Raw genomic sequence first — 72,089 nt, 5'->3', positions numbered from 1 at the left:
TTAATGTTCGCTCTTTCACGAGCCTCGATATTGTATACAAAAAAAAATAAAAAAAAATAAAATAAAAAAATAAAAAAATAAAAAAAAAAATAAAAATAAAAAAAAATTATGATTTGACGACTTTGTGTTGGATTCTGATTTGGATGTAATTGCTTTTCCATTATATTTGACCTCATTTCAAATATGTTAATGTCTCTTTTTTGCTTGAGCAACGCCGGGTACTCCAGCTATAAACACATATACTTTACTCAGGGTACAAATACAACTTTGGCTGGGGGGTAACGTAGGCTACGTGGCCGCGGCCTCATTCGGAGGTGTGGGGGACCTGGAGAGGAGCGTAAATTCTCCACGTGAATGTGTATGGTGTAGCGCCACCTGGTGATGGTGGCATAGGGTATTACAATTTCCTTTTTTTACCTGGGCAACACTGAGGTTAAAGCACTCTTTGCATGGGTAAAATTTTCCTCCTTCCCTTACCTCCTCCCCCAAAACGGAGGAGCCTGTCAAAGACCCCCCCCCCCCCCCCAAAAAGATGTATATGTAGTATATATTTTCCCTCACACTCCCTTCCCCACCCCACCCCCTTCCACAACACTCCCTCTCCAGCCTCCTCCCCTCACCCAGCAACACCGGGTACTCCTGCTAGTAATATATAAACCCGAATCAAAATGACAAGTTTTCATTTCATTGGAAGACAAAGGTCTCCCTCAACTTGTGCTGGAGGGGCTCACATAATAGGTTATACCTAGAGCTAGAGCTAGAGATACAAACTTCCCCTCTAAGCTGTCGAGCCTGGGTTTGAATCCCGATCCAGCCATAAACTGACATCCTGGTGTTCCACAGGCAGGTGATTTATTAATGTGTGCCGTCCCTCAGACAGACGTTAAACAGGTGTTCTGTCTGCCGGCATTCATTGGTAGACGTTAACAATCCCACGGTGTCCTTCACCAAGAGTAGGCAGGCACCCTGAACAAATGCCAAATTCCTGCCCGAACCAGCAGAGGGCACTGCAGCACCGGAACTACTGCGTCCTCAGCCAATGATGCTACCCCGCAACTTTGTGCTGCATACATGAATGAACGAAGAACTTGTGTTGGGGGGTATAGCCTATAGCTATAGGTACCGGTATTGTGACTTATGGAACCGGCTCCCAAGGAACGAACATCCATGACACACAGAGCTCTCGAGTCGGTTATACTTAAAGCGTCAATATGTGTGCACAGATAGGCCCCACCCATTGTCAAAAGGAAAATGTGGCAAGTGTGTTGTGTTGGTATTAGATAGGTCTTCTTCCTCCTTAAATAATTAATCATCCTGTTCTTACTTTAACGCTTTAAATTCTTTGTATTCTTTGCCATGGCTCATTTACAGTGCCTGCCATTCCACTCCAAGCACAGTACAATTTGGTTCCTTCTCTTCTCCAAATTACCATCTGATCATTCAGAGGCCATATCGGGTACAAATCCATTATTCTTTCCAATTTACTTTCTTTATCAACTCTGTCACATAGCACCACGCAACCACATTATAGGCGACAGACTCCCCATCCCCACCATACTGTTCAAAAGCGCTAGGCAGGTGCCTGCAATATAAAGTCACTCATTCAACCAGTTTGAATAGAGAAAACAAGTCATTCTGCTGTTCTGTGTTAGTGTGTATCACAATGAACATGGAGAAAAGAAAGAAAACCAGAGAATTGTCTGAGGTCAGACACAAGATTGTGGCCCAGCTTGGACAATCTCTAGGCAACAAAGTCCATCTCCAGAAACCTTGATGTTCCCGTGTCCACTGTATACAATGTTATCAGGAAGTTTAAGGCCCATGGCACGGTAGCCAACCTCCCTGGATGTGGCCGCAAGAGAAAACTTGATCGAAGATGCAGCGAAGGATTGTTCAAATGGTGGAGAAAACACCTCGATAAACTGTCAAACAGATTCAACCTGACCTTCAGACGCAATGTTTGACAGTTCCAACTTGCAACATCTGTCGCCAACTCAAGGAAAGGGGGTTCTATGGTAGGAGACCCAGGAGGACCCCACAGCTGTGAGAAAGACGTCAGAAAGCCCAACTGGAGTTTGCCAAAACACACCTGAACAAGTCAAAATCCTTATTGAAGAATGTCCTGTGGACAGATGAGACCAAATTAGAGCTTTTTGGTAAAGCACATAATCTCTGTTTACAGAAAACAAAATGAGGCCTTCAAAGAAAAGAACGAACACCTTTCCTGCAGTCAAACATGGAGGTGCAGTGATGTTTTGTGGTTGCTCTGGCACTAGGTGCCTTGAATGTGTGCATGGCATCATGAAATCAGGAGATTACCTTGGCATTTTGGAGCTCAATGTTCAACCCAGTGTCAAAAAGCTGGGTGTCCGTCGAAGGTCATGGGTCTTGCAGCAGGACAATGACCCCAAACACACTTCAAAAAGCACCCAGAAATGGTTCAAGACAAAACGCTGCACTATTCTGAATTGGCCAGCAATGAGTCCAGATCTACTGTAAATCCCATTGAACACCTGTGGGGAGATCTAAAAACAGCAGTTGGGAGAAGGCACCCTTCAAATCTGGGAGAACTGGAGCAGTTTGCACAAGAAGAGTGGGCCAAACTGCCAGAAGAGAGGTGGAGGAAACTCTTTCATGGTTATAGGAAGTGCTGACTGCAGTTATTTTGTCCAAAGTCTGTGCTACCAAATATTAAGTCTCGGGTGTCAATCATTTTGTCAATGCCATTTCTTTTTATTTTCTGATTTAAAAGGATATATTAAGTTCTGAATCAAAAACAAAGGTTCTGTAATATTACCAGTGAAATAAAGAATTGTGGAGACCAAATAATTTTGTCAATTTCAACTTATTTTTAGAGAAAATTGTGAGTTATTTGAAAAAAGTGGAAGGGTGCCAATGTTTTTGCCCCTAACTATCTACACAGAAAAGGCGATACCATTCATCACACACACACACAGTACACTGAATCATGTCCACTTTCTTCACGAAGAGTCCAGAATCAGCAGGGACAGGGATCAGCAGTACACAGATCGTCAGTCTCTGCAGCAAGCTGTGGTACTGATTCTGGATCAGGCAGGCGTACACTCCCTTGTGTTGACGTCAATACAGTCTTGGGTACTGACTGTGCTTCAGATGTTGCCACAACAGCCACTGGGATGGAGTGTGATTCAGGCAATGACTTCAGAAACATTAGAAAAGGCCATGGATGTAAATGGGGCAGTCACACCAGCTGTCCCTGCAGAGACTTGGGCCGATCCCATGGTATGCCGTTGAGTGCCGTCAACAATTAGGCCCGTGAGGTTTATGATGTCACAGGCCACAGAGAGGTTGATGATGTCACTGCCCTGGTTGATGGCATACTGTTGACTCCACGGCACTCCACTGCACATCACCATGACTTTCCTTGAACTTGACATGGCATCAGGAACCTCATGAGTCTTTCTAGGCCTATACTTGACAGTGATGTCAAAATCTTGAATACGCAAGACCCATCAAGACCCATCACCCATCATAAATCTGTACCAGTGCACTCAGGTTTGGCATAGTCTTCAAAAAATAAAGCCAACTTTCATTTGAAAAACTACATTCATCGACAACAATCTAAAATGTTCCAGCCACAAAATAAATAAATAAATGAACGGCACTCGGTAGAGCGCATACCTCCGCCAGGCTGAAAAGTTTACGTTTTGTATTCCACTGATGGGCCGGATTTGAACCAAAATCAAATTGGCTTGCTCTTGTCACCGAACCAACTCATCCACCTAGTTTTGTCATAATGCGTCCATAATAGACCTGGGGCTGATATTTGAGAAGGCAATATTTCACAACTTTGCTGCACCCCCCAGGCATCTTACGTTTCATGATTTTTTTATGTTCCTTGATATATAAGATGATAATTTCAAAACATTACACCTCTGGGAAAGTGTCCAAACGACCTTAATCGGATAACTTTAGACACCAGGGGTCCGATCGCTTCGCGCGCCATTTTTGGTCCACCAGATTAAGGGTGTGTGGTCATATTATGGTCTATAACTTTATTGATATACACATAACATCACATTTGAATATATCAATAGAATGGTGATGTATTGATCTCTCCATTGGTGTATTATTGTAACTATAATTGACAATAACTAAAGTCACCAGATATATTTGAGTACATGTGCAACATATTGTAAGTTACCGAAAAGGGGGCATTTTCTCACGATACATTGAAAAGGGTTTGTTTTTTTTTGGAAAAAATGTCACAATAATTAATTTTACATAAATGTATTATTACAAACTAACATATAAACATACTTAAGGTATTGCATGTATATACCACCGAAATATTCCGAGTACAAAACGATACCATACTGTTACGGATTCAGCCCTCGTTATGGTTGTTGTTATCATTGTTGGTTCTAGATATTATGCTTATTGTGACTTAAGGGAAAGGGGTGTTGTGGTTAAAAGATTTAAAAGCGCTCCTGGTAAAATGGAGGAGGGGGAGGGGGGAGGGGAGAAGGAGGGGAGGGGGAGAGGGGGAGGAGGAGAGGGGGAGGGAGAGGGGGAGGGGGAGGGAGAGGGGGAGGGGGAGGGAGAGGGGGAGGGAGAGGGGGAGGGGGAGGGAGAGGGGGAGGGGAGAGGAGTGAAGAGGGGGGAGGGGAGAAGAGGGGGGAGGGGAGAAGAGGGGGGAGGGGAAGGGGGAGGGGGGAGTGGGAGGGGGAGGGGGAGTGGGAGGGGGAGGGGGAGGGGGAGGGGGGAGGGGGAGGGGAGGGGGAGGGGGAGGGGGGAGGGGGGAGGGGGAGGGGGGGGAGGTGAGGGGGGGAACGGTTAGCTTGGCAAGCGATAGCAGGCTTTTTACTTTTATTTTTACCTCAATGAGGGCTATATATAAAGTCCGTGCTTGGAGCCTTCAAGTTCACGTGCTTGGAGCCTTCAAGTTCAACATAAAGTTTTTTCAATGAAAAATAATGCAGATGTATAACAACCCACCAATGCAAGTTCAGAAATGAATGCAGATCCTTTACTTTGCGATACAAATGCAATTCCCACCATTTCCACTCACGATCGAGCCTCGACAGTGACCGGGCTGACCGCGCCTCTTCTTCCTCCTACAACTTCGTCACTTCTTTCACTCAAAATGCACGAAATTCTGCCGCATTCAATTATGTAGCGGCCTCGTCGGGGGGATATAAGGTCGATAAGGAAGGCGTTGTAACAGAAGAATCAAAATAAAAGTGGAAGAACATAAGGAAATGGGAGCTATTCTGGACCCACAGCCAAACCGACAAACCATTGCAATACACCCACGAACGTCTAGCGCCGCCACAAACAACACCATGGAATTGCAGCTGGCGCGGTTTTTTTAAACCATTGATATTAAAATAAAACGTAGCCTAAAACCACCGAGATTTTATGCTGATTCCGAATCTGTGTCTAAAACTTTCCTCCGATGTGTAGTTCTTGAGTTATAAGCGGACATCCAGACAGACACACACACAGACACTCCTTTATATATAGAGATTATTGTTTGTTTATAACCTGGTGTGGTTGCATTATTGATTTGACTGTTTCATTTGCTGGTTCCATTGAGGGTTTCATTATTTGCTGGATTTCAACCAAGGATAACACATCTTTCTGCCGGAGACCCTCTCGGGGTTTAGAGGTCCACCGAGACCAGAGGTAAGGGGGGGACCCCGTAACAGAAATATCTCGGGGTTCGGAGGTCCACCGAGACCAGAGGTAAGGGGGGGACCCCGTAACAGAAATTGGGGGCTCGTCCAATTGATATTCGTGGGCTCGCAATTGGGTCTGCGTCCGGGATCTAAAAATTCCTAAATTTAGTCCGGGAAAGAATTCCCTAACAATCCCAGAATTCCAAAATTTGGAACTTTTTCCAACATTCCCAAATTTTTTCCAAAAACAAACAAAGAAAAAAAAAAAATTTTGTTTGTTAAAAATTTATTGTGTGAAGGTTAACAGGTGTTACCAGTAGTCACTATGGAGTTTGACGCAGAGAAGTTTACAGTGACCCCGAGTGAAGCACAGTTCAGAGCGTTAGTAAAATCGGACCTCTGGAAATTGGCCAAACATTTTAGCTTGGAGGTCCGAACTAATATGAAGAAGGCAGAGTTGCAGACAGTGGTGATACAATCTATGGTGGGATTAGAAGCATGGGAAGAGGTAGCCTGGGATTGGTTACCACAAGAGCAAGAAAATGTGGAGCTCTGGAAACTGGAGATGCAATTACAGAGCCAGGAAAGGGAAAAAGCACAGGAACGAGAACTCCAGGAAAGGTTAGAAGAGAAAAAAGCAGAGGAAAGGAGAGCTGCAAGAGAACTCGAAGCAGAGGAGAGAAGAGCCGAAAGGGAGTTAAAGGACCATGAATTGGCGCGTCAGCAGGAAATTAAAGTCAAGGAGCTGGAGTTAAGGAGAGAACGGGGAGAGGTACCATCCCTGCTGACTGGTTCGACACATAGTCAGAACACCTGGGATGTTGGCAGACATGTGAGGCTGGTCCCACCCTTCAATGAAAAGGAGGTAGCGAAGTTTTTTTCCACACTTTGAGAAAACGACTCGACAGTTAAACTGGCCTGAGGAGTACTGGTCCATACTAGTGCAAAGTGTTCTGGTGGGTAAAGCTCAAGAGATTTATTCGGCTTTACCGATTGACCAATGTGCAGATTACGAGGTATTGAAGAAACACATTCTCAAAGCTTATGAATTGGTCCCGGAAGCTCACCGGCAAAAATTCCGGAATGCCAGGAGGGAGAGTGAGACCCATGTGGAATTTGCCAGAGTGAAGGAAACCATGTTTGATAGGTGGTGTGATTCAAAAGGAGTTGGGAAAGACTTCGAACTATTGCGACAATTGATCTTGGTGGAGGAATTCCAACAGTGTGTCCACGAGGACATTAAAGTTCATCTGGAGGAAAGGAAAGTACCAAAGCTGTATGAGGCAGCCACCATGGCAGATGACTATGGCTTAACACACAGGATGGGGTTCCACAAACCGAACTTCACGCCCAGACCTAGCCAGGGGAGCTATGGTACATCAGGGGCAACAACAACAACAACATGCATTTTAAGGCCATGTTCCCTGCTAGAGCGGGGGTTAGCCTTGCGGTCCCCATGACAATCTTCTCCATTTTGCCCTATTTTCTGCATCTCTCCTTGTTAACCCCCTTGCCCGCATTTCTTCTTCCACCATCTTTAGCCAAGTCTTTCTCGGTCTTCCCCGTCCTCTACTTCCTTCTACATTAACTTCCATCACTCTTCTCAACCAGTCACTTTCATCCTTCCTCAATACATGACCAAACCATCTCAACCTGTTCCTCTTCACAGCATCAATCACAGGCAATATTCCCATCATCTTTTGCAATTCATCATTTGTCTTCCTCTCTCTCAACGATACTCCGCACATCCATCGAACCATTCGCATTTCCACCCTTTCCAGCCTTCGTTGCTGCTCTACGTTCATTACCCATGTCTCGCTCCCATAAATCATAACACTTCTCACACATGCAGCATACACCTTTCCCTTCAGCTTCAGCGACACTCTCCTCCTCATCAGCACGCCACTCAGTTCCCGAAACTTCTTCCATGCACATCTCACTTGAGCAACCGTTACCGAGTCTGATCCACCTTCTCCATTCAGCATGTCTCCGAGGTAGCAAAATGTTTTCACACCTTCCAGCTTCACGCCGTCTCCAAGATCCAACTCAACATTTCCTCCATCTGCAGCTCCCTCTGTGCACACCTTACATTTGAATGTAGCTGCCATTTGTTTGAATGTAGCTGCATCAGGGGCGGAGGATGAAAATCCATGGGGGCGGCCTCGGGATGAAAATGAGGTCCACTTTGACACCACGACTTCTAGAAATCAGAAGACTGCGGTTCCAAGACAGACCTATCGTCCGGGGGACTCGAGGCAGACCGCCACCCCCATGCCTTGGCAGACCACGAGGTTCTCCTCCGGGCCTACTTGCACTTTTTGCCATAAACCTGGACACTGGATGTCCAACTGTTATGCTCTGGGAAAGGAAAATCAGGAGCGGAGTTCGACTAGTACAACTCCAAATGCGATGGCCATTGTGAGAAATTGCCCTCAAAAGGGTTACCAACCATTTATTTCCGAGGGGTTTGTGTCACTGGATGGAGCCTCGACTAACCGGAGACCGGTTAGGATATTGAGGGACACAGGAGCACATCAATCTTTAATGCTTGAAGGCATCTTGCCATGGTCCGAGGAGACGCCAACTGGGGATAGTGTTCGTTTACAGGGGATTGGTGGCTGTGTTAGTGCTCCACTTCATGTCATCCATTTGGAGTCCGATTTGGTGTCAGGACCGGTCACCGTCGGTTTACAAGCCACGCTTCCTGTAGAGGGAGCATCGGTTGTTATCGGGAATGATTTGGCCGGTGGTTAAGTTTATGGTAACCCGATGGTTGTTCAAAAGCCCAGTAGGGAAAATAACCACACCAGTTAGGGATGGCGACAAGTTTAGCAAGTTATTTGTAGGTGGACTGAACTTCAAAACAAAGGAAGATGTTTTGGAGTCTGCCTTCAGCAACTATGGACCGCTTTTGGAAGTGCTGCTGATAAAAGACAGGGAGACACAAAAGTCAAGAGGGTTTGGCTTTGTCACGTTTGAAAACTCAAAGGATGCCAGAGAGGCAGAAAAGGATCTGAATAGCAAGGAGTTGGAGGGTCGGACCATCACAGTAGGGAAGGCATTTCCTAGGGGTCGAGGGGGCTACAGAGGAGGACCACGGAGTAGTAGTGGTGGTGGCCGCAAGCGATATTATTATGGAGGCTTCCAGAGTTATGACCGCTCCCGAAGGAAGGATTATCAGAGCAGTGGCCGAGAAGGAGACCGCTAGTCAGGTGACTACTGTGACAAGTGGTCCCACCGTAATTATTAGGAGTCCGGAAAAGTTGAAGCACTGAATGCTGCGGAGCCGCCGAGCCAAGATTCCTACACGGACTAACCGTGAACGCCACGTTCCTAAAGGCGTCCATGTAGTGAATACTTCCAGGCCTCACCACCCAACCACCATGGAACCTGGCTTTCAGCTCGGCCTCCCGGGGAAAGTGCTATAGATTTGCTGGCCTTTGGGTTTTTGATCACAACCCCTTAACCTTCATTCAAGAGAAACGAGAAGTAAAAAATCAGAAGGGCAGGGACAATGTCGTTGTTGACGCTTGGTCCAGAGGGAATGAACTTTGGAAAGCTCTGGGGGTTGTGTAAAATTTTGTTGTTTTATTTTTGGGGAAACATTGATTACTTACTTGTGTTGGTTTCAAGAATTTGCCAACAAAGAAAGTTTTCGCGGTATTCAAACTTTCTTTCTTGAGGGCGGGAAGTGTTACGGATTCGGCCCTCGTTATGGTTGTTGTTATCATTGTTGGTTCTAGATATTATGCTTATTGTGACTTAAGGGAAAGGGGTGTTGTGGTTAAAAGATTTAAAAGCGCTCCTGGTAAAATGTGGCCGGAAATCCGGATCGTGACCGGAAGAGGTGGAGCGAGGAAGAAAGAGGCGGGAGGAGATCGAAAAGAGATGTGGTTGTTGAAGCTCCGGCCCGAACGTTCGACGTACAGTGCGAGTGAACTTTGCGTCCTTGAAGGGAAGTTCGGGCGATAAGAAATATCGCCGGAGTGCGTGGAGCCTGCGTCGTCGGGTATTCTCATTGAGGTTCCGGAGGATCCGGGCCTCAAAGCCCGGGTTGGAGTGAAAGCCGTCCGCCATCTTCGCCACGCGAGCAACCTGCAGTGAACAGGTTTTTGTCGTGTCGGCTGGGCATTATTCCCCAGTGGTTTGCCGGGGACGGCTGTGCCAGAAAGGGGCACGTGAGAATTATACGGAGGCTCGCGGATTTAACCGCAACGTGTACGTCGGAGCGCGTCTTTGTGAGGTTCCTTTCCACCGCTGTGTTGCTGGGTGCTGAACAACGTGACCTCGGGGTCGTCTCGCTCGTCTACGCCTCAATTGACCATCAGGCCTTGACTCCCCGATCGCGGGAGCGCACAGAGACATTGGGACTTCGCCTTGGAGGGGTGCAGAGACATTGGGAGGTGCCGTGAGTGTGGGGTTAAAGGGCTTTACAAGGATATCATCGTAAGAATTGAAAGTAGGGGTGATTGCCCCCATTGTTGTATGGCTCTTTGTGTGTGATTTATAATATATTATTGTTCGTTTATAACCTGGTGTGGTTGCATTATTGATTTGACTGTTTCATTTGCTGGTTCCATTGAGGGTTTCATTATTTGCTGGATTTCAACCAAGGATAACACATCTTTCTGCCGGGGACCCTCTCGGGGTTCGGAGGTCCACCGAGCCTAGAGGTAAGGGGGGGGGGGGGGGACCCCGTAACAATACGCATGACTCCAACAGGCAAGACGAGAATGAGAAGTCAGCGAAGATGAACGTGCATGATATCAGACTTAAACGTACATAGCACGGACATATTCCAATACTATTATCTAATATTAGCAATGTTATTCTCATTATCCAAACACAACATTTCTCATCTGGCCCACTCAGAGTTTAGATCCGATCTAAGGACTTCACATATTCGACATCATCATCAGGGGAACATCGCCTAATTGCAGGATTGACTCGGTTGTGGATACATATCCTGATGTGTCCATCGAAGATGTAGAGCATGATCGAAGAAATACCTCAGGCACATTAGAAAAAAAGATTCGTTCTGGTTTGCAAAAAGTTGATAAGCAGTTCAACATATCTTTGCAAAGTGTTTCATTCAAGAGAGAATTAACCCAATTTCTACTGCAGGAGTGGTCCAACCCACAATATGTGAACCTCATGAAACAACGCACAGTTCTCGTCACAGCAGAAGACAAATGCTTCCAACTTAAAGTCAGTGAAGATAACAGCAACGTAGTGAAATCAGAAGTCAGCACCTTGGAGTCTTCCCATGAAGAAGCGGATACTAGGATGTTCCTACATGCTGCTCACGCATCGAAACAGAGGGCACAGTCAATCATAATCAACTCCCCAGACACCGATGTAGTCGTGATTGCGCTTTATGCAAGTTTCACAATCCAAGCACAGCTGATATTTCGCACCAGTACACAACAGCGCATGCCATACATCGACCTGACTGCTATCGGCAAGAAGCTAGAACCAGATACGTATATGCAAAGCTCTTCCAGGGTACCATGCATTCAGCAGATGCGACTCGACAAGTGCTTTCGTTGGAAGAGGAAAGGCTGTTGGGTTCAAACTCCTCAAGGACGACGCCACCTTCAGAAGCACTATGATGGATTTAGGCAGTACTTTTGATATGACCGCACAACAGCTCACGGCAGGTGAAGGCGCCATCTTTAGACTGTACGGCGATAAGCGACAGGCCCGTATCAATGATGTCTGACATGCCATGTTTGTATGTCAGATAACTGACCCCAGGAGACTTTCGCCATGTCAAAATGTAGCTGAGAAACATCTCAGACGTGCTAACTTCCAAGCTGCCATTTGGAGCAAGTGCTTGCAGCGTTGCCCAGTGATTCCTTCTCCCCAAGGGCATGGATGGGATGTTATTGGTCATGAGATCAGCATACTGTGGATGGATGTAAGCCCTGCACCTATGTCAATCCTGGAATGTATCAGCTGCAAATGCCAGAAATGCAGTGACATGAGGTGCTCCTGCCGACGCAACGGTCTCAGTTGCACTGGGGCATGCACATGCAAGGACGGCATGTGTGAGAACAAGAAAGACACAGCTGGGGACGGAGAAAATCTATTTGAATCTGACGATGATTCGGACAACGAATAGACAATAGTTTGACAACATCAGAACTATGAACATTGGGTATGTTATTGATATGTAATCAAATTAGTTAAACACATTTGAATGTTTATATGTTAGTTTGTAATAATACGTTTATGCAAATTAATTATTGTGATGTAATTTTTTTTCAAACAACGTTTCAATGTATCACGAGAAAATGCCTTCTTTTCGGTAACTTACAATATGTTGCACATGTACTCAAATATATCTGGTGACTTTAGTTATTGTCAATTATAGTTATATAATACACTAATGGAGAGATCAATACATCACCATTCTATTGATATATGCAAATGTGATGATATGTGTATATCAATAAAGTCAGACCATAATATGACCATACCCCCATAATCTGGTGGCCCAAAAATGGCGCATAAAGCGACCAGACCCCTAGTGTCTAAAGTTATCCGATTAAGGTCGTTTGGACACGTTCCCAGAGGGGTAATGTTTTGAAATTATCATCTTATATATCAAGGAACATTTAAAAAATCATGAAACGGAAGATGCCAGGGGGGTGCAGCAAATTTAAAAATTCGAAAATCAGCCCCAGGTCCATAACCTTCTGAAATATCTTGCTATACATCATTTTTGGCCCTATCTCTCAATGTGAAGAATCACTTAAGGCTTTTTAAAAAGTCCCTCGTATCCAGATCTTCACCAAAATCTAATCATTTCGTCTTTGTCACACATCCAAACACTCCAACAATTTTTGGCTGTATCCAACCACAACTTTGAGATATCCTGTTCACAGACAGACAGGCAGACAGACGTGAAAACATAACTTCCGTCCACCTTCGGTGGTGGAGGTAATAACAAAGGCACTATTACATTTGCAGTTGTTTGCGCTATGTACATGAACAACCATCTCACGAAGGTACAAGAGAAACTTTACTTAGTACGTTTTGAGTTTACCACGGTTGCCATTTTAGAGCGTGCAATTTTAATGGCAACATTAATTCTAATTAAAAAAATAATCATTCCAATCACCAAAAGTAGAAACCAGGCGGACTTTGTAGGCTATGCAGCTTACATGTAAACATGAAACTCGGCTTCGTCAAGTCACGCCAAAATATAAATCCGTTTACCACGCATTTATAAATGCAAACAGGTATGCTTGCTTTATAAGCACACGCAAACATGCCGAGATCTCCTGGAATGCAATACAGTATTCACATTTTACAATGCAGACGATTTAAGGACACAAGATGTTCAAGTAATTGAGAGGAGTTTAAAAAAGAACAAATCGTTAAAAAACAAGCAAAAAATGCTTTATACATACAATGCGGTCACAATACCATTAAAAGGGTGAAATAAATAAAAAGTCGACTAAATCACCACACCAACCATTGTGAACTAAAATAAACAATGAAAGGCAGGAAGTGAAAAATGAGAAGTCACAGTTTACTGACCATCACAGCTGTTTAGCTTGCTCCATGGGTATTACTATTGGAGGGCCTAATTTAAAAACAATCCGTTTAAGGGTTTCCCCTCAATGTGATGCATCAATTGAGCAGCAGAGTCCGATTTCCATGGCGTTAGGGTGTTTGGGTAGCGTTTAGACGGTTGGTGCTTCTGTGGCTGATTTGTGCAATCTTCAAGGGTCGATATAGGTGTCTTGCTTGCATTACATTGCTCCATAATATCCTTAGGTGCAGCCTCAGGGGTGCATAGCTGGGCAACTGTCTGCGGAACTCTCGTCACAATTCCAGCACGACCAGAAAAGGATTTCTCATCTTTATAATGAGATTTAATCATCCCAAGAAAAGCCGGGTTAGACACACCTGCTGCACCCTTCCCTTTTATTCGACCGCTCCTTCTAACAGGCGTTTTATCAGGAGCTTGAGAATCCTGCAGCTGGCCGGACTCCCAGAGTGAAATTATCCGGCGTACTCTCTCCTGTATGGGAAGTTCGATGCAAGGGGACACATCTCCACTCTGCACACTCAATTTTTGCTGCTCCTGAAGCTTATCAAATATTTGAATGTTGGCAGCCACCTTGCTGCAAACTCTTGGATTTTCACAAGACAACCGCCGGGCAACCCGTGACTTCACTTGCATTGCAGTCGCACTACCCACGACTGTGTTGCTGCCATCATTGCGAAAAAGCAACAAACGTTTTTTAAATGTTGATTTGTGGATGATGTCATTCTGCTTGACAGCGACTTGGGATTCATCCTTCATGAGGTCGCTAATGCTGGACACAAGATCATTCATGAGGCTGCAGTCAGCTTTTTTCTGGAAGTTCAAATCATTTTCAATATTACCTGGGGTATTGTTGCGTTTTGAAAATTCAGGCCCTGGCTTTGATGAAACATCATGTTCTTGTTGTTCCTCCTCCTGCTTCTCCACAACATGCTGTGCTTCATCAATAATACGAACTGCATCGAACCGTTTTTCCTTAGAATCCATTTTGGACTCTACATCTTGCAGAAAGCAACGGGAATCATCAATCTTATACGAAGAATCACCAACCCCTCCTCCGACTTCCAATCTCTCAATCACTTCTCCACTTTCAACATTGCCTTCTTTAAGGTTCTCGTAACAAACATGGATATCCTTCAACATTTCTGAATCGGTGTCTTTTCTTTTCTCAAAATGGATTTCACAACTGCATAAAGAAGCCACAGAGTCCTCATTGTTACATTGGTCAGCTAGGAGGCAGATGGAATCGACACAGTCGCACTTCAAGAAAGCACGCTGCATGCACCTCTTGGAAGGAGTGGTTGAGGAAACAGAAACATGCTGGACATAAGGAGAGGACTCTGGGTCAGTCCTCAGCACAGAAGCAGATGCAGATTTGGAGAAGGTCTCTGATGTGTCCGTGCCGCAAGTGACATCCACAAAAGAAGCAGTGACACCGACAGGATGTAAAGAAGCAGCAGACATCATTTGGGTCTGGTGACCTGAAACACAGAACATAAAGCACTATAGTCAATGTCATCACCATTGGTGCAGCAAATCGGAGAATCCCCAAAAGTTGGATTAATACAGCAAGCCTAATAGTTTCAATGGTGTGAACAACCCAGATATGGAATGCATGTTGAAGCAATTTGCAATGAGGATGGATGGAGGAAAAATGGAATGGATTGGCATGGGACAGCTGCCCAAGCTATAGGAACTTAGGTGTTCTTAGCTTACGGTTCATCTCCTACTCCTGGCCCAAGTCATTCTTGAAGAGTTCAGCAATGTGAAGAGCCTCTAAAAAGCCATGCGACATGGTGTTGCAACTGTATACGATTAAATTCTTAACAAATGTTTAATTGATCACTTCAATCATTCCTTCAACCCCATTGAACTATTGTTGTCCGAATCTATACCATATTTTGCCTGAGAAATAATACAGCAAAAAGCCTCCAATTAAAATGACGATATGTGTTCCATAGGCCTACCTTGTCGCTTGCAAAAGGAGGTGCCGCATTGATGAGCCTTAGGGTTGAGAAAGCGGATAGGTGTGTCCAAACCATCATGCAGTGCACAGTTTGCCAAACGACGTCCCACATTTTCCTCAACAGCATATGTGGTGTTGCTCATTGAACCTTGCAAGGGCAGCTCACATTTTGCCTTGTGAACAGGCTGCAATGCCAGAGAGGGAGTGAGGGAGACAGATATAGATATAGATATACAAATACAGTTGGATCTCGCTATTCGTGGTTCCACTATTCTCGGGTTCATGTATTCGCAGTTTATAAAATGCGAACTGCTTATCTATTCGCGGCCATGTGCCCCGCAAATTCACGGCCAGGTGTCCCACAAATTCACGGTTTTTTTTTCTCGATTTGCAGCATGTGTCCCGTGAATTCGTGTTTTTTGGGGGGTGAATTTTTTTTTTTTCACAAGATGCTTGCTTCACAGTTATAAAACCCACCTTTCACCAGCCATGCTTAAAGCAGCTGGACACACAAAAAAAAAAAAATCTGCAAAAATCCGCAAAATTTAGCCGCACTACAAGCAAGCTTCGTGGGATGTCCCACCAGATGCGTAACACGTCATCCCCCGAGAGTTGCTGCACAGAATAAAAACTTCGTCGTATCTACCACATGACCAGCTTCTACATTCACGGCCGTGTGCTTCGCGTTTTCATGGCTTTCGCGGGCGCGAATTTTAGCCGCACTATAAGCGAGAGCTTCACGGGATGTCCCACCAGCTGCGTAAACAAGTCAACCCCGCGAGTTATAGAATGAAAACACTTCATTAAATCTATTATTGAAATTAGCAGCTACTAAAAACAGCATCATCCTATAACATCCCCCACAAACAATGTGCAGACTGCTCACACCTCCTGCAACTACCCACAATGCCTGCATTCGTACATATACCGACTGTGTCCTGGGTCTCAATCATTCTTCTCATCCCGTTGTTTTGACTTTCACTCTGCTCATCGACCAATCATGGCTCCCAAGCGCAATCATGGCTCCCAATGTGTCGACTACCAAGAGGCAGAAGAAAGTGATGACCCTAAACCAGAAAAAGGAGTTGCTTGACCGGCTTTCGAGAGGAGAGTGTGTGGCCTCTGTGGGCAGGCATTATGGTGTCGACGAATCCACCATTCGCTACATACAGAAGAAGGAAAAGGCGATTCGTGAGAGTGTTGCAGCGAGCGCTGCATTGAGTACGAAGTTGGTCACCCATGTCCGGGATGCCCACATAGAAAGGATGGAGAAGACTCTCAGCATATGAATCGAGGACAACATGCAGACGAGTATGGCTTTGAGTGGACCTCTCATTTGCGCAAACACAAAAGGGGACTTCATGCTGAAACTCATGATGCTGAACCATTCCCTAAACCCGCTCACCGAGGATGAGTTGGAGGCCATTACAAAGGTTTCCGAGGAGGAGGAGGAGGTGGGCAGTGATGAGGAAGAGGTGGAGGTCCAACCTCATAGTCTAGTTCCTGGGAAAGGTGCTGCAAGACATGCGGGCGATTGCCAACAGGTTGCAAGACGCTGACCCAGTCGTGGCGCAATACCAAAAGTTCAAGAGGAGCTTGGATGATGTGCTGCTCCCCTACAAAGAGCTGCATTAAAACCTGCAGAAATCTACCAAGCAGCACCCCATTACTCATTTCTTCCATCCTGCTCCCACCACCTCAAGACCATCAGCACCTTCTCCTACCTCTCCCTTAGTGCACGATTTTGCAGCACCATCATTTGGGTCGCCCTCAGAGTTCGAGGAATTAATGGAATTTTAATTCATCATCATCATCACTTGAAAAGTTGTGTGTGTTTGTAAAATAAAAAAAATTACCCGATGTCGTATTACCCGTAAAAATTACCCTTTCACCCTTATGTCGGAGACAACCAAGTGGTGCTGTGAAACAGCCTCCTCCCCCGGGATCACCTTTGTGTCCCGGAGGTGCCCCCTATCTCGGCTACGCACCATCAGGTAGTCAACAACGGTTGTCGTCGACCCACCTGATGTGTATGTAACAAGCTTATTACCCTCTTTCTGGAACTGAGCATGACAAATCAATAAATCAGCTCCATCAACAACAACAACATGCATTTTAAGGCCATTTTCCCTGCTAGAGTGGGGGTTAGCCTTGCGGTCCCCATGACAATCTTCTCCATTTTGCCCTATTTTCTGCATCTCTCCGTGTTAACCCCCTTGCCCGCATTTCTTCTTCCACCATCTTTAGCCAAGTCTTTCTCGGTCTTCCCCGTCCTCTACTTCCTTCTACATCAATTTCCATCACTCTTCTCAACCAGTCACTTTCATCCTTCCTCAACACATGACCAAACCATCTCAGCCTGTTCCTCTTCACAGCATCAATCACAGGCAATATTCCCATCATCTTTCGCAATTCATCATTTGTCTTCCTCTCTCTCAACGATACTCCGCACATCCATCGAACCATTCGCATTTCCACCCTTTCCAGCCTTCGTTGCTGCTCTACGTTCATTACCCATGTCTCGCTCCCATAAATCATAACACTTCTCACACATGCAGCATACACCTTTCCCTTCAGCTTCAGCGACACTCTCCTCCTCATCAGCACACCACTCAGTTCCCGAAACTTCTTCCATGCACATCTCACTCGAGCAACCGTTGCCGAGTCTGATCCACCTTCTCCATTCAGCATGTCTCCGAGGTAGCAAAATGTTTTCACACCTTCCAGCTTCACGCCATCTCCAAGATCCAACTCAACATTTCCTCCATCTGCAGCTCCCTCTGTGCACACCTTACATTTGAATGTAGCTGCCACACTGGTAAATGACCCTCTCAGACCACTACATTTTTGATGAACCCACTCAGCGCACATTGTACATTGAATGGAGTTCACTTCGACACCCTTCCTGCACACAGCACACAGCCACTTCCCAGTTCTTTCCACCTCACCACATGCTTTACCACTTGCCATCACCTTCGTCTTTCCGATATTCACCAACAGACCTTTTGTCTCCATACATTCCTTCCACTTGTTCATCTTTTCCTTCAGTCCATCCATAATTTCCGCAATCAACACCAGATCATCTGCATACAACAACTCCCACGGTAAACCCTCCTTTACGTTCTGAGCCAGCACCTCCATCACAGCTACAAATAGTAGTGGACTTAGTACCGACCCCTGATGCACTCCCACCTTCACCTCAAACTCACCACTGTTCCCGTCCTTCGTCCTTACAGCTGTGCGCGCTCTTTTGTACATTGCCATCACTACTCTGATCAACCATTCCTCCACTCCTAACTTCCTCAATGCCCATGTCAATACTTTGCGTGGAACCCTATCGAATGCTTTCTCCAGATCAACAAACCCAAAAAACAACTTCTTCCTCTTCTCCATGTACTTCTCCTGCAACTGCCTCACAATGAAAAGCGCATCTGTCGTTCCTCTTCCTGGCATAAATCCAAACTGCATTTCGTCGATCTTCACTTTCTTCCTTATCCTCCTCTCCAACACCCTTTCCAATACCTTCATTCCATGCTCCAATAACTTTATCGCTCGGTACGAGCCACACTCCAGAGGGTCACCTTTCCCCTTGTATAGAGGGACGAGGGTACTCAGTTACCAATCCACTGGAATGCGGCCTTCTTTCACCACCAGATTACAGATCTCTGTCATTCTCTTCACACCCCAACTTCCTGCTGCCTTCAACATATCTCCCACAACTCCCGTCGGCCCTCCCACTTTTCCACTCTTCATTGCTTTTATCGCTTCCTCAACTTCCTTCTCAGTTATCTGCTCTGCCGGTCCTAAAACTGGGTTACTCTCTATGTTGCCATCCCATTCATTCTCTGTATTCAACAGCATTTCCATATATCTTTTCCATCTTTCTTTAATTCCATCTGGGTCGACAACGATTTGTCCCACTTCATCCTTCAAGCAACTCACCCCCATCACATCACACCTCTCTTTCGCTATGTGCTTTGCAATCCTGAATACTGCTTTCTGACCCTCTTCCGAATCCAAGCGTTCTCCGAACATTTTCCTACATGCCTCCTGCGCCTTTGCTACCTCTTTCTTTGCAGCCTTCCTGGCTGCCTTATAACTTTCATGCTCTGCTGTTTCTGCTCCCGTACCCTTCGCCTTCTGCCACTCCTTGAACTTCTTCCTCTTCTCGTCAATCTTCTTTCCAACTTCATCATCCCACCACCATGTTTCCGAGTGCCTCGGTGGTCCATTTGTAAATTCCACATACCTCACCAACGGCTCCCAACAGACTAGCTTTCATTGACATCCAACCACTTTCAAGCTCAACCACATCATCCTCTACCCTACTCAGCCTCTCTTTTAATGCCTCCCTTACTGTCACCTCTTTCAACCTCCACACCTTAATTCTTGGTTGGTACTTCACCCGCCGAGCTCTCCTCGCACCTTTCACCCTTATGTCGCAGACAACCAAGTGGTGCTGTCAAACAGCCTCCTCCCCCGGGATCACCTTTGTGTCCCGGAGGTGCCCCCTATCTCACCTACACACCATCAGGTAGTCAACGGTTGTCGTCGACCCACCTGACATGTATGTAACAAGCTTATTATCCTCTTTCTGGAACTGAGTATTACAAATCAACAAATCAGCTCCATCAGCAAACTCCAAAATCCTTTCACCTTCTCCATTTCTCACACCATATCCGTAACCCCCATGAACTCCCTCAAAACCATCCATACTCCTTCCCACATGTCCATTCAGGTCTCCTCCCACCACAACAACTTCCTCATCTTTCACGTTTTCCATCAGATTCTCTATCGCACACCAGAACTTGTCCTTCTCTTCATTGCTTCGACCAACCTGCGGAGCATATCCCGAGATGACGTTCACCAAGAGCTTTCCAATCATCATTTTCACCATCATCAACTTATCACTCACTCTAGTCACACTCACCACACTGTCTACAAACTCCTCAGAAAACAGGACACCAACACCATTCAGGCCCTCTGGGCACCCTTGCCACACAAACTTGTATTTCTGTCCCTGCCTACCCTTCACCATTCTCACACCACTTCCCTTCCATCTCTTGCACACAACATATGTCCACTCTTCTTCTGACCAATACTTCCACCACTTCTCCTGATCTCCCTGTCATTGTCCCTACATTCCATGTCCCAAACCTCAGAAACCGATCTCCACTTCGGGCTGCACCCTGCCAATATGTAGTTGTAATTGTCATGGTTCTCTTTTTGAGGCAATGTTTTTATGGCCGGATGCCCTTCCTGACGCCAACCCTCTTAGTCGTCTCTTACGACACGCAGGGATACGGTGTACCTATTCTGACCAGGGTACACACTGGGAAACGTTTAAAACATGGAAATTCTGGGGGGGGGGGGGGGGGGGGGAGCTGCGTCAGCATCACGGCTGCGGTTTAAACATATTCCAGCAATATCCAAACAGAACCATGAAAACCATGAAAAACAATCTGGAAAAAGTCTCCAAGCGAGAACGTGGATTTGGGAAGGAAGGAGCAGAGGCGGAAGAGAAACGAGATACAGGGGGCCGGGCACAAGCTGAGACGAGGAGGAGAGCGAACAAGCACGTGTCCGGGAGGAGAGAAAGAATCAATATAGAATTCTTTGTCTAGGGAGGTGAGGTGAGGGGGAGAAAATAAAATAAAAGAAACAAGCAATACAGCGAAGGAAAGAACCCAAATCGACAAAACACCGACGGGGGGGAGGGAAGCCCCAAGTTACCAGGCCGCGCACGAGGTACGACCCAGAAAACGATTAATTACACACAAGTTAGTACGAATTACAAACCAATACCAACCAGAAACACACAATAACATGTACACAGCAAAATAACCAGTGGAAATTTGACAAAGACAAGAATGGGAAAACACTTAAACTTCGATGCCGTGGAGAGCTCGAAGCACGCCTCACTCGCCCGAGGAACCGGAAACCGGTTCATCAGCAAACTCCAAAATCCTTTCACCTTCTCCATTCCTCACACCATATCCGTAACCCCCATGGACTCCCTCACAACCGTCTATACTCCTTCCCACATGTCAATTTAGGTCTCCTCCAACACAACAACGTCCTCATCTTTCACGTTTTCCATCAGCTTCTCTATTGCACACCAGAACCTGTCCTCTTCATCGCTCCAACCAACCTGCGGAGCATATGCCAAGATGACGTTCACCAAGAGCTTTCCAATCATCATTTTCACCATCATCAACCTATCACTCGCTCTAGTCACACTCACCACACTGTCTACAAACTCCTCAGAAAGCAGGACGCAAACACCATTCACGCCCTCCGGGCACCCTTGCCACACAAACTTGTATTTCTGTCCTGGCCTACCCTTCACCATTCTCACACCATTTCCCTTCCATCTCGTCTCCTGCACACAACATATGTCCGCTCTTCTTCTGACCAATACTTCCACCACTTCTACTGATCTCCCTGTCATTGTCCCTACATTCCATGTCCCAAACCTCAGAAACCGATCTCCACGTCGGGCATCAGGCGTTTCGTCGTCATAAATGGAGTGATTTCCACCTTTGCTTCGATCGGGTTCCCCACCTTGATTTTTGACGAGAGGGGGTGAGGACCACCCCCCCCGCCCCCCCCCCCCGGGGTATTTCGGGCTGTACCCTGCCCATATGTAATGGTAATAGTCATGGTTCCCTTTTTGAGGCAATGCTGCAAATGCCATGTGCTATTCAGCTGCCATGATACACTCATTGCATGAAACATAGCTCCGCCTTTGAGAAATGCCTTCGACTACACATTTCAGAACCATTCATGAGAAAGGCTTTGGCGAGGCCCCCATGGTAGAAAGACAGATTTGGAATTGGCTTAAACAAAACATTGGTGGAATTGATCAGCATAAACAGCATTCATTGCCAACATAAGCAGTAAAACCGAATTACAGCATAACAAGAGTCGAGACCTTTTCCATGTCACACCGGCATGCACACACTTCACCTGATCCATGCTGTTCTTCAACCGGTTGAGCCGAATGCGGAGAGACTTGCGAGGTTTGTCGTTAGTTCTGGCATCTTGGGTGGAGCACTCTACCTTTTCCACAGCCACGCTGCATCACAGGTGAATTTTAAATGATAAATAAATAAAAACACACAACACCAAGCGTTTGCCAAATACATTAAAGCATCAAGACTTTCCTGAAGCTGATCACTCCCCTCCCCGCTATCTACCTTACCGCCGAGCTTAGTGTCATCTGTAAATATAGAAAGCAAACTCTTAACCCCACTATCCAAATAATGACACATCTGCAGTATTACTCACCTTGATGAAGCGATTGCCCAAAATAAACTGACAGGTCATACTTCCGCATGAGAGACACGAATCACCAATGCATAGAGCTAACATACTGAAAAAAACATCAGCTGGTTTGACATTTGTGTTCACCAGAAGCTTCATTACACCATAATGCCCCATGGGACAAGATAGTGTTTGCCGCCATCTTGGAAACGTCGAAAATTTATTGGCACATTTGCAACACAACTTCACATACAAGTTTTAATTACCACTTGTTAATCTTTCAGCAGTCTCGGTTTGATTCCTGATCAGACTACAAACTGCCATCCTGGGACTTTGCAGGCAAAGCGTCAAATCAATGAGTACACCATCCTTTGGATGGAGATTAAAGCTGGGTGTCCTGTTTGCTAGAAATTGTTAGTGGACGTAAAAATATTCCACAGTGCCATCCAAAAGGAGCCAGCGCCCAAGCCTATTGTGGGCCAGCGCCCAAGCCAAATCCTTTACGTGCAGGTGCACTGGACCAGTTGCACAACCGCAGCTCAGTCACGAGCAAACTAGTGGGCCAAATGTGTAACCAAATACAACAACAACAACAACAACAACAACAACAACAACAACATGCATTTAAAGGCCATTTTCCCTGCTAGAACGGGGGTTAGCCTTGCGGTCCCCATGACAATCTTCTAATTTTGCCCTATTTTCTGCATCTCTCCTTGTTAACCCCATTGCCCGCATTTCTTCTTCCACCATCGTTAGCCAAGTCTTTCTCGGTCTTCCCCATCCTCGACTTTCTTCTACATTAATTTCCATCACTCTTCTCAACCAGTCACTTTCATCCGCCCTCAACACATGACCAAACCATCTCAACCTGTTCCTCTTCACAGCATCAATCACAGGCTCTATTCCCATCATCTTTCGCAATTCATCATTTGTCTTCCTCTCTCTCAACGATGTCTGTCTCAACGATTCTCAGAATAGGTACACCGTATCCCTGCGTGTCGTAAGAGACGACTAAGAGGTCTAAGAGGTTCATGTGCGTCAGGAAGGGCATCCGGCCATAAAAACATTGCCTCAAAAAGAGAACCATGACAATCACAAGTACATATGGGCAGGGTACAGCCCGAAGTGGAGATCGGTTTCTGAGGTTTGGGACATGGAATGTAGGGACAATGACAGGGAGATCAGGAGAAGTGGTGGAAGTATTGGTCAGAAGAAGAGTGGACATATGTTGTGTGCAAGAGACGAGATGGAAGGGAAGTGGTGTGAGAATGGTGAAGGGTAGGCAGGGACAGAAATACAAGTTTGTGTGGCAAGGGTGCCCGGAGGGCGTGAATGGTGTTGGTGTCCTGTTTTCTGAGGAGTTTGTAGACAGTGTGGTGAGTGTGACTAGAGTGAGTGATAGGTTGATGATGGTGAAAATGATGATTGGAAAGCTCTTGGTGAACGTCATCTCGGGATATGCTCCGCAGGTTGGTCGAAGCGATGAAGAGAAGGACAAGTTCTGGTGTGCGATAGAGAAGCTGATGGAAAACGTGAAAGATGAGGAAGTTGTTGTGGTGGGAGGAGACCTAAATGGACATGTGGGAAGGAGTATGGACGGTTTTGAGGGAGTTCATGGGGGTTACGGATGTGGTGTGAGAAATGGAGAAGGTGAAAGGATTTTGGAGTTTGCTGATGGAGCTGATTTGTTGATTTGTAATACTCAGTTCCAGAAAGAGGACAATAAGCTTGTTACATACACGTCAGGTGGGTCGACGACAACCGTTGACTACCTGATGGTGCGTAGGCGAGATAGGGGGCACCTCCGGGACACAAAGGTGATCCCGGGGGAGGAGGCTGTTTCACAGCACCACTTGGTTGTCTGCGACATAAGGGTGAAAGGTGCGAGGAGAGCTCGGCGGGTGAAGTACCAACCGAGAATGAAGGTGTGGAGGTTGAAAGAGGTGACAGTAAGGGAGGCATTAAAAGAGAGGCTGAGTAGGGTAGAGGATGATGTGGTTGAGCTTGAAAGTGGTTGGATGTCAATGAAAGCTAGTCTGTTGGGAGCCGTTGGTGAGGTATGTGGATGGACAAAAGGACCACCGAGGCATTCTGAAACATGGTGGTGGGATGTTGAAGTTGGAAAGAGGATTGACGAGAAGAGGAAGAAGTTCAAAGAGTGGCAGAAGGCGAAGGGTACGGGAGCAGAAACAGCAGAGCATGAAAGTTATAAGGCAGCCAGGAAGGCTGCAAAGAAAGAGGTAGCAAAGGCGCAGGAGGCATGTAGGAAAATGTTCGGAGAACGCTTGGATTCGGAAGAGGGTCAGAAAGCAGTATTCAGGATTGCAAAGCACATAGCGAAAGAGAGGTGTGATGTGATGGGGGTGAGTTGCTTGAAGGATGAAGTGGGACAAATCGTTGTCGACCCAGATGGAATTAAAGGAAGATGGAAAAGATATATGGAAATGCTGTTGAATACAGAGAATGAATGGGATGACAACATAGAGAGCAACCCAGTTTTAGGACCGGCAGAGAAGATAACTGAGAAGGAAGTTGAGGAAGCGATAAAAGCAATGAAGAGTGGAAAAGCGGGAGGGCCGACGGGAGTTGTGGGAGATATGTTGAAGGCAGCAGGAAGTTGGGGTGTGAAGAGAATGACAGAGATCTGTAATCTGGTGGTGAAAGAAGGCCGCATTCCAGTGGTTTGGGAACTGAGTACCCTCGTCCCTCTATACAAGGGGAAAGGTGACCCTCTGGAGTGTGGCTCGTACCGAGCGATAAAGTTATTGGAGCATGGAATGAAGGTATTGGAAAGGAGGATAAGGAAGAAAGTGAAGATCGACGAAATGCAGTTTGGATTTATGCCAGGAAGAGGAACGACAGATGCGCTTTTCATTGTGAGGCAGTTGCAGGAGAAGTACATGGATAAGAGGAAGAAGTTGTTTTTTGGGTTTGTTGATCTGGAGAAAGCATTCGATAGGGTTCCACGCAAAGTATTGACATGGGCATTGAGGAAGTTAGGAGTGGAGGAATGGTTGATCAGAGTAGTGATGGCAATGTACAAAAGAGCACGCACAGCTGTAAGGACGAAGGACGGGAACAGTGGTGAGTTTGTGGTGAAGGTGGGAGTGCATCAGGGGTCGGTACTAAGTCCACTACTATTTGTAGCTGTGATGGAGGTGCTGGCTCAGAACGTAAAGGAGGGTTTACCGTGGGAGTTGTTGTATGCAGATGATCTGGTGTTGATTGCGGAAAGTATGGATGGACTGAAGGAAAAGATGAACAAGTGGAAGGAATGTATGGAGACAAAAGGTCTGAAGGTGAATATCGGAAAGACAAAGGTGATGGCAAGTGGTAAAGCATGTGGTGAGGTGGAAAGAACTGGGAAGTGGCCGTGTGATGTGTGCAGGAAGGGTGTCGGAGTGAACTCCATTCAGTGTACAATGTGCGCTGAGTGGGTTCATCAAAAATGTAGTGGTCTGAGAGGGTCATTAACCAGTGTGGCAGCTACATTCAAATGTAAGGTGTGCGCAGAGGGAGCTGCAGATGGAGGAAATGTTGAGTTGGATCTTGGAGATGGCGTGAAGCTGGAAGGTGTGAAAACATTTTGCTACCTCGGAGACATGCTGAATGGAGAAGGTGGATCAGACTCGGCAACGGTTGCTCGAGTGAGATGTGCATGGAAGAAGTTTCGGGAACTGAGTGGCGTGCTGATGAGGAGGAGAGTGTCGCTGAAGCTGAAGGGAAAGGTGTATGCTGCATGTGTGAGAAGTGTTATGATTTATGGGAGCGAGACATGGGTAATGAACGTAGAGCAGCAACGAAGGCTGGAAAGGGTGGAAATGCGAATGGTTCGATGGATGTGCGGAGTATCGTTGAGAGAGAGGAGGACAAATGATGAATTGCGAAAGATGATGAGAATATTGCCTGTGATTGATGCTGTGAAGAGGAACAGGTTGAGATGGTTTGGTCATGTATTGAGGAAGGATGAAAGTGACTGGTTGAGAAGAGTGATGGAAGTTAATGTAGAAGGAAGTAGAGGACGGGGAAGACCGAGAAAGACTTGGCTAAAGATGGTGGAAGAAGAAATGCGGGCAAGGGGGTTAACAAGGAGAGATGCAGAAAATAGGGCAAAATGGAGAAGATTGTCATGGGGACCGCAAGGCTAACCCCCGCTCTAGCAGGGAAAATTGCCTTAAAATGCATGTTGTTGTTGTTGTTGTCTCTCAACGATACTCCGCACATCCACCGAACAATTCGCATTTCCACCCTTTCCAGCCTTCGTTGCTGCTCTACATTCATTACCCATGTCTCGCTCCCATAAATCATAACACTTCTCACATGCAGCATACACCTTTCCCTTCAACTTCAACGACACTCAGTTCCCGAAACTTCTTCCATGCACATCTCACTCGAGCAACCGTTGCCGAGTCTGATCCACCTTCTCCATTCAGCATGTCTCCGAGGTAGCAAAATGTTTTCACACCTTCCAGCTTCACGCCATCTCCAAGATCCAACTCAACATTTCCTCCATCTGCAGCTCCCTCTGTGCACACGTTACATTTGAATGTAGCTGCCACACTGGTTAATGACCCTCTCAGACCACTACATTTTTGATGAACCCACTCAGTGTACATTGAATGGAGTTCACTCCGACACCCTTCCTGCACACAGCACATGGCCACTTCCCAGTTCTTTCCACCTCACCACATGCTTTACCACTTGCCATCACCTTCGTCTTTCCGATATTCACCTTCAGACCTTTTGTCTCCATACATTCCTTCCACTTGTTCATCTTTTCCTTCAGTCCATCCATACTTTCCGCAATCAACACCAGATCATCTGCATACAACAACTCCCATGGTAAACCCTCCTTTACGTTTTGAGCCAGCACCTCCATCAAAGCTACAAATAGTCGTGGACTTAGTACTGACCCCTGATGCACTCCCACCTTCACCTCAAACTCACCACTGTTCCCGTCCTTCGTCCTTACAGCTGTGCGCGCTCTTTTGTACATTGCCATCACTACTCTGATCAACCATTCCTCCACTCCTAACTTCCTCAATGCCCATGTCAATACTTCGCGTGGAACCCTATCGAATGCTTTCTCCAGATCAACAAACCCAAGAAACAACTTCTTCCTCTTCTCCATGTACTTCTCCTGCAACTGCCTCACAATAAAGATCGCGTCTGTCGTTCCTCTTCCTGGCATAAATCCAAACTGCATTTTGTCGATCTTCTCCTTCTTCCTTATCCTCCTCTCCAACACCCTTTCCAATACCTTCATTCCATGCTCCAATATCTTTATCGCTAGGTACGAGCCACAGTCCAGAGGGTCACCTTTCCCCTTGTATAGAGGGACGAGGGTACTCAGTTCCCAATCCACTGGAATGCGGCCTTCTTTCACCACCAGATTACAGATCTCTGTCATTCTCTTCACACCCCAACTTCCTGCTGCCTTCAACATATCTCCCACAACTCCCGTCGGCCCTCCCGCTTTTCTACTCTTCATTGCTTTTCATTCATTCATTGCTTTTATCGCTTCCTCAACTTCCTTCTCAGTTATCTTCTCTGCCGGTCCTAAAACTGGGTTACTCTCTATGTTGCCATCCCATTCATTCTCTGCATTCAACAGCATTTACATATATCTCTTCCATCTTCCTTTAAATTCCATCTGGGTCCACTACGATTTGTCCAACTTCATCCTTCAAGCAACTCACCCCCATCACACCTCATCACATCACGCTATCTTTCGTTACAAATTTGTAACCAAATCACGATCGAATATACTTTCACAAGAAGAAATCATGATAAATGTGGGACGAACATTAAACAAATCTCTGCAACAACAACATGCATTTAATGCCATTTTCCCTGCTAGAGCGGGGGTTAGCCTTGCAGTCCCCATGACAGTCTTCTCCATTTTGCCCTATTTTCTGCATCTCTCCTTGTTAATCCCCTTGCCCGCATTTCTTCTTCCACCATCTTTAGCCAAGTCTTTCTCGGTCTTCCCCGTCTTCTACTTCCTTCTACATTCATTTCCATCACTCTTCTCAACCAGTCACTTTCATCCCTCCTCAACACATGACCAAACCATCTCAACCTGTTCCTCTTCACGGCATCAATCACAGGCTCTATTCCCATCATCTTTCGCAATTCATCATTTGTCATTCATCATCATGTTTATTCATCATAAACAAATCTCTGCAATTGCATAATAATCAGTGTCATAGCCAAAAAGTGACATACATGTGAGGAGTCTTCTTGCGGTGACCATTTTGAGCCTTCTTGTGCCGTCTGGCTAAGAAAGCGAGCCTTAGCCGTGTGCGCTTACTGAGAGATGGGGTGGACAAAACATCCATGCAGTTTTCTTGGCTCCTCAGAACTCGGACTTCACTTGAGCAAAGCACATCAACGCTGCATGGCCCTGGAAACGTGGAGTGATATCCCATTAAAGATGGTATGGCTATAATCAGCTTTCTAAACGTTTGGGGAAAATAATGAGTAAAACTTCAGTGCAATGTACAAGCAGCCAATCAGGTAAAATGTGCATCAGAATACAGTTAAGGATATCCAATTCACCATTTTCACGAGGTATCCCAAGCCATGCGTCTGGTGTGACTGGGATATTCGGAGATAGTGCATAATCCAAAAAGCCAGGCACTAAATTCTTCCTGTGGCAAGCATGACAACATTGCAAACATTTCATAAAGAATCAACATGAAGGAAGCAGATTGTGAGAATGGTCATGTTGTACATCATGGAAACAAGGTGGGGTGAATGTACTGCCATACATGCATATGTATTAAATAGATGGCACTCAACTCCAGTGAATAATATATGGCATGTCTGCAACTCCTCCACAAACCAAGCTCTGTCAATCAACTTAATTGTGCTCACCTGTTACCATTTGTAAATAAGGTGTGTGCACCTGCCTCAAGTCAAGAAATAAAACATGTTAGCCCATTTCTGTACCTTGAAATCCCATACCTCCAATTTTGTCACCTAATCAGGTGATTAGAGTGGGACACATGGTCTGCCTGTACTGTCTATACATTATTTTGCTGTATTGACACCCCTTGATTTTAATTTTGATTTAAAAGAAAATCTTCCACCTCCAATGCTGATTGTAGTATTTCGAAATAGAAGCCGCCTTGTCGTAAATGCAGACGCAGAGGTTCGTTTACCTTTTCCTATCAAGCCCCCCCTTACATCTACCCACACGATAGATCTCATGCCTCCAACCACACCTCTTCCGAAGCTTTGAAGGGCCATACACATTACATCCGATCTGCGAACAACAGAAGCCAACACTCCGATCTTAATGATGTCTCCCTCCAAGTCACTGCCTCATGACCAGATGTCATTTGTCGAACAGAAATTCTGAGACTTATCTGCTGTCCTGTTACATACTCCACTTTGACCCAGTGCTTGTACTGGTGGTGGTGATGTGGTCTATTTCAGGTGCTCCCTTCTCCTTCCCCACTGAATATATCTGGATTTGTGTCCCTCTCCACAATGTCATTTATTTGTGAGTGTGGAATAACATCTTCCAAACTGCAACAAACAGGTATTTTAATGCAAGAGAACAATATTATTGAGTACCCCGTAAGGACTGGCTGGCAAATTCCTCCCTGGTTTTATGTGGTTAGTCTTAGGGAGAGACGGTCTTCAGAGCTCATGAGGCTTACAAAGAGTTAGGTTTTCTTGGGAAGATCATATCTCCATCCAAGTTGGCCTCTAAATTCGCCATAACCTCGACAAGTCTATTCTCTGTCAATAATAGTGATGCGCATGACCATATTCTCAAGTGTCATGGGAATACAACCTATCCCCCCCCCACACCCACCCCCGCCCCCACCCCCCCCCCCCCACCCCCACCCCCCCCCCGCCCCCAAGACTAGCTCTATTCTAGTCTTGCTCCTGCGCTTCCACCTCTCTGCCCAAACCCATTCCTCTATCCAGGTCTCATATTCTACCATACACCTTTATAATGTTACCCTTACAAAGTCAAATCTTAATATTATTTTTCATTCATTCATCCCCCACTCATTCCATTCTTCTCTTGCCTGTGGTACAATCTTCCAGAGTCTGTTGTCTCAGGCTGCTCAACCCAGGCTTTATAGTCTGGTGCACACCACCACCTTCTGGTTTCTCCATTTTACTACCACTGAGAGAGTGTTCATCTTGCCTGTGCAACTCCTCTCTTCACATATCTTGTCCACCGGTTTCCTCTTCACCCAACTTTGTGCCTGTTCACCCTTTGCCCCATATTTTCTTCTCTCGCAAATGCCTTGATACCTGTTGTTTTGTTTTTGATTTACATATAAACATCGGCATAGGATGTACCGTGGGTGGAAGCTGTGCAAATGACACCTTGTAGGAAGCAGAACAATGCCGATAGTAAAAATGACTGCAGTTCTTCAAATCATCTGATATCCATTACATGTTCATTCATGTTCATTGATGAATACATAAATGGTGAACACGAGACTTGCTCGGAATCCTTTCTGGACACTTCTGAGCTCGTCACCACATACAAAGCTTTCATCCGCAGCTCAATGGAATACTGTTCCCCCCTCTGGGCCGGTGCTCCTGCCTCACACCAAGCTCGGCTTCAGGATGTTGAAACCAAAGCATTCAGAATCATTGGAATCTCCCGTGATGAAGCCGATTCGGTGGGCCTCTCTCTCACTGCAGGCAGGTTGGTGGGCTGTCTTCTACCGACTCCTCTCCGGCCTAGCTCCCCCTGCTTTGTCTGTGCTCTGTCCCCCAAATATTCCTTCAGGACACACAAGATCTGCCAGCAACCCTCTTCTGGTGAAACTGGCAAAATCAAGACTCTCTGCTCACCTTCACTCTTTCATTCCTATTTTCTCCAACCTCTGGAACAAACTACCACACTCTCTTCAATCCCACTCCTCCCTCGAGGTCTTCAAAACAGCTGTTCACCACCATCTATTATCTTCCTCCATACAAAACCTTGATCTTTTCTACCCCCGTTAATACACCCCAAATCCACCTCTTTCAATCTCCAACTTCTTTCCTGAAATTCCTCGTAGTGTTCATTTGCTTTGTGCCGTGTACCCCTTCCCTTCCACTCCGCCCCTCCCCCCCACCCCCCCACCAGCCCTCTCTTCCACAAATCTACCGACGTCACTGTTCTCTACTGTTGGTGTGCTTTTATGTTTTCCTCGCTCTCCCCCTCTTGGCAAAAGGTCTGAAGGTGAATATCGGAAAGACGAAGGTGATGGCAAGTGGTAAAGTATGTGGTGAGGTGGAAAGGACTGGGAAATGGCCGTGTGCTGTGTGCAGGAAGGGTGTCGGTGTGAACTCCATTCAATGTACAATGTGCGCTGAGTGGGTTCATCAAAAATGTAGTGGTCTGAGAGGGTCATTAACCAGTGTGGCAGTGACATTCAAGTGTAAGGTGTGCACAGAGGGAGCTGCAGATGGAGGAAATGTTGAGTTAGATCTTAGAGATGGCGTGAAGCTGGAAGGTGTGAAAACATTTTGCTACCTCGGAGACATGCTGAATGGAGAAGGTGGATCAGACTCGGCAACGGTTGCTGTTGTGAGATGTGCATGGAAGAAGTTTCGGGAACTGAGTGGTGTGCTGATGAGGAGGGGAGTGTCGTTAAAGCTGAAGGGAAAGGTGTATGCTGCATGTGTGAAGTGTTATGATTTATGGGAGGGAGACATGGGTAATGAACGTAGAGCAGCAACGAAGGATGGAAAGGGTGGAAATGCGAATGGTTCGGTGGATGTGTGGAGTATCGTTGAGAGAGAGGAAGACAAATGATGAATTGCGAAAGATGATGGGAATAGAGCCTGTGATGGATGCTGTGAAGAGAAACAGGTTGAGATGGTTTGGTCATATGTTGAGGAAGGATGAAAGTGACTGGTTGAGAAGAGTAATGGAAATGAATGTAGAAGGAAGTAGAGGACGGGGAAGACCGAGAAAGACTTGGCTTAATGTGGTGGAAGAAGAAATGTGGGCAAGGGGGTTAACAAGGGGAGATGTAGAAAAAAGGGCAAAATGGAGAAGATTGTCATGGGGCCCGCAAGGCTAACCCCCACTCTCGCAGGGAAAATGGCCTTAAAATGCCTGTTGTTGTTGTTGTATACGTTATCGGTTATATACGTGTACATATTATACACATTGTATGCGTGCTCAATGCAAGCGCACGTGCACACGCACACACCTTGGGGGAATTGCGTTTTAAGTTTCTGGGATACCAGCGCAGTCGTTAAAATGGTGCAGTTTTTCTCACTGTACTCATTGGGGCATTTCCTTCGGAGGAATTTCACCTACCCGTTGACACTTCTGCTTTCGATGTTAAAATTTGGACAATGGAAGATTTACATCTCTCACAAGTATGAAGTTTTTTTTAATGGCTTTTCAAACTTTTACGCAGATAAACCTACATTTTAAAAATAAGGAAGTAATGTTTTTGGGAGGAACGTAGTTTTCAAAAGAGCGATTTTCTGCGTTTGTAAGAACTTTTCACATCCTTCCAGAAAAATAATCAAAACCTTTAGCAATTCCGACGAGTTTAAACTTGCATCCAAATTGAACAAAGACAATATATTATTGTGGTGCAAGCTGAAAAATTAAAATGCTCTTCAAAAAAAAACAAATTTTTTTTTTTTGTCCCTCCCGCCTCTGACAAGGTCGGAGACGGGGACATTAAACTGAGCTCCGTCTGACCAACTGATCATTTGTCCCTGCACTTTTGTGTTTCAAAACCCGTTGAACATTTAGTTTTCATGTTGCAGATCTCTATTCTTCATGACAAAATCTGTTTGGATCATGGCTATGATTGTCCTTGCTCTCAAATGTATGTTGCCATGGCAACCATCTTGGTAACTTGGCTTGTACACGGGATATCCAAAAAGCATTAAAGATTTGCCTGATATATTGCACAGATCTATTTACTCCTCATACCACCCAAAAGGCAGGGGATCAAGAGGATCGGCTCCTTGTTAGTATTATAGTATAATTTTGCTGGCATTATAGTTGGTTACAGGAAATCAAGATACATAACAGCATAAGCACATTCTACCACAAGACTAGACGATAACATTTTAAAGGTAAAAACCTGAACCTCTTTTTCCCAGAAGAGCTTCGATTCAACAGGCCTTCCTCTGATTCTTTTCTCTTCCGTTTCGAAAGTCTTGGGGTGCCATTTCGAACTAAGTGAAGCGAGGGGAAAAAAAGAAAAGCACCGCTTTGCAATGACATTTCGACAAAATTAAGTTACCGGTAATTAGGCCTTCTGCCATTAGACATAATTAGCCACCTGAACCCTCATAACAGAATTTGTGTCAGGTTAAGAAAAAGAAAAAAAAAGGCAATAACTTTTCATCAAGCTGTTAACCTTTCCCACGAAGCAAAACCATACACGTCAACACAGGATTTATGAAAACCTATAATTAAAAAAACAATGTGTTGTGCATGGTTTGTTCATTAAAAAGCAACCACATAAGGCTGATCTTCAATAAATTTGCATCAAAGACTGTTCCATTTACCTTCAGTTGGCATAATGTTCACCAGGCTGGGTTTTAGTCTCCCAATTGCTCCACTCACAACATCTGTAAAGAAGTATAGAACGAAGTTTAAAAACAAAACAACACATCTTAAACAGATACTCCAAAAATAATTTTACCCAAGTTGTGGTGTCCAATATCACGTATGTCTCATCATGCTCAATCAAGCTGTGAACAACTCAAAATGCCAATCAAAGAATGCACACATCCGTTTCCAGAAAACACATGGTGACTCCTACTGAAGCTCCCTAACAAAAAAAACTATATTTGCAAGTTCACTTTTCACGAGCTCCAGGTATTTGTGAATTTGTAAATGTATACAGATTCCTAATTCGTGACCCATCGACCACCAGTATTCACGAGTTTGTGAGCCCCACCGCCTCCGATCAGAGGTGCACAGATGTTGATACTGTACAGAGTTCAGTACTGTATTCAGTTTGCCTTCTGACTTCAGTGTTCAGCTTCAGCCTTCACACCACCCTGGGTGCTGTTCCCGAACAGCAAAACAAACTGCTGCGTCTCCAGACTCGTTTTTAACTCCACGACAGAAGGTGGACAGAGGTTATGTTTCCACCCCTGTTTGGCTGCGAGGAGGTTATCTCAAAAAGTTGTGGATGGGTTCGGACCAAACTTGGTGGACTGTTTTTTTTTTGTTTTTTTTTTCATACAAATCAAGACTCGTATAAGAACTAACACATATAACATATAACAAAGAGTGAGAGACAAGAGGGGGAGAGTGAGGGAAGTATAACAACAGTAGGGAACAGGGACATCAGGAGATATATGGAAGAGAGAGGGCTGGGCTTGGTAAACAGGACAAACAAGATGGACATGACAAGGACTTTCAAGAAAGAAAACGGAATTTGAAGGAGGTGGATTTAGGGTGGATTAAAGGGGGAAGAAACGATCAAGGCTCAAGGCAGGTCGCACACGATCTGCCAGCAACCCTCTTCTGGTGAAACTGCCAAAATCAAGACTCTCTGCTCACCTTCACACCTTGTTTCTCCCGCCTCTGGAACAAACTCCCTCACTCTCTTCAATCCCACTCCTCCTTCCATGTCTTTAAAACAGCTGTTCACCACCATCTCTTATCTTCCCCCATCCAAAACCTTGATCTTTTCTACCCCCGTTAATTCACCCCAGATCCACTTTTCTGAAATACCGACTTCTTTCCTGGAAGTCCTAGCTGTGTCCATGTTTTTTTTTTTTACCTCTCCCACCCCCCACCCCTTCCCATGCATCTTCTCCCCCCAAGCCCTCTCCTTCCCACAGATCTCCCAATGTCCTTGCTCTCAAATGTTGTACTTGTGTGCTTCCCCCTCTCTCCCCATATTATCTCCCGTTCCCTTTATTACTCCCGCCAGGGAGTAATGCATTCGATCGTGTCCGTCCGTGTGTGTGTGTGTGTGTGTGTGTGTGTGTGTGTGTGTGTGTGTGTGTGTGTGTGTGTGTGTGTGTGTGTGTGTGTGTGTGTGTGTGTGTGTGTGTTCGTTCGTATGTTCGTGTGTTTGTGAACAAGATATCTGAATGGACTTGGATGAATGTTGGTGGTATGATTGCCCTTGTGATAAGGAAGCATCGATTAGTTTTTGGTGAAGCTCAGGATATTATTCTGGATCCAGGAATTTTTTGAAGGATTTTTTACCATTGGAAGATAGGGCTCAGCAGCGGCCACCCACGGCGGGAGTATGCGCTCTACTGAGTGGCGTCCTAGTTATGTCTTGCGTCCGTTTTTTTTTTTGTCATTAATGTTAGCTCTTACACGAGCCTCAATCTTGTATAAAAAAACCCCAAAAAAAAACAAACAAAAAAAACGGTGGATACAGAGAATGTGACTTTGGGACACAAGATTTTGAAGTAAACACAGTTGAAGCATTCAGCTTTTTCACAGACAGTGTCAGCTGTGTAGCCATTTGAGGTAAGGGAGGGGATGGAGGGAGAACAAACCAGAAACAGATTTGACCAGACACCACCAGTATTTGGAGGAGGAAGACAGGTTTGAGAGTTCATTCTTGAGTGTGGAGAGATAGTGTTTCCTAGCTCTCCTGAGGGTAGAGAAACACTTGTTCCGGGCTTTGTGAAAGAAACTGAGATTACCTTCAGTTGGATTTGCCTTCCATGGGGTAAAGGCGAGTTGTTTCAGGGAAACTTGCCTCACCACAAGGTTCAGTGTACCATGGGTGAGAGGAAGGGTATGACAACTAAAGACAAGAACAAAGACTAATTCATTAGATTTTGGTGAAGATTCAGATACTAGAATTTTAAAGCGATTCTTCACTCAGGCCAAAAACGATATATAGCAGGAGATCTCAAAAAGTTGTGGACAAGTTATTACTAAACTTGGTCGGCGAGTTGGTTAAGTGACAAGAATAAGCCGATTCGATTTTGGATCAGGTATGGATGCAGATCCGGCCTATCAGTGGGATACAAAACGTAAACGTTTCAGCTTGGTGAAGGTATGTGCTGAACCGAGTGTTGTTTTGGTCGTGAAATTGTGCTTTTTTTTTTTCTCTCTCTTATTAATTGCCCTTCGTCGTGGCCTCCAAGCATAATATTAGTGGGGAAGGTGAATCTACTGGAAAGAGACAGAATAAAGTGATGAAGGGATAAAGCGAATGTGTTCAGCAGGCCTTGGACGATCCTCCTGTGGAAACACCTTTCTGACTTCCCCTCAAACACCACCATCGTTATAATCATCACATCACATCACCATCAAATGTAAATTAAAAATAACAACACTGTTCTGGAAACTGTTAGTATCCCCAAGCTTTTTGGAAAAAAAAAAAAAAAAATGGGAAAAGGGTGGGAAAGGGGGGGGGGGGGGAGTAGAGGGAGTGGAGGGGTGGGTGGGCATAAAGGGGATAGTTAGGGGAGGAGAGAATTAGTAATTGTCTCGGTCTGTGCCCATCAGTCTGTGTTCGTCCGTCTGTGTCCTGCAACTTTGGCGTACTGCATACATAAGCTACTCGCACTTTTACAAACTGCCCATTTACTGAAGGACAATGGACACAATTGAAGACCATAGAATTATAACCAGGCTAAGTCACATTTTAGTCATTTCGAGAAAAATATTTTGAAAAACGTGAAAAACGTGAAAAACGGGGGAAAAAAAAAATGTGACTCAGCAGCGGCCTGGTTATAATTCTATGGTCTTCAATTTCAATGATACCGATATTTCTGACACTTACCATTTAAGCTGCGTCTCCGGCAGCTCCTGCGGACAGATCGCAGCCCATCTGTTCCTAGCGGCCTAGGTGTGCCTGCCACCAATGCGCTGGATGAACTTGGTATGCTTCCATGTCCCAGCTGTGGAACCTCTCCTACGGTCAAGGAAGCACAAGAAAATAACGATTTCACAGGGCACCAACGAGTGAGTGATCAAACCTTACTCTGGGTTATAGACTTGGAAAAAATAATAATAATAATAATAAAGCTCAGACTTTTTGCATGTATGTGTATTCAGACTTTAAAGTACGTCGACTTGATGAAAAAACACACAAACAGAATCATTTTATATGTTGCTTGCATACTTTAATGTTGAAGTGCAACACTTTGTTGCCTTGTTGCTCCTTGCTCCCCTTGCTTGCCAGCCAGCTTGCTTGCCAGTGCTTGTTGAAGTGCAACAGTGAATGTTGAAGTGCAACAACAATAGGAACACTCCTATTGTTGAGAAAGCAGAAGCAGCATGTCCAGAGTAGAGTGACCAGGTCTGAAACCAAATTGATGATCAGAGTATGTGACAGACGCTAACGTATGTGACAGACGCTAACACTTTGCACGCCCTTTGAGATAAAAACGACCTTTCGGATGCCTGCTTCAAAATAGATGTAGATAGTAATCTATCTATTTTGAAGCAGGCATCCGAAAGGTCGTTTTTATCTCAAAGGGCGTGCAAAGTGTTAGCGTCTGTCACATACGTTAGCGTCTGTCACATACTCTGATCATCAATTTGGTTTCAGACCTGGTCACTCTACTCTGGACATGCTGCTTCTGCTTTCTCAACAATGGATGGAGGTCCTCAACGCCAAACAGGAAATTAGAGCTGTCTCCCTTGACATATAATGTGCCTTCGATACGGTCTGGCACCCTGCTCTGCTCACCAAACTCTCCTCCTTTGGTATCCATGGAAATCTCCACGCATGGCTGGCGGACTTCCTCTCTGGTCGTAGTCAACGTGTGGCCCTGAATGGGTTTCTCTCATCTCCTCTTCCTGTTCAGGCTGGAGTTCCCCAAGGTAGTGTTCTGGGCCATGTGCTTTTTCTGGTCTTCATCAATGATCTCTCTGACTCTCTTGAAAATCCTCTCTATCTCTTTGCGGACGACTCTACTCTCTGTCGCTCCATTCCTCATCCCTCAGATCGGCAGTCTGCAGCCTCCTCACTCTCTGCAGACCTGGACAAAATCACAGACTGGGCAAACAAATGGAACATGTCTTTCAATCCTGATAAATCTCACACTCTTACGATGTCTCTCCGAAAAGACCGACTGGAAAACCCTCCCATCCACTTTCTGAATAATCCTCTCCAAGAAGTTCTGTCACTCAAGCTTTTGGGTCTCACTATTTGCCATGATCTTTCCTGGGAAAACCACATTTCAAATCTGGCCTCCAAAGCCAGTCGCCGACTGGGCATCCTCCGTCGTGCGAAGTCCTTCCTTGGCACACCTGAGCTCCTCACCACATACAAGGCTTTCATCCACAGCTCTATGGAATACTGCTCTCCCCTCTGGTCTGGTGCTCCTGCCTCACACCTAGCCCGTCTTCACGCTGTTGAAACCAAAGCGTTCAGAATCATTGCAATCTCCCGCGACGAAGCTAACTCCAAGGGCCTTTCACTCACTCACCGCAGGCAGGTTGGTGGTCTTTCCGTCTTCTACCGACTCCTCTCTGGCCTTGCCCCCCCCCAGCCCTCTCTGGGCTCTGTCCCCCAAATATTCCTACAGGTCACACAAGATCTGCCTGCAACCCTCTTATGGTTAAACTGCCAAAATCAAGACTTTCTGCTCACCTTCACTCCTTCATTCCTCTTTTCTCCCGCCTCTGGAACAAACTCCCTCACTCTCTTCAATCCCACTCCACCCTCCAGGTCTTTAAAACAGCTGTTCACCACCATCTCTTATCCTCCCCCATCCAAAACCTTGATCTTTTCTACCCCCGCTAATTTCGGTCCCCTTGTGTTTTATACCTCTCCCCCCCCCCCCCCTCCCCTTCCCACACCTCCTGCCCCCAAGCCCTCTCCCTCCCACACTTCTCCCTGCTCTCAAATGTTGTGGTTGTGTGCTTCCCCTTCTCTCCCCATCTTGTCTTCCACTCCCTCTTTTTGTATATTTTGTTTGTCTGGTTGATTTGTTTGTGAAATAAATGTTAGCTCTTTCACGAGCCTCGATTCAGTATACAAAAAAAAACAAAAAAAAAAAAACGTACCAATGCTGTCGGCATGCTCGATAAGCGTGCGCACCACCTTCGCCTGGAGCCGCAGCATCTGCTCATCTACCGACACCAGCGGGCGCTCTTCCTGCCTGCCCAAATGCATTAGATTTGGAGCAAACACCGTGGCCAGGTTTGCCTCATCCATTCGATTCTCATGTGACCTGACAAGTAGATACAGTGCTTGGCATTTGCTCATACCACAATAATGATGCAAGTGCACAGATCGATGAAATCATTCCTTCGAGATCGGTGTGGTAAATATTTTTTCGGAATGGGTGCCCACCCCATTCAAAATATTTCAGTATCAACCCTGAAATTTATGACGATTTCCCACATAAAGACCATTATATCAACCACGTAGGGCTTCGCTAGGGTATTTATCTGTGTAACCAGTTTTACACACCGGTGGTGCTGAATTAAAGATATATGTACGCACACTACAGAGCTTCTCCCATCTCTTCTGGAACAGATGATGCTCAGTACTTCTGTTACACCTCAATATCATTTAGCTTTCTCTCGCTTACAAAATGCTAACCTGGCTGCGACAGCTTTCAAAAAGACCATGAGGTAGCGAAGAAGAAGAAGGTTGGCAGGTCGGAGCAGGCGAACGAGAAGTAGTGTCGCGTAGATCCGGTCGGCCAGGATTTCCAAACGCTGTGCCTGGCACAGTGCCGAGTGTAGCTCTTGGGGCAGCAGTGGCTCTGGAAGGTCACGGAAGAACCGCTTGAGCAGGCAGGCGACGTCGCTTGCCACGGCCCCCTCCACAGTCGCCTCCCCTCTAGATATCCGCTCCTGTTTATAACCATTCAGCATTATGCATTACAGCCGATGATGACTTGTTTCAACAACTGCACTTCCTACAAAGTCTTTGCTTTATCGTTCCTCATTTATAACATGTGCAGTATTATAATTTATAACATGTGCAGTATTATAACACATGTGCAATCAAAAGCGTGTGCTTTTTTGCAGATGTGTTCGCATTACATTTTTCACATTTGGCCTTTCATATTTCATCTACGCCAAAGGCTCGAAGGAGAATACACAACACAAGTTGGGTCACCCGATCAAGATCGGGTTATTTAGCTCTCAGTTACATCTCCACCCCTCTCTCAGTCAGAGCTCCTGCCCCCTTCTAGGCCGTGGGTAGTGAAGCGCCACCGCCAGAGCCAATGCAAGACGAGAGGAGAGGCAGGCATACGTTATGTGGCATGTGACACTAAGGCCCCATTATTTCATGTTTTTGTATCAATTTGATTAAGAATTTAAATTATTTACTGTAACTGACAATACACATGTGAAAATAATGCAGTACAGCAAATTTCAGTGAAATTGGCAGAGGGGTTTGGAGGCGTACAAGGATAAAAAAACAACAAAAAAACAAATATATCATTAGGAAAACGACTTAAGGGTTAATTATGAATCATTCATCTCTCGTAATGAATGCAAGCGTGGATCAGATGTATAGGAAGCCCTCCTCACGCCCCCTCCTTCCCTTCCCCTCAGTGTGAACAGGGTGTACACGCACGTGTACGACCATCTATTCCGCATCAAGGTGGCCGTTCCACATGTGTGAACCCCACACGGGTACGAGATGACATGGCGGCAACACGTGAGCAACTTCATCAACATGGGAGTCAGGAGAATCAGTCAGCACCACAACCACACTCAGGAGTGAAGAGAGCGAGTCAGCACCAGGAGCTCCCAAAGGGGGAGAGACGGTGACGGGAGCGTCCCACATGAGTGCAGAGTCAGACCTGCGCTCATGTTGGGCCTCCCGACGTCTCACAAAAAGAAAAACCACTAAAACCTCGATCTCATCCATCCTGATTAAATCTGGGGTCAGTCTCCAAACATACATGCAAACGATTGAATTGGTTCTTCCTTGTCACACACCCAACCGGTCCACCAAGTTTCGTCCAAATCCGTCCACTTCTTTGAGATATCCTGCTTTGTATTGTTTTTGGCCCGATCTCCCAACGGTGAAGAATCACTTGAAAAAATTCCAGTAGCCGGATCCGAATCCGGATCTTCATCAAAATCTAATCATTTCGTCGTTGTCACATACTCTTCATCTCTGCCAAATGTCTTCCGAATCTGTCCACAACTTTTTGAGATATATTGTTTACAAACGGACAGACAAACGGACAAACAGGGGTGAAAACATAACCTCCATTCATCTTTGGTGATGGAGGTAATAAAAATAAACCTGGAATTACACTTGACTCTAGCATAGTGTTCCGAGTTGGCATGCCTTTTGTTCAGTGCTCATGTTGCTGCCAACCAGGTTCAAATCCTCTGTACTGTGTTGTTGTCCCTGGTCTAAATACCATCCTTGTAATTCATGTAAAAGTACAATGGCATTGCCCAATATCCTCGTCCTACACACGATTGTACGTGTACGCACACGCTCCTCCATGGGCCTCAGATCATTGGTTATACAAATAAAATAGAAGCCAGACAAGAAAACTGCTGTCTATGCTAAATTGCTTGTCCATTTCATTCCACCGTTAAGGGTTAGTGAATCGCACAAACCTTCAAAACTTTCATCCGGGTGAAGGAGCCGGGTTTCCGGAAAAGGCCTTCCATGCTGATGTGTTGCATCAAGTACTGGCAGGATTTGGTCACAAAGCTGAGAACAAAGCATGACCTTGGTAAGATTCGAACACTGGTCTTTTTTTCTTTTTTTTTGGGGCGATTTTCTTTCCAACTGGGGGAAAAAAAAAACGACATTCATTTTTAAACAAAAATACAAACATTATTTGGGATCCTGGAATGTTTAACCCTTAACAATAATGGGTAGGGTGGTGGTATTATTGGTTATGGCGACTGAACTGGCATCCCAAAGGTTGTGGGTACAGATTCAGCCCAGGACAGCAACCTTCAGGATTGGGATTATATACTTGTCTCACCTGGTCTGGTCTACATGTGCTGCCCAGTCACATGCTGGTTGACTCATTCTCTTTACTTGTTTACAGGTCATCATTCATAATGACTATGCTTTGATTTGCTCTTGAGAAGAATTGGTTCGACCATCGCTTGAAGTTTAACACCTATATTAGAGTTTAAGACAGTGACGAGGGGCACATAAGCTATGATTTACCTTTCAATATAAAGTAATATGGACCTTCACCCTTCTCTTGTTGCTTCTACTTCTCTTGTTAATTTATATTAACATTGATGCTACTCACAGTTGAACGAGACAGAACAGATAGTTATTTTTAATAACCAGAGTTTATATACAGGATAACACGATTGGTTACATATTCCCAATTATTCTTCAACACAAAAGGGGCCATTACCATTTTTGAAATCCAGCTGATTGCCAGGCAAACTTAGGCCATCATGAGCATTCCCATATATTAATGAGTCACATAATAGGTACTACAGACCTTGTGTGGGGGATGGGGCAGGATATGTGTAAATACCGCACAGGCGCTCGTATATGCACACGCGCACACACCGTTAGGGGCGGTTTGGATTATCCATTAATAAATAAATTAATTAATTAATTAATGAAAAGTACATAGACAACCAACTAATTCTACAAATCACGACTCCCCGGTTTCAAAATAAATGTGTAAGAGGTTTTGGTTTTGAAACCCAACCCCAGGTTTTGAAACAAGCTCAGCCCCAACCCAAGGCCAAGTCTTCTCTTTCTCGTTTGATTGAAAATCCATGGAGTAGTTTGCACAATTTCACATGCCGGAAAGCACACAACACACAAGTTGTGCCAGATATGGTTTTGTCTTAGCTGTGATTAGCAATTTAAACCAAATTATATTTGCTGGTTTACCTCCCATGAATAAAGTGAACAAGTGTTGCAAGGAGTCTTGGAATGTTGCAAGGTGGCAATGTAATCGTCACAGGTAAACATGTAATTAGAGAAAATAATCAGTCACTCAGGATCCAGATGCTCTGATGAAAAGGCAACTTTGATATTCGGCCACACGTGGGTGTTCAGGGAACAGTAAACAGGGAATAGAAAATATTCTGGGGAATACGACTTCTGCTCGTGTAGTATGTGAATTACAAATGTTTTAATTCAGTGGAAAAAAAAAAGAACGATAAAACAGTAAGAATAAAACTTCTTTGTTGTGATTCAAAAACTTTTAACAAGTTCGAAAGATAAATTATCCTAGTTGTATGATTGCCAAGCAAAGCAGTGTTACTGGGTTGTAGTGATCAAGACATTTAATACAAAGTCCAATTTAGCAGTTGCTTGCTTTTTCAACAAATCTAGAGCCAGTTATTTTCCATTGCCAAAAATGCTAAATTCTGGATTTTTTTTTTTAAATAAATAAGCAATTGGAAAAAACATTTGTGCATTTGCATTGGAAAACCAGAACAATGCGACTGTGTCGCCAATATGCCTCCGCATAGTCCCACAACGGGTAGATGCCATCAATCTGCCTATGCATGGGTAGGGGATCATGTTTGTGAAGTTTCGTGTTGATCGGATAAGGTTCGTTTTTCCATCCAAGATGGCTGCCAAACCACGTGACCTATAACATCATCATTTTCAAACTATATGCAACAGTGCTGTTTGATGATATTTGTAAAATTTTGCATTGATAGGGTGAGCGGTTTCACCCTCACCTTAAATTCTTAAATAATTATATCTAAAATAGGATATATAATTATTTAATATTTTCCTTCAATCCAATATGGCTGCCAAACCATGTGACCTATGAAGTCATAAATTTAATATTTCAATACAAATGGGTCATACATCATGCGCATGCAATTTCTGATTTTTAGGATAAGGAATTCGATTAAAACATTTTTGGCTGGTTGGCGCCAGGAAGGGCATCCGGCCATAAAAACATTGCCTCAAACAGGGAACCATGATCGTCATGGGGCCCGCAAGGCTAACCCCTGCTCTAGCGGGGAAAATGGCCTTAAAACGATCATTCATTCTTTCATTCATACCATTTCACCTATGATGTCATCATTATCATGCTTTTGTTCCCCATTGGGAGTACTTGACAACATGCCAAGTTTCAAATTTTTCCATTCAGTGGTTTCCGAGAACTTTTTTAATTATTCGCATTTAATCCAAGATGGCTGCCATACCACATGATTGATGACATCACAATTATCATAAAAACATTCTACATGGGTGTCACTCCTACCTTGAAAGTTTCGTCTCAATTAGACATGTGGTTACTGAGAAAAACGAGATTTAGCCCGTACAGACGCACAACCCAAATTTTCCTCCACACCCCTGGGTGGTGTATTTTGCCATGAGGGTGAATGCATAGACAAAATGAAAATGAAATATTACAAACAGCAAGTGGGAAAAATATGGAAATGCAATCCATGCGATGTGACACTTTAACCTAAAACAATCGGATTACGATGCCCATATACGCTCACCCACCAATAATGCAAACGTGGCAGTACGTAAATCAGCAAACACACGAGGGCTCATTTTTGACGTTTTCAATAATTTAACAATGTCATCGGTATTTTGACGATTTTTCACCTTAAAAAAAGTTTCTCTAAAGGTGCACGCAGGTGCTTGAGATGATCGACATTTTGTTTTCACTGGGATCGTATTTTCAGGGATTGTTTCACCAACATTTCAACAAAGTTGGATGACTTGCAAATGAAATTTCACTTTGGCCTCTCCAGAGATTGTTAGACGGAATTTTATTCACTATTTAGTGCCAGCAATCAAGATCAAGGTTCACAGTGAAGCTGTGACCTGTTTCCATAATCAGATTCAATTTTCCATTTCAAGTCAGATTCCATGAATTCCGTCCGTTTTCTGCCATTGTGAAAAGTCACTTGTTCTACCAATTTAGGAATACATGTCAGGTCTCAGATTTGTTACTGCTTAATGCTCAATTATAAATGCCGGTTGACTGACGTATTACCACGTAAGCTATGTTATAAAATGCTGTTCTATAATGTTATTTCATAAGTTAATAAAATGTATTCGAACCTTAGGTAGGCTGCTTGAATCGTAGACATAAATCCTTTGATAAATTGCCAAAAACATTAACTGTTTTGTTTAATGACAGTGACGCCTGAGTTACAATAAGGTTTTTGCTTCGCTTTCATTTAAAATGAGGTCATGCTGAACAAACTGTATACGTGTGCTTTTTTCCAGGCTGGTCGTAAAACCACGCCCACATGCGCTTGTTTTAGCGTAATGCTAGTAGAATGACATGATCGTTAACCATATATATTTTGTTTTAATCTCAGCAAACGCATGACTCTGTATAAACATGCTTTGGATTACTCATGTACACAAACCCATAAAATATATGGGTTTGTTTGGCTAAGCATACACTCTTCTCTTTGTGAGTTACAGTTCTGTTTTCTCGGAGCCCAGAAAAACAATTTGGTCCAAATGATAAGGACGGGCTGACTCCCCCGAATGATAACGGTGGGAGGAACCTCTCCCAGTGTTGTTTGTTCCCTCGGAGATTTCCTGATAAAACGTGTCCCTATATAAATGGACTGGGAATCAATGTGTTTTCAGGAAGGCTTGACGTGGCATGTTCTTGCTGTAGATTGCTGTAGACGTCGGTCTCCTCCGGATCCGTATAAGTTGGCTTTAATAAAAAACTGCGTCATTTTTCAGGCTATTTGTGGACTTCTTTGCAAACGAAGAGCTGATTCTTCACAGATGGTACCAGGAGTGGGGTGTCAACAGACGCGGAGGACGGGAAACGGAGCCCGAGGGACAGGAGGAAGGCTGACCTGAGGCCGGCGCCGGCACGTTGATCTGATTAAAGGTGGGAGTTGTTTTATATCAGAGGGCTATTATTCCAAATTCGTACCTTCCTCCTTCGAGCGGGTTCAGTCTCCTTGTCTTCCCCGCTGTCTGCACTCGAACAGAAATTGTAAGTAGAGGCTCATTTAGGCCTCAGAATGGCGTAGCTTTGTTAAAGCCAGGATAAACAAGTAAGGATAAACCAGTAAGGACTTAACAGTAAGCTTAAAGTTACAGTTAGCACCAGGAGGGGAAAATGAGGTCGGACAGCCATATAGGTTGAAACCAGGTGGCCAAGATTTTTCCAGGAAGGAACAGCCCAGAGACAAGATGGGGTATGCCATTGCATGCCAGGGAACGAAGGGCTGTGGCTAAACTTAGATAAAAGGCCATAGGTTAACTTAGATAGACGGCCAAAGGGACATGGCCAGGAAGGGCGAAATGCGTAGGTACCAGGTAGGTTTGACAAGAAGGTAGTGACAACTACGAGGTCAAGCCAGGAAGCTTTAGACTAAGTTCTAGACAAGAGGTCCAGATAAAGCAGGCCAGGATCTGGTGGACAAGAGAAAATAAATAAGCTCACAGGAAATGGGCCAGGTGGCCACAGGGTGAGAACGACAGGTAGGAATTTGAAGCTTCAGAGCCAAAGGAAGCAAGTTCAGGAAGCAAAGTTCAGGACAAAACAATTAAGGAGGTAGTTAAGCAAGCAAATCAGCGGCTAATGCCGCTCGTCCATAATCCGGACCAAGACCCCGCGAAAGGGGAGGTAGCCACCATGCCCCCAACCCCCCCCCCAAGACCTGAGCTCAGCCCCGGGGCTCTAGGCAACACCCCAACACCCCCCGCCCTGCCTCCCCTTTCCACCTCAACCCACCCCCCGTCCAAACCCGTCCCAAAAAAAAAAATCCTTTTCCTTGAATGAGAGACGTAACATGAATGAGCAAAGATTGTTTGGGAGTGGCTGGATAAAGGCATGATTTGAGTCGATCTGAGTTTCGCGCGAAGAATGGGAGACTCACTCGTAACATGAATGAGGAATGAATGTATATTGGGATGTTAATTGACGTGTGTATCTAGCCAATGTATTTGTCTGTATGACATATGCAAAGCAGAGGGTTTCGGTGTGAAACTTTGTAAGTGATCTGCTCGACGTGGGGGAAATTCAGGCCGGGAATGTCCATTTTAACGTCTATCCGAGAGAACAGGCGAGGTCCTGAACTGAGTCCGGATTTTCATCTGTTTGGGAGTTGTTTGGGAAGCGAATTGATATAAATCGGGTCAGGAAAGCACCCGGAGTGCCCTTGTCGATCTACTGTTGATATGAAGCGGTTTCTTGGAGATGGTTGCAGAATTCGAATCAATATGTGTGTTTTACTTGAATTGAAGAGTTCATTCAATGGCAGATATTGTGGATTGTATGTGTGGGATGTATCGCTGAGGCAGCTCACCTTTGAAATTGGTGTCATATAGTGCATTTTGGGGTCGGGTGCGATGAGGTTGCTCAGAGTGCCGGCGATAACTCGCCCACTCTCAGAGGAAGTGTGTGCCCAAATGCATTGTGGGTCATTTCGACTTTGCTGGATGTCGGACGTTCACATGTCAGTATCTTGTCAGAATCTTCTTCTTCATATCATGTCCTTCATCCTTCATCTTCTTGTCAGAATTAGACATGAGTCATGAGCCATGTCGGAATAGTGGCCGGCTGTGACATATATGCCAGGCAATGTCACAGGACGAATACGTTACTTATAAGATGGATTTTTATTTAAGATGGATTTATAAGATGGATAGATGGATGGATTTATTTAAGATGGCTAAAATTAAACGATTTCAAGACAGAGTAATTAATTTCCGGAGCCAAATTCCAACAGGAAGTCTTGTTCATACAGTAAGGTACAGTGCGGAGTGGCGGCTGGAAGATGCATCGAAGCATTTGGGATGATCGATGCGCCGGACAAAGGGTATGCTGGCGAACGATGCTGATAAGGTTAAGTTATTAAAACGCATATGGGTCTGGAGGCAGATAATGTGGGACAAGCTGCCTCACGGGCGCTGCAGGGAGAGTATTTGGAAATTCAATAATTTGAGCAGAAATGTCACGTTTTCAACAGAACGCTGATCCGAGGAAAGAGGAATATCGAGGTTTCAACTGTCGGTATGTGGTGTGGCTTGTGCCAAGGTGTGGACGCGAGGAGGTGCGTTGATGAAGCGTTGTGCGAACGAGGAAGGATGTGCGATGGGCATTGTGAAGCACGCCTCGTACGGAAGGTCCTTGGACGAAGTGTGACGGTTGTTGGATTCGTAGAAGTTAGCATTATGCTATGTAGAGCCACATTAATGGTCATTTGTCCATTGTCGCCGGACTTGCATTACTTGTGGGATAATAAAGCGCTGGTTACCCCAATTCGAAGTTTGACCTTTTAAAGTTTAGTTGACCTTTGTTCGAGATATGCAAGGGAAAGGTCAGAGGTAATTCACTAACCTTGGAAGAACGACAGGCGGAGTCAGTCTACAGGGTGTTGCTTTAACGACAGGATATAGAACCTAAATCTGGAGAGAATATCGGGACATATATTGTGGGTAAAACCAAAATCATGTACATAATTAGTGGACAGAGAATACAGTACGCTTGGAATTTAATTTAACCGGGCCGAGCGGTGGGGATTTGAGATGGATTTGAGTCACGTTAAACGGAGGACATTTGTGAGGATGAAGAGATGCAAGTAACGTGGATTAAATTGTGGTATCACGAGTTGGGTGCCAGAGATATTGTGGTTATTATAACTCACTGATTATAGGGGGCGCCGGGCGCACCGAGTACAGATCGGGTTGCATGATGGAGCACGCATGCATGGATTTTGGCTTTGCGAGGCCCCGGATAGAAATTGGCATTTCGATGCTGTGGATTATATTGTACCTGCCCGGAAAGGGGATGTCCTGTGCTGGGGCTGGCGACATGCCTCTGTTATTTGTCTGTCTGTCGGTCTGATTGTAAGTCTTTGGTACTGGGAGGGCTAATTGAGTGCTTAGGCGTCATTGTTCCATGGAGGCAGGTCCAGGGGTTTTGGTCCAGCCTGCAAGGAGTCCAGGGGCTTGTTTTAGGGCTGGGTCGCCAAAAATGGGATGCTGTGCCCATCTGGATGTAAAATTATCCATCAAGGACGGGGAATAATGTGCAGTGTGATTGGGTAAGAGGTAAAGGCCATAAAACACCAACCCCATGAGGAACGAAATAAATGGAGAGATGTTGGGATCACATGATGGTTGGGATTGAAGAACAACCTACTGGGATTTCAAACCTGTGTTTGGGTCTGGGGCAACTGGGTGATGGGCAATAGTGTATGAGTGAGTAATTATGATCTGTTTAAGTGTAAGAGGCGGTGGAGAAGAAAGGGGTGATGAAAAGTTATTTGTTTTAGATAAGTTATTTTATTATTATTTGTGAAGTTATTTTATTATTTATTTGGTTTCTGTTTTATTTTATTTGGTTTGGTATTTATTTATTTGGTTTGGTTTTATTATTAATTTATTTATTATTATTTATTAAAAGTTATTTTATTTGTGAAGTAGGTTGGTTGCTTATTTGTCACAGTAAGATGAGAGTTGTGTTTTTAAGCTTGGTCTTTGAATGAATTGTTGCTTGGAATGTGTTGATTGGAAAAGTGATTTCTGATCGCTGATCCGATCTGGTTTTGAATTGTTTGATTTAATTTTGAATTGATTGGAGGTAATAAGGATTTGTGTTGATTTCCTGATTTGAGTTCATCTGGAAACGAAGACAGATGGGATTAATGTGTATATCAGGAACAATTTGGAAAAGAAATATGGATATATGACATTACTAAAATATAACCAAGCAATTGAGAGTTCTTGGGTTAATGGGATATAAATAAATGCATCTACAAGTTGATGGTTTATAAAAATTTAGGTCTGGATGATACTTAAACGATGAACAATGTTGGCAATATACAAAGAATGTGACTTGTTTTTGGGGGGAAAACATGTGGTTTAAATTTGGTTGGCTAAGTTTTAAAGATGGAGATGTTTCGCAGAACTCTTATGATTATTTACATGAGTGGTGGACTATTCCATGGCGAAGCATTTTTCAGTTTTTATGATTAAGGTTTAAGGTCTTTATGATCTGTTTAGTGTATTTTTCAAAGGAGAGGGTTTTGGTCAATGATGATGCCAAGATTCCGGATGTGGATACTGGGAAACCATCGATGTTGGGGGGAATGAAGATTAATTCAGATTTAGCGTAGTTAAGTTCGAGGAAGCTGATCTGAAGCTAGAATTTTATTTCAGTTAGGCAGTTTGTCAGGATAGAGTGGGTGGTGGTGGAGCACGATTTGGTGGAGATGAAAAAGCTGGATGTCATCGGTGAAGCAGTGGAATTGGAGACCATGGTGCATTGGCTATGGTGCATGACGGATTAAGTGACCAAGGGGGGATAGGTACAGGACGAAGAGGAGGGGGCCAAGAACTGAACCTTGGGGGACACCTTAAGGGGGAGTGAATTGTGGTGATTAAGCTGTTGTAGATGCTGTCAATTTTGCTTTGGATGAATGGTCCAGGAAGGAAGGAGGGTGCAGGTGGCACCAGGTGTGAGTGCACAGGTGTGCACCAACAGGTGTGTGGAGCAAGGTGGTGGTATCCAGGGCACTGAGGAGTTTGTTCACGTTGTAAAGTTTGTTTATTTAGTTTGTTTATTGTAGAGAAGAGTGCTTTTGGGATTCCGGAGCCAGAGTGGATAATTTGAGAGTAGTAGGTGGTCCATGTGAAGCTTGGGAGTGAACTGATTTGGGTTTAATAGGCACAAGCTGGTCTAAACAGGGTGAGGAGGATGGTGTGATTGATGATGTCAAAGGAGGCGTTGAGGTGAGGAGGATGAAAATGTTGAGGTTGCCGGCGTCAGAGGAGAGAAAAGGTCGCTGGTGATTTTGAGGAGAGCAGTTTCAGTACTGTGGCTGGAGCAGAATCCGGATTGGGATGTTTCATACAGGTTATTGGCAGAGTGGTGATGTTTGAGTTGAGTGGCCACAGCACGTTCCAAAACTTTTGACAGAAAGGGTAGATTGGAGATGGGTCTGAAGTTATTTAGGGTGTCAGGGTTTAGTCCAGGGTTTTTCCAGAATGGGGGTGAAGTTTCACGAGTTTTTGGGGAAATCGGTATGTGAAGCTGGATTAAGTTGGAACTACTGGATGAGCCATGGAGATGGATTGGGTTTTGTTGTTGGTTGTCTGGGAGTTCGGTTGTTGCATTGCCAAAGGTTTCTGTGTGGTGGACACACTCGTTGGCTGTTGTCTTGTGTGACGTGGATGGAGATGTATGTGGCTGTGTGTGGCTGCCTGGAGGGGAAGGCGGCTACAGTGGTTGATATTGGTTGTGGGTTGTCCGGGGTGCTTCGATTTGCATAAAGGGTGAAGATTGGGATATTACATTATTTTGAGTAAGTATTGGCATGAGTAATTACAGAAGTAATTATGAGTTATTATGAGTAATTAGTGGTATGAGTATTAGTTATGAGTTCCAGGTGTTGAGCTAGTTATGCTAGTTATCCAGCTAGTTATGAGTAAGTGATTATTTTAGTAAAATTACATGTTTCGCTGTGTTGTTGATCTGGGGACAAGCTAGTTTGATGGGTACCCTGGGGTCTTCAGCATGTCTATGTGTTTGTCTGGCTGTTACACTAGACTCTGGGATGTGTTTTCATGAGACGAATTTCAGAATTGATGACAATTCAGTGAGTATGGTGGACAACGTGAAGTGGCTGGTGTGAAGGAAGGGGTTGGGAAAGATGGACCCCCTTCACGAATACCCAGTAGGGTAGCTTAATTTCAGACATAACAGTGAGAATCTATTGTGAGCGAATCACAGTGGGTGAGGAAAACATTGTGTGTGACCAGACACCAGAACTGACCAGAATTGAAATTGGAAGTAGACCAGGTTATTTCTATTATTTGTTTATTCGTGAAAATAAATAAATAATAGGGGGAGGTTCATGGAGGTTAATGGTGGTTTGTTTGTATTAATCGAGGTTAATGGTGGTTTGGGTTTGTGTTAATGGAGGTTAAAGGTGGTTGGTTTGTGGTAATTCTAGTTGAAACTCTCGCTGAAGTAATTTTCGTTTATTTTTATTTTTTGATTCGATTTGAGAGTTGAGATGATTGATTTTTTTATTAATTTTATAATTTTATTTTTATTGATGTTGGAAACAGGTAATGGGATGCTGAGAGAAGGATTGAATTTAATTTGAATTGGACTGGATTAAATGGGATTGAATTTAAAAATTGAATATTGGATAAAATTGGATCCACTTGGAAAAAAAGTGGATTAGGAAATTGGAGACCTGTAGACCAGGCGCTCCCAGGAGACTTGTGGACCAGGTGTTCCACCAGAGGAAAAAAGACCAGGTGTTCGTGGAGCACTTCACCTGCAAGAACGCCTTGGAACCAAGGTGGAAGGGACCAGTCCAGGTGTTGCTGACTACACCAACGGCAGTCTTTTGCAAGGGCAAGACTTCGTGGATCCACGCCACGCACTGTAAGTTGGCCATACAAGCACCAGACACCACACCCCCAGAACACAGTAAGGATGGGCCTAATCATAGGTACAATACTATTGATAGCGACAGCAGCTAGGGGAAATTCCGATTCCAATAGATGCGAAAACGAAACCCGACACCTCACCGTAACATGGGGACAAAGAGTATCACCACCATGTTTCGAACAGAAAGCCCTGCACACAAATTGGGTGAACGTAAAATGGCTAGCACTGTCGGCAGGGCCTGGACGCGTTGGCATGATACTACAAAAGCAACGAGAGTTCCGGGAAGACGGGCAAGCTAGCATTAAGACCTTGGCCCAACCAGGATACCAATGGGGAACCCCTGATTTTAAGCTACAAACACGCACGCGCCTAGAGAAAGGCATGACTATGCAGGTCCGGTGCAGCGTCTGGACCCCTGGCGCGGCCGGTGGCGAAAGGAACTACATACCATGCATCGAATACATACTCACGCCACAACCCCAGAATAAGGCCCCAAAGAAGGGTGAAAACACATATTGGAAAGTGGCCAGGGAAGTGGCAACAATTCAAAATAGGACACACTGCTGGTCGTGCATGCGCTTTCCCCAAGCAGGCACCACAGGAATACACATGATAGTGCTACCTCTGTCCCTCAATGACCTCTGCTCACAACCTATCGATCCCCCATGTTTAGTCACCACGCTGGAAAGAGAAGGGGTTGACAACGGCAAGAGTTGCAATCGACAATTTAATTATCGCCCGTCAATGATTGCCCATGTGGCCGAGAGGCCTGCCCCCGTCTGGGTCAAACCACAGAAAGGGAGGGTCTGCCTCCAGGGTTCCGGCCACTTGCGTATGGGAGAATCAGAATGCGCCTACACTCTCCCCGGAAAGCTGGGACAAGGGAGCTCGGGGATTACATTACGAATAGTACTGCAAGATAAACGCAACCACAACATAACGGCTATAACATTCTCTAGGGGGGTTAGTAGGATTAATGGGGTGGTAAAGGGACTCCAGTGCTTATCCACCCACCTGGTCCCACCCCATGGGACAATGTTTATATGCGGCGACAAGGCTTACCCCTATTTACCAAATAATTGGGGGGGCACATGTTATCTGGGTTCAGTCCTTCCTGACGTTGAGATACTGGATGAGCTAGACCCAAAGTCCTTGGACAGGCGTTATAAGAGGTCAGTCATGAACGAAGATGGAACCACTAAACTACACGGGAGCCTAGGGGAAAAGGTGTTTGGTTTCTTCTTCCCAGGAGCGGGCACAGTCATGGATAGTTTCCGGATAGACAAATTGGCTTTGGCCCTAGAAAAGGTGGCAAACGACACCGCTACGGCTCATGACATACTATTGGACACGGTGATTCACATGCGTACAATGGTGATGCAGAATCGGGTGGCTTTGGACATGCTCTTGGCAGAGAAAGGAGGGGTATGCGGAATTATAGAGGGAAAATGTTGCACTTACATACCCGATCCATCTGAAGGAGTGTCAGCCGCAATAGTGAGACTAAGGGAAACTAGCCACGCCCTGACGATCGATCGGATCGCGCGCGAAAATTCTTATACATTTAGCTGGCTCACTGACTGGTTCCAGGGATGGACGGGCACCATAGTGAAGTGGTTATTGACCGCACTGGCTGTGATAATCGGGGTAGTAATTTGGGGGGCACTAATGAAATCTCTAGTCCTCCTCTGTATGAGAAAGTATTTTACAGGATGGAAAGTGAAGAAGCCGCCGACAACAACTATGGCTCTGACCACAGAGGCCGTCGACCTGAACGGGTCCTTCAACAAGGCAGTTGCGACCGGCGCTCCAGAAAATTGCATTGAATTTTGTGGCAACTGTGATACTTGTGTGGATCCCATGTGGGAACTGGCTGCTGCCTGTAACGGTGTATGTGATGACTGTGATACTTGTGCTATAAACCCCTTGCGTGTACTGGCTAACGCTGCTTATGTATTACAAGCTGACAGCTGCACGCCCCCTTCCGACCCAACTATGGATCTGATTGCGACACTGGGTCTGGCGGTTGAGGGACCCGACGCGGATGTCCTAGACCCGCAAGCCGACCAGGCGCCCATGGGAGACTTTGACATAAAGGAAGTCCCTCTCTTTTCTTCAAATGTTTCGGATCTCTTTGATCCAAATGTTTCGGATCTCTTTGATCCACATGTTGCGGATCTCTTTGCTTCAAGTGATTCGGATTCGGATTTTTACGCTCTGTACCCTGACCAGGAAATTGAGACACAAGATACTGACGACATTTTGTATTCCCCAGAACAGCAACACGTGAGGGACCTCATGGGCATGACCGTTGATTAACTTCGAAGATCTGCAAGGACTGCGTCTGCAAAGGGTGGGGGGAGCCAGTTCCGCAGGGGAAGTGATGCACCCTCTGGCGGAGCAGAACCTCATCTGGACCAGACGTCTTCGTTGTGGATCCGAAACGTTAATGAACTTTCATGCTTTGAGCCCTCAGGCTCCGAGCACGCACCACACGACACGTTCGCCAAATGCACGGGCGAGGCGCTTTGGGCGCACGGTATGCCCTTGGGAGATACCCGCATTACACGATGGTCTTTCAATAAAGCCCGATGTGGCACGTTGTCTCTTGAGATACTTTGTCTCGACGAGACAAGAGGAAGGAATGTCAGGTCTCAGATTTGTTACTGCTTAATGCTCAATTATAAATGCCGGTTGACTGACGTATTACCACGTAAGCTATGTTATAAAATGCTGTTCTATAATGTTATTTCATAAGTTAATAAAATGTATTCGAACCTTAGGTAGGCTGCTTGAATCGTAGACATAAATCCTTTGATAAATTGCCAAAAACATTAACTGTTTTGTTTAATGACAGTGACGCCTGAGTTACAATAAGGTTTTTGCTTCGCTTTCATTTAAAATGAGGTCATGCTGAACAAACTGTATACGTGTGCTTTTTTCCAGGCTGGTCGTAAAACCACGCCCACATGCGCTTGTTTTAGCGTAATGCTAGTAGAATGACATGATCGTTAACCATATATATTTTGTTTTAATCTCAGCAAACGCATGACTCTGTATAAACATGCTTTGGATTACTCATGTACACAAACCCATAAAATATATGGGTTTGTTTGGCTAAGCATACACTCTTCTCTTTGTGAGTTACAGTTCTGTTTTCTCGGAGCCCAGAAAAACAATTTGGTCCAAATGATAAGGACGGGCTGACTCCCCCGAATGATAACGGTGGGAGGAACCTCTCCCAGTGTTGTTTGTTCCCTCGGAGATTTCCTGATAAAACGTGTCCCTATATAAATGGACTGGGAATCAATGTGTTTTCAGGAAGGCTTGACGTGGCATGTTCTTGCTGTAGATTGCTGTAGACGTCGGTCTCCTCCGGATCCGTATAAGTTGGCTTTAATAAAAAACTGCGTCATTTTTCAGGCTATTTGTGGACTTCTTTGCAAACGAAGAGCTGATTCTTCACATACACACATACAGAATATACAATTTATATTAGTATAACATTACCTAACAATGTAGTTTTCTTTCTGTTCCATTGATTAAATGAAAGGGTGATGGGAGAGGGGTTAGGGGAGGGAAGGAGGGAGAGGTTTACACACCTGGGTACATGAGAATCTTCTTGCAGTGAAGTCAGGGGGCTTTCATGAAACACTAAATTGTTTCCATTCTAAAAGAGAAGGACGGGGACGGAAGGGAGTGAGCACGCACATGTGCAAACTGCATGAAGCAAAGTGCAAAACAAAAATTATACCACACATGTGAAGTGAAAAGCAATTCCCCCACTTTCCCTCGAAAAAAAATATATATTTTTTTTAGTTTTCAACTTTATAGCCCAACTTATATTCTGCGTGGAGGATATTAAATGCACGCTAAAGTCATATACTGTAATGGGTTCGGAAGAATGGGCTCAAAGACGAAAGCAACTCAAACTTTCTTGTACTCCTCCTCTTCCCTTTATAAGGGGTGAGGTCCAACGGTACCATGCTCCTGCAATGCCTTGACCACAATACACCACTCCCCCCTCTGTCCTCAGCCAACTCTCTCCACCCTCCAACAACCCCCACCTTCTGATATTCCTCTTCACAAAATCCTCCAATCTCAACCACGGTCAACCTCTTTTCCTCTTAACTTGCTCCTTCAACCTGTCCGCTGTCTTTGCCATTCTTTCTTCCCCCATCCGCACCAAATGCCCAGCCCATCTCAGCCGGAATTTCACCAGTCTCCCCGTCAAGCTCCTCTGCACACCAATCTCTTTTCTCAGTTCATCTATTCTCCTTCTATCCACCCTCATCACTCCCACAATCCTCCTGACCCAGTTGTTCTCGCAAATCTGCAGCCTCTGTTTTTGTCTCTCTGTCAGTGCCGCCGTGTCCAGACCGTAAAGGTAGGGCAGAATTACACACGACATCAGAACCTTCCCTTTCAATCTCCTTGAAATCTTTCTGTCTGCCATTACACCCTCCACCCTCCTTCACACATTCACAGCCACTGTTCCCCCCAGATACTCAAACCTATTTCCTTGTCTGATCTCTTTCCCTTCCAAACCTGATATTCATTTATTTTCTCTGCTGCCCAACCCACATCCCCTCCATCTTCTCCATGCTCATTTTCAACCCATGTTTCCCCAATGCCTTCTTCCACTCCCTCAGTACTTCCTGCACCTCCCGCCCACTTTCCACCCCAACAGCCAGATCGTCCACATGCAATATCCTCCCAGAATAACTTTCATGTTTACCTTCCTGCTTACCAGCTACATCACCATGATAAACATGAGTGGGCTGAGAGAGCTTCCCTGCCTCAAACTGATGTTCACATTGAACTCCTCCGACATCACAGGACAAATCAAAACTCTTCCCTTCATTCCTTTGTACATCCCTTCCACCAACCTAACTTCTGCTTCCATTACTCCCATCCATCTCAGTGTTGCAATCACCATCTCTCTTGGGACAGTGTCATAGGCCTTCTCCATATCCACAAATCCCAATGCCATTTCACCATGCACCTCCAACCTCTTCTTCACCAGCTGTCTCAGCGTGAACGTCCCATCTGTCATTCTACTACCCTTTCTGAACCCCTGCTGCTCTTCTCCGATCTCCTTCTCCACACTCTTCCTTATCCTCCCATCCATAACCCTCTCCAGTACCTTCATGACATGACTACGGAGTGTAATACCCCTGTACTTCCCTAGATCTTGAACATCTCCCTACTCCTTCCATATCGGCACAATTAACCCTGTCCTCCACCCCTCTGGAATTAACCCATTTCTCATGCATAGATTCAACAACCTCTTCGTCCACCTGACTCCGACTTCTCCCACTGCAATTATCATTTCTGTACATACCTCATCAATGCCCGGTGCCCTTCCCATTTTCATCCTCTTCAATGCTGTCCACACTTCCTTTTCCGTAATCTCCACCAACTCTACTTGTCCCTCCACATAACTTGGTAACTCCAGTTCGCTGTTGCTTCCTTTTTGGTTCAACAGATGTTTGAAATATCCTTCCCACACCATCAATACTGCACCCCTCTCTTTCACTAGCCTCCCGCCTCAATCCTTAATCACCCCCCTCCCTTTATGTCCTTGCTATCCTCATTCCTGCCAATGTGTTAAAAGTGGTAAAATACCCTCAGGTTCTCTAACTGAGACTCCCACGAAGAAGGCTCATAAAGCTATTAGTTTGGACATTAAAATGGACGTGGTGAAGCTATCCGAGGATGGGGATCGTTTGGTGGACATTGCCCGCTTGCTCAGCCTTCATCCCTCAACTGAGGACAATTACTATTAACGCCATCGAAATAAAGTCGAGTGCCTTATTGTCTCAGGAAAACCCCTTCACCCACACCCGCTCCTGCAAGGCCTGGACACTGGACACTGGACACACGTGCCACAGATTTTGGTGAGTACCGTACACACTTACTAAAAACCGTCCATCATATATTCATTTCAACATTTATTTTTGTTCCCTGTCGATTTTAGTTATGCGTTTCGTATTTATTTACAGAGACTGCTTTATTTACAAAAGGCATTTAGCGAGTGTCTTGCTAAAACACGCCTAACCAATGCTCATAACGATAAAACAACCCAGTGTACGCGGTGTACGCGCGCACAGCTAATTGCCCGTTTAAATAGCCATTTACGAAGGAACATCAAAAGCTGATTAGTTGTTGGCATCTAAACAGCTATTAGCCTGGGAAACACCGCACATAGTCATGGCCAAAAATATTGGCACCTTGAAACTTTTTTCAAATAATGCACCATTACTTCCAGAAAATTGTTGAAATTAAAAAATCTTTTGGTATCCACATATGTATTTCTTAGGTATGCAGTGGAACAAAACAAAAAAGCTGAAATAAAATTACTAAATCTTAGCTTATTCCATACAGAAATCCTAAAATGGCCCGGACAATATTATTGGCACCTTTTAGAAGTCGTTAGAAATAATTAGATTTCATAACCTCCCTGGACGTGACCACAACAGAAAACTTTATCGAAGATTGAAGCGAAGGATTGTTCGAATGGTGGAGAAAGCACCTCGATCAACTGCCAAACAGATTCAAGCTGACCTTCAAACACAAGGTACGACAGTTTCAACTCGCCCATCCGTTGTCAACTCAATGAAAGGGGGTTCTATGGTAGGAGACCCAGGAGGACCCCATCGCCGAGAGAGAGAGAGAGACATCAGAAAGCCCGACTGGAGTTTTCCAAAACACACCTGAACAAGCCAAAATCCTTCTGGGAGAATGTGCTGTGGACAGATGAGACCAAAATACAGCTTTAAAGTAAAGCACATCATCTCTATGTTTACAGAATACAAAATGAAGCCTTCAAAGAAAAGAACACCTTCCCTACAGTCAAACATTGAGGAGGTTCAGTGATATTTTGGGGTTGCTCTGCTGCCTTTGGCGCTGGGTACCCCAAATGTGTGCATGGCATCATGAACTCAGGAGATTACCAAGGAATTTTGGAGCGCAATGTTCAACCCAATGTCAGAAAGCTGGGTCTTCGTCGAAGGTCAGGGGTCTTTCAGCAGTACAATGACCTTCAAATGAACACACTTCAAAAAGCACCCAGGAATGGTTCAAGCCAAAATGCTAGACTGTTCTGAAGTGGCCAGCAATGAGTCCAGATCTAAATCCCATTGACCACCAGTGGGGAGATCTGAATACAGCAGTTGGGAGAAGGCACCCTTCAAATCTGGGAGAACTGGAGCAGTTTGCACAAGAAGAGTGGGCCAAACTGCCAGTAGAGAGGTGTAGGAAGCTCATTCATGGCTATAGGAAGCACTTGACTGCAGTGATTTTGTCCAAAGTCTGTGCTTCCAAATATTAACTCTAGGGTGTCAATAATTTTGTCAATGCCATTTCTTTTTATTTTCTTAAGGATATATTAAATTCAGAATCAAAAGCAATGGTTCTGTAATATTAACAGTGAAATAAAGAATTATGGAGACCAAATACTTTTGTCAATTTCAACTTATTTTTAGAGAAACTTGAGAGCTATTCAAAAAAAGTGCAATGGTGCCAAAAGATTTGGCCATGACTATCTCCAACATCCAATAAAAATGATGCACTTGCATAGAATTGCAGCACCACGGACAATTGTTGGAGGGGATTCAGCTCATTGCTCCTCCTCGATTGATCCAGGTCATCTTGGACTGGATGCAGTCGCCAAATAAATGATTACTTCGAGAGTCTAACTCCGGCCGAATTTGATATCGTCATACTTCTCCAGAGGATTGCATCTATCCTTCAAGATTCTCAATGTACGTTGGCGAACTGGCCTATTCCTATCCTCGTCTGCCTACTCTTGAGCTAATTCAAGGACATCATAAAGGGCACAAACAATAGGCATGAATAACTAATGGCATGTGTTAGATAAGGTGGTGTAAAAGCCATTGCCTCAACGGCAGTAAACTTCCATATTCAAATTTTTTACATCCGACCCTTAAAATCTTTATTTTACTTCTCTCCGCTGCACGACGGACTGACTGAATATCGGTGCTGCCTTGCAAACAGCATCTGGAAACCACGATGGCCGATTGAACAATCCTCGCCCACATAACAATCCCTAAGTGAAGTAAACAAGCTATTATCAACTTATTAAGTCACTTTGTCTGGGGTCCACGAATGAGATAAAGTCAAGGCGACATGAGAAAAATTCCACCAACATCGAGGCAAATATCCTGCGTTTCCAATGGGCAAATTAGCTTCTTCGTATTTTGAAGATCCCTTGCTGCGTTACAACAGGCCTTGGCGCGTTACAAACTGGCAGGAAATATTATACGTTTATGTTTCCAATTGCAATACAGTTGTGGTTAGTAATTACTCAAGTTTAGTTTGAGTAATTGGCTACAGCTGCCTTCAATGGGGAAGAGCCATGATGGGAAAGGAGTTCTTCATACAAATCGCTTTGATGTATTGGCCACTTAAAAGATCGAAAATGACAAGAACATCAAGGTCACGGTTAATAGAGCGGAGATGGGGTAGCATCTCAAGTTTCATTACAATCTGGACTTTAAAAATGAATCAAAAGGGCCAGAGATTTGGAGATAGCTCGACACACAGCATTCCCATAAAAATGGTACACTCCAGATGATGCTACGGGCCAGGATATGTGGATGTAAATAGTGTTCCTGTTGGGTTTTTTTATTAGAACATCTTGGGTCATCCTCACCAGAAACCCCATGATGAGAAGACTCATCACATTTAGATAATGAGCCACTTAACCTGCATCAATGGTAATCAATCTTGCATTGCACCCAGTCTACTATAATGTCCCCAAATTAATGCCACTTTTTTTAGGAGGAGAGGGGGGCGGGGCATGATCCTCCTCTCTACCTTAAGCATCCTCACCACTCTCATGAGCCTCTCCACCACCTCAGTTTTTGGCTGCCCTCTCCTGCCAAGTACTTCCACATCAAAAAGTTGCCAACACCCTGCACATGCACTGGGGGCATGACCTACCTCTCATACCTTTAGGCTCATGACCCTCACAGCATCCACATTGCACATGTCTCCCCTCTTTTCTCAATAATCAAGCTTCTACTGAAATACCCCATCTAACCTACTTCTGAACATATTGAAATCTTACACCACCAACCTAACCAGAAACTGATTATAGACCACCCCACGTATATCGCCAACCCATTTTCCAAAAATATCCGGCCACATAACCATTCCATCCTGTGTGACGTCACCACGTACCGTGACGTTATAACGTCACTGCCGGTACACGTAACGCAAATATTGGATTGGAATTCAAGGCCAGCGTGGCGGCAACGGCTCAACCTGAGCTTGTCGTCAACGCTGACGTTTTGAGTGAATAGCTGAGGGGAAAGAAAACGTATCCGTCGCTTCAGTTGCAGCTAAAGTTCGCGGCCAAAAGGCGCTTTCCAGCTAAAGAAAGCAACAAATCACTCGAACCGACCTGCGGGGCAGCTCCGATGCTTTTCACCTTTACTTTGATCCCGTACGCTTTCAATTCCTGCACCACGATCCTTGATCCCGCATCCATGACTCCAACGTGATTTGGAACACCAAAGGATGCGCACGGACGAGGATTGTGTTCAAACGTCACCGGCTGGCGCCTCATTCGTCCGTTTCGTCGCGATTGGCCCGCTACGGACGATTCTCATTGGCTTTCATGTGTCGTGAATTTGTGTACGGACGATTCTCATTGGCTTTCATGTGTCGTGAATTTGTGTACGGACGATTCTCATTGGCTTGAGGGATTCGAAATTAAAACCGACTCTTTCTGGCCCCGCCTACCTCCTCTGTGAAAACTTTTCGACTTATAAATCGATTACTCTGATCGACTATTTCAACAAACGACGTTTCGTGACGTCACTTCGAGAGTGTAACGTTTTCTGACGTAACGTTTGGAGCATCCGCCATGAATCTGGGACTTGAGCGGTCGGTGGACCGAACCCGGTACGCGCTCCAACCAAAGACTTTAAAACCGGTACGTGCTGCTTACTTGCTTGATGCTCAGCATTTACCAATATAAAGCACGAACAGCGAACCACAGGTTGGCAACCATTGCGCATGCTTTGATTGGCCCAACACCAGCGCGTTGTTCCTCGCAAGGGAAGTCGTATTAATTCCCAACTTTGCTTTTTAAACACCATGTTATATCCTTTATACTATTATACAATCCGTTTAATGGAATTCTTGACACGAATGATCTCTCATGAGGTACAGAAAGTAGTTCATAAACAGCTCGGAACATTTAAACACGCGACCGTCACTTGCGCGGAGGGATACAATCAGACCTCTGGTCGACGATTAATCACGTGACCATCACTTGTGCGGAGGGATATAGTCCGACCTCTGGTGGATGAATCTCAAACACGCAGTGATCGACACGGCTGAGTCGTCACAATGAGGTAGTAAGGTGGCTTATATGAAACAATGTTACAGACCAGACAAAAGCACCAAATGTTCCACAGAATTTCTGGAGTACTATGATTAATTTCAGAAGGGTAGCCATAAAAACTAAAAAAATAAAAATAACTTGCTGTATAAATCCAGATTACCTTCAAAAATTAAAAAAAATGTAGACATTATCAACTTTTGCCATGTTTTCCAACAAAATTTGATTTATTTCATGATGTAATGGAAAATGGGTGTTTATTTTGGTACGAGTGGGGTCACCCGTGGGAATCCCACGGGCATGGACGTGTGTGACATTTCGACATATTGAGTTAGATGTTAGATGCTGCACCTGCACAATGCACATTCAGTTTCACAAAATGGTTACTGCCAATTTATCAGATCCACAAATAATGTAATCTACACAATGTATTTACTTCTGATAACATGTGAATGCATGTGCGTGCACATGGGAAATACAGTTTGAAATGTGTTATTACATCTCATGTAAAATGTGACTTTAAGAGCTCAAATCCTCTCCCTCCCACATCACGCACACGGGGGAGAGTGGGACACACACCCACACACATATATACACACACATGTACACCCACATATATACACACACACACACATATATACACACACACATGTACACCCACATACACATACACACATATACACCGACACACATATACACCGACACACATATATATATATATATATATATATATATATATATATATATATATATATATATACACACACACACACACACACACACACACACACACACACACACACACACATACATATATCCCACATCCCACATGTATATACATGTTTGAAGTGTACGTGCACATAACTAATAAAATAAAAACGAAGAAATATCTCAGCAATTTCCCGTCTGTTAATTTATTTATTTTACATATGTGAATTACACGCCCATGCACACGTGAAATGGAGTTTGTTTTTGCACACGTGAAATGAACACGTGAACCTTTACTTGCGGATAATAATGTTGAATGAAATAAGAACGAGGAAATATATGTCGGCATCATTGTTGACGTTTTTGTGACGACTGTCATCAAACGGAAAAGTAATATATCTTAACGGAAAAGAAAAAGCGAATTTTTTATATATGTCGACATTTTGCCGTCTGTCATGTTGGGCGTTGTATGATACATTGTGGTGCGATTTTTTTTTTTAATATCTCGGCATTTTCCCGTGTGTGCGTTTATTTTTTCAATTATTGCTGAAACTGAGTCTAAAACCATCGATAAAAATGAAATCAGATGGTGAATTCGAGATAAAATCGTGAGGGTGACTCAAAGAATGGGCTTTATTTTACACTTTACAGGCCTTCGAAAATACATTTCGCTCTATAAACGGAAACTTTCATCGGATTTTCTTCCCGGTTTTTTTCAACCGAGTCTAAAACTATGTTAGCGACTGTGAAAAATGAAATATTGAATTTGAGTTGAAATAAAACTGTGAGAGAGAGCAAGGGCCTAACAAAAGCTATGGAAGTAAATAAAATGGTGGATATTTGTTTTTGAAGCCTCTTCCAGAATGGGTGGAGCTACTCTCTCAATGGAGTAAGCCACACCCCCAGACAGACGCCCGACAGGATCACCTACGGCTATTATAATATAGATTATGCACAGTATCCAGAAAATGATACTGCTCTTAATTATATGTTATGTATTGTTTATAAATGATTACTTCATCCATATTATAAATCACATAGTTATTATGAAAGGTCAAAATTTGCCCAAGATAATTGAAATATTGAAGAGCAAGTATGAATAAAACTGTCCGAAACATTAAGACTACGAGATATATTGTCTGCCATTGTCCCCCTATTTACAGCCGTTACACATGTGAAGCATTATACAGAGTGGCCACAAAGTCCCTATGCATAAGTGTCTCCTCTGTTACTTATTTGTTTTCCAGGTACGGCTTCAGCATGACGGACGCCAGTGAGTACACGATAGAAGAGAGACTGATTACTTGTGTTTGGGTTCACGACCGCGCGCGAGAAGGAGCGAGTGTTGAAGACATAAGGACAAGATTTTCGCAGAGGTTCGATAAGCCAGCTCCTACGCGGGACACGATGCGGGCATGGGAGAAGAAGGCTTTTTCAACAGGGAGTGTCCTTGATTTAAAGCGTTCTGGTCGTCCAGCATCACGTCAACGCCATGTGGACATTATTGAAGCATCCTGCTCGAGATCACCACTGAAATCATCTCGAAAAAGATCTTCTGAGTTGGGCATTCCACGCTCAACAGTCCAAAAAATAATGAAAAAGGATTTGGGATTGAAGCAATGAAGTCAGGGGCTGCTTTTATGACCTCCAACCCTCGACATGGAAGAGGATGTCCAGAAGAACATGGAGAAAAATTCAAATTTGTGCGGAGAATGGAGGGGAGCATATAGATAAATTCTAACGAAATTCTAACTGTGCATGGGGACTTTGTGGCCACTCTGTACAATGTCTTTTTATTTAAAGTGAATAAATGTGCAGGTGACGTATATATCAGTTTAATTACATGCTTTTTTTGACTTTGGTGTTGAATTTTTTTTCCCAATAACTGTTATAAAAAAGACCTACTGAGGTTACTATTGTCATATCTGTGGGTAAAATATCCTGTTGAATTTGTTTCCCCTACTGAGGTCTCGTTGTACTATTTCTGCGTGGCTACCCTTCTGAAATTAATCATTACGACGTGAGGAACATTCATGGAACATTTGGCACTTTTGTCCACCCAGTAACAATATTTCCAAAATATTTCATTGTCACCTTACTAAGGCCCTCAAGCCAAAAAAATAATACTTTTCACTTTTCATTTGCTGGAATCATGTCCGGAAAAAGCCAAGGGAATGAATCCACAGCTGTGTCAAAATATTACTCCCTTTGTCTAATCGTTCAGCCAGGAGTGTGTTCCTGTATAACGTTACTTGGTAGAGTGCATATCTCCACCAGGCTGAACAGTTTACGTTTTGTATCCCACTGATAGGCCGGATCTGGATTCGCACCTGAACCAAACGCTAATTTATTTGTCCTTTGTTACACACTCAACCTGTCCACCAAGTTTCGTCCAAATCCGTCCATAACTTTTTGAAATATGCTGCAGACAGAGTGAAAGACAGAGGTGAAAACGTAACTTCCGTCCACCTTTGGTGTCTCAGGTAATGAGCTTGTATAGCGCTCACCAAGTAGCTTAAGCACTCAAGCAAAACTAAAAACCTACTGAACCAAATTTTTCATGTTGCAAATCATGTTTCATGTTTCATGTTCAAACCCCATGGATGGTTTTAATGGACATTGCAAAACCAGGAAGGGCATCATGCCATTTCTAAAGCATGGTTACGTCGGATGAGGGGGAGACTGCAGAAAATGTTCGAATAAAGCCCTTTTCAGAAATTGTTAAAGGAGATTCTTCTTTTTCTTTGATGTCTACAAATATTAATCTCATGTTCTTGTTGGGTTGGCTGGAGGGAAGTCTTTTGCCCAAGTCTTTCACGAACCGGATAGGGTAAGTCTTTTTCCGAATACACATTCATAATGCATTGGAACCATTGCCTACAGATGCGAGGCTTTATCAAATAAATGAAGAAAAAGAAAAGAAATAGCACCTGTGTCCAAAGGAAGTGGTGCAGATTGGCAGTATGTATGTAAACCATGCAAGTTAAAGGATTTCCAAATGTTGACAACTTTGCAATACTTTAGAACCCAATACAATTACTCTTTACAACCCTTTAGAACCCATTCAGATTACCCTGTATAAGCCCTTACAATTACCCTAGAATTAATTACATTAGACCCTTTAGAACCCCAAAACCCTTTATGACCCTGAAGACACCTTCGAACCTTTACAACCCTGAGACTGATTAAGACCACGAAGACCCTAAGGACCATGAAGATACACAAAGACACCAAGATACATTTGGTCATTACTTATCCATTCTCGACCAAAATTGGCAGGGATGTGAAGGGGTACTTAAAAGATTCTACGGTATCCTTCACTAAGAGTACCACTGTAGGCGAGCTATCGGCGGCATCCTGAACAAATTACAAATTATTGTAACCTTAGTCGAGCGCAGGTGTAGCCAGCTGGTTTGTGAGAGACTTGGGCTGAGCTTCCCCCAACCAACCCCACAATGTGTGAATAATTGAGGCCATTACACAACAACCCTTACTATAATTCACGGAACGGTGTGTTTGTTGCGCTACTACTCCTACAGTTCTGGGCCGATTACACCCAGACTTGCTACATCAGCATGACCCCAATTATTGCAATGGGATGTTTTGTCTTTGTCAGTGGTATTGGGGGTGAGGGGAAGTGGGGTACGCAAATTATCTATGTAAATGTGTATTATGTAGCGCCGCTCCAGGTGGAAAAGAGTATTACAAGTCCCCACCCTTTACAATACAGTATTCCGGTCCCCACATTTTCCAGGGCAGTCAGGTGTTTTGAATTATAAGCAATAGGCATGTTTTGCTTCATGCACGTAACGTAACCAGAGTTTTTTCTTTTTCTTTTGGGAGCGATCGAGGCAGCTGTCAGTTGTCTATACACCATCCAAATAAAGGCATGTGTCAAAAACATGTTGCATGCTTGGAACAAGATTGCCCGTAGGGGGTACTCTGCCAGTATTAACATTGAACCACTGTCCACATGGTCGTGCATTTATGCATGACTTCCGTCCCCACCTCCCTTTTCCCTCCCATCGGGAGCGGTTGTCTCATATTATAAGTCGTTTGTGTGTCACCATTTTTCTCAGATGGTTGAACAGATCTTCATTAAATTTTTAGTGGTTCATCAGAGTGTGTACCAGGGAGCGAGTGTTTTAGCCCAAAAACATTTTTTTCTTAATTTTGAAAATAAATAAATGGTTCGATTTTTTTTTTTTATCTCTCGACAGTGCCTCGAGCTCTGTAGCTGCTGGTATAGTGGGCCAATTGGACCAAATTCTCATTTATCTTCAAGGCTTTGCAGCATTGTTATTAGTAGTATTAATTAATACATGCTTGATACAATGTTATCATTATTTTTGTTATTTATTTTGTAAATAGGAGTACCCGGCGTTGCCCAGTGATTTTCTAATCGTGTTGGCATTTTGAAGAAATCAATGTGGTTTTTTTCTATTGTTTTGTGGGTGCCGAAAACACTTCCCTACATCCACTAAGGAAAATTTCGATTTACAGTCACGTGAAAAAGTAAGTACACCCCAAAAGTAAGTAAAGTTTTGACTTTTTCAACATATTTCAACATACAGCTATTTGATCTTCATTTCAACAATATTGATAGATAAAGGTGATATAATATAACAAATATCATGAAACATTTACATTTTGTAGTCCATTGTATAATTTAAATAAACATAAATGCAAATTTCGCATGTGGAAAAAGTAAGTACACCCTTGGCTCTAATAGGTGGTATTGCCCCCTTTGGCAGAAACAACCTCAAGTAGGCGTTTCTTATAACTGTCTACCAGTCTCTGACATCGACTGGGAGAATTTTTACCCACTCCTCCTTGCAGAATTCTTTCAGCTGTGCGATGTTTGAGGGGTTTCTTGCATGCACAGCTCATTTCAAATCTCCCCACAACATCTCGATGGGCTTTAGATCCAGGCTTTGACTTGGCCATTCCAGAACCCTCCATTTCTTTCTTTTCAGCCATTCCTTGGTGGATTTACTGGTATGTTTAGGGTCATTGTCATGTTGCAAGGTCCACCTTCAGTTGAGCTTCAACTTTCTGACAGATGGCCTCAAATTATCCTCAAGCACCCTCTGGTACAATGAAGAATTCATAGTGGATTCTATGATGGTGAGCTGCCCAGGCCCTGATGCAGCAAAGCTGCCCCAAACCATAATATTTCCACCACCATGTTTTACAGTTGGTATCAGGTTCTTGTGGTCAAATGCTGTCTTTGGTTTTTGCCAAACATGTCTTCTGGTACTGTGGCCAAATAGCTCTACCTTTGACTCATCTGTCCAGACACATTGTTCCAGAAGTGCTGGCCTTTGCCTCGGTGTTCATTGGCAAACTTTAGTCTTGCCCTGATGTTCTTTCTGGACAGCAAAGGTTTCCTCCTGGCACACCTCACGTAGATCAAATTTGTGCAGCCTCTTTCTAATGGTAGACTCATGCACTTTGACATCAACAGTGGCAAGAGCTACCTGTAGGTCCCGTGATGAATTCTGGGGTTCTTAGAGACTTCTTTCAGCATCTTGCGGTCTGCTCTCGGGCTGAACTTGCTGGGGCGGCCTGGCCTGAACAAGTTGGCAGTTGTTTGGAATCTTCTCCATTTGTAGATGATCTTCGGGACAGTCGAATGATTGATTTCAAATTGTTTGTAGATCTTTTTAAATCCCTTCCCAGACTTGTAGGCATCTATAACCTTCTTTCTTAAGGCCTCAGAGAGCTCTTTTGATCTTGGCATGGTGACACCACACTTCAGCAACAAAGAGCAAACCAAACTAAATGTCTGAGGTTTAAATAAGACATGTTCCTCAAAGATCCTCTAACGATGTTCTAATCATTTGCACCTGAGCTGGTACACCTGATTCTAATTTTAGGTATTTGAAGTGGTGATAAATGTAGGGGTGTAGTTACTTTTTGCACATGCGAAATTTGCATTGATGTCTATTTAAATTATACAATGGACTACAAAATGTAAATGTTTCATGATATTTGTTATATTATATCACCTTTATCTATCAATATTGTTGAAATGAAGATCAAATAGCTGGATGTTGAAATATGTTGAAAAAGTCAAAACTTTACATGGGGTGTACTTACTTTTGCACGTGACTGTATTATAGTATTACGCACATACACGCACACCGGGGATAATTTAAATTACCTTTCACGTAACCAAAAGCAAAAAAATCACTAAAGTGAGGCACTAAACTTAAGTGAGGTTTTAGTAAAACTTTAGTTTCGTAAAACTTTAGTGAAGAGGTAAAGTAAACTTTAGTGAGGCACAAAAGAGCAATTAAAAAAAAAAAAGTCCAAAAAAAATCTAACTTTTTTTTTTTGTTTGCCTTAAACATTCCTCGGCACTCACTGATGAACCTCTGAAAATATGATGAAGATCCATACAGCCATTTGAGGAAAAATGGTGACATACACACAACTCAGCCTTTTATAGTAGATGTGAAAGGTAATATTAAATGATTCCCAACATCATTCCTTAGTGTGTGTCAGAAAGTGTTTTCCACCCCCACAAAAAAATAGACTGGGCAACACCGTGTACCCCTGCAAGTCTTGGAAGCAGCAAAACCCTTTTGATGCAGGTCGAAGTGCAATCGTGACAAGAGTATAAAACGTCACATCTACACCTCCCCACCCCCTCTACTCCTTGAAGTCAGGTGACATGCCTAACAAACCAAATGAACCTGTGGATCCCAAATCCGTCCGATTACCAACTCTCATCCTGGTGAATGCTGTGGAGGAAACGTTAAGCAGCAGATTGCCCCACTCTCAAACATCCTCCATTATAAAACCGTGGGGGAAAGAACAGTTCGGTTCCCAACTTTTACACATTAAATTTGCCATGTCCCAATATTAATACCAGCTGTTTATACCATCACGAAGCCCTAACAATTCACATGTCGCAAGGTTACGAGTTTTTACCCAGAGACCTTGCAAACAGAGTATATTCCCCTTTTCAAGAAAGAAATAATCATATGGAGAAGCAAAGCAGTTTTGATTCTCAACTTGTTCTGTGGGAAGAGTTGCATCACAAGACTTCCTTATGGAGATGAGGTGATGTATTTGAACTTTGGTCAACTGCTGAAAGTAGCTTTTAATCTTACAAATCACAGATGTTTCCTTTAGTTTCATTAAGTTAAGAAATATATACATTAATGACTGTGGCAGATGAGAACTTGCACAAGCAAGTGTTGGGGATACCAATCCTGTGTCTGTCTCTCTCTGTCTCTCTAGTCCCTTCAGTCATATGACATCCTGATACTAGTACTAGTAGTAGTAGTAGTAGTAGTTCTTCCATGAGGCTCGACTATGCAAACAAACAAAAACATCTCACTTGTGGAATGGCAAGAGAAACAATGGCAAAGGTAAAAAAAAAGAGCCAGACAATTCCAGAAGCAAAAGAATGAAGAATCTTAAAACAACAAACAGGAAGTACATATTGTGTTTAACACATCAGCACATGGAACTTTTATTTTGCACTAATCGCAATCTGAAACGGGGTCCTGAAAGCAATTGCAGCACACCGTTGGCATTTTCCTCAAGTAGCATTTTTTCTTTCCATTTACACGAGCTGTAAACATTCCACAAGAGATTTTAAAAAAACACAACTTGTGTGAAACCAAGAACGCGGTACATTGATCAATGTATGCACGATTCATCACCAGAACCCAGCAATATAGGCCCACTAGTGTTTTGTGGTGTTGCGACGCCGTATGTGCAACACCTGACAATTCAATATACTGCAAGGTACTCCTTAAACGACAGAGGCCAATGTAAAAAATAATAATTAGCCCCTCGACTCCTGCCCACCTCCGCCCCCCCCATCCCAATGAGAAAGGAGGATCGAGACGACAAGCGGATGAAAAGTTGCAAAGAACACACAGAAGATGCTATGCTGACCAAGTACTGAGTATCAGCATTTGGACAGCGACAAGATGGGTGTGATCCAACACCTCAGTTTGGAAGGTCATCAAATAGTACACCTGTACTGCGACCTCAATGAGAACCGGTCCACAAGTAAACTGATGAGAGAATATCCCACAACAGCGACCGTAAAGATTGCACCTGCTGCGTTCAAATCGGCCGTACCTCTCAAAATATCCAACAGCAACATTTTTGAGAAAATTCAAAATCATTTCGTCCATGAAAATGGAAAGCAATTTTTACGAAACCTGAGAAAGAGCACATTAAAACATGCTACTCTAAATCAGTTATGCCTTCTCCAAACAACCTGTACAATGAAGGAGATATACATAAGATCAATGAAAATAAAGAAAGAAAACACCTTTCTTTTATCATTCACAT

At 44.3% G+C, this 72,089-nt stretch overlaps 2 protein-coding genes and 1 long non-coding RNA gene across 6 annotated transcripts in view; 1 reads left to right on the top strand and 2 right to left on the bottom strand.

Moving 5' to 3' along the window:
- Positions 1–12,669: 12,669 nt before the first annotated feature.
- LOC137435045 (rho GTPase-activating protein 11A) lies at positions 12,670–62,294 on the bottom strand. Of its 4 annotated transcripts, none has more exons than XM_068128423.2 (13): positions 62,115–62,294; positions 56,287–56,354; positions 41,943–42,039; positions 39,946–40,202; positions 39,405–39,571; positions 37,171–37,302; positions 33,965–34,027; positions 33,535–33,628; positions 29,015–29,106; positions 28,682–28,859; positions 22,157–22,265; positions 15,189–15,372; positions 12,670–14,702 (listed from the first exon to the last, which is right to left on the bottom strand). In XM_068128423.2, the coding sequence occupies exons 1-13, from the start codon at positions 62,277–62,279 to the stop codon at positions 13,255–13,257; spliced, it is 3,054 nt and encodes a 1,017-aa protein (XP_067984524.2). In that variant the 5' UTR covers positions 62,280–62,294; the 3' UTR covers positions 12,670–13,254. The 4 variants fall into 4 exon arrangements, with proteins under 4 accessions (XP_067984524.2, XP_067984525.2, XP_078640925.1 ...); XM_068128424.2 differs by having other exon boundaries at positions 33,541–33,628; XM_078784799.1 differs by lacking the exon at positions 62,115–62,294 and adding an exon at positions 59,252–59,291.
- A 153-nt stretch (positions 62,295–62,447) lies between these two features.
- Positions 62,448–65,595, top strand: LOC137435046 (uncharacterized). Its single transcript, XR_010985992.2, has 2 exons — positions 62,448–62,648; positions 65,015–65,595. It is a non-coding gene; the product is annotated as an uncharacterized LOC137435046 (long non-coding RNA).
- A 5,628-nt stretch (positions 65,596–71,223) lies between these two features.
- Positions 71,224–72,089, bottom strand: part of FAM98A (family with sequence similarity 98 member A) — a 54,342-nt gene continuing 53,476 nt past the window's right edge. The window contains exon 9 of the mRNA XM_068128429.2: positions 71,224–72,089. This exon is cut by the window's right edge and continues 993 nt beyond it. The gene's annotated coding sequence lies outside the window, so the exon portion shown is untranslated.

Source organism: Myxine glutinosa, chromosome 9 (genome assembly GCF_964187855.1).
Source record: "Myxine glutinosa chromosome 9, kmMyxGlut1.1, whole genome shotgun sequence".
Lineage (NCBI taxonomy): Eukaryota > Metazoa > Chordata > Myxini > Myxiniformes > Myxinidae > Myxine > Myxine glutinosa.
This window is presented reverse-complemented; position numbering and strand designations above follow the sequence as displayed.

Coding starts and splice junctions, on each gene's coding strand:
- LOC137435045 (XM_068128423.2), bottom strand. CDS start 62,279: ATGAGGCGCCAGCCGGTGACGTTTGAACACAATCCTCGTCCGTGCGCA. Junction 39,572..39,945: donor TTGAAAGCTGTCGCAGCCAG/GTTAGCATTTTG, acceptor TCTACTTGTCAG/GTCACATGAGAATCGAATGG. Junction 33,629..33,964: donor GAACATTATGCCAACTGAAG/GTAAATGGAACA, acceptor CGCTTCACTTAG/TTCGAAATGGCACCCCAAGA.